General features: G+C 48.1%; 1 protein-coding gene across 1 annotated transcript; it reads left to right on the forward strand.

Moving 5' to 3' along the window:
* Nucleotides 1-932: 932 nt before the first annotated feature.
* C3H8orf74 (chromosome 3 C8orf74 homolog) lies at nt 933-51,390 on the forward strand. Its single transcript, XM_028725201.2, has 4 exons — nt 933-1,369; nt 7,481-7,673; nt 46,538-46,938; nt 50,428-51,390. Exons 1-4 carry the CDS (start codon nt 1,322-1,324, stop codon nt 50,791-50,793), a joined length of 1,008 nt encoding a protein of 335 aa, XP_028581034.2. The 5' UTR covers nt 933-1,321; the 3' UTR covers nt 50,794-51,390.
* The last annotated feature ends 20,280 nt before the right edge of the window (nt 51,391-71,670 follow it).

The raw sequence follows: 71,670 nt of genomic DNA on the forward strand, positions 1-71,670 counted from the left end.
CGAGTGTGGATTTCATGCTCTTTATTCAGCTCATAGTAGTGAGGAATGAAAGTTTCCCCAAAATATCTGCTTTATATACATTATTTACACAATAGGCCGCACGTGATTGGCCAATTCTGGGGTTCTCCTGTAGGCCAATCAGGTTGCGGATTCACTTCCACCTGGAGCTGGATTGGGTGGCTCCTGCGGACCAATCATACTGCTGCATTCTGAATCCTATTGTTCTAGGACCAATCAGACTGCTGCATTTTGGATCCTATTCAACTCAGTACATAACATCGGGGTTGTGAGTTCGAGTTGGATGAAAGATTCCTGCATTGCAGAGGGTTTGGACTAGATGATGAAGAAGAAGAGTTTGGATTTGATATCCCGCTTTATCACTACCCGAAGGAGTCTCAAAGCGGCTAACATTCTCCTTTTCCCTTCCTCCCCCACAACAAACACTCTGTGAGGTGAGTGGGGCTGAGAGACTTCAGAGAAGCGAACCCGGTTCACCAGATTACGAGTCTACCGCTCTTAACCACTACACCACACTGGCTCCTTGTGGTCCCTTCCAATTCTATGAGTCTATGAAGTATGGTGCATCACTGGGGAGGATGTAATGGACAGTGAGACAGGCTAGTGAGTCAGGCTAGTACAAATCCACATTCTGGTCCGGTGTGGACAAGCCCTAGTGTCACTCTTCCAAGAGAAAAAACACACCATTCCAGTTCATTGGGAAAGGTGCCATAAACTTGCAACAACAACAACAACAATTTTATTACTTATAGCCCATCCATCTGGCTGGTTTGCCCCAACCACTCTACTCCAACACACACACAAAAACATCAAACATTAAAAACTTCCCGAAAAAGGGGGCTGCCTTAAGATGTCTTCTAAAAGTTGCGCAGTTATTTATCTCCTTGACATCCGTTGGGAGGGCGTTCCACAGGGCGGGCGCCACTACCGAGAAGGCCCAACAGTTTTACGAGAACCACGGTGAAAACGTCGTGCTCAGCCGTCTCCGTGTGAATTCACCTTCCTTGCAGACAGAGGGTTGTTTGGGGCTGTCAGAAAACCGGCCGTAGGTCTGTTTTCCAAAGGCGAGCTGCAGAACGGCACCCTTGGCGAGACTTGAAATCCTAGACCCTTCCCCAAATCGCCAAGGGTTGCAGGCTGGCACTTTTGTTTGTGGCCGCCTTTGTTTTCCCCCTTGCTGAGGTTTCACCTGAAGCCGCCCGATCTGGAACGGTGAGCGTCTAACAGAACCTTTCCTTTTCCCTATTCATTCCATGGTTGTGCATCACAAGCCAGCGTCTCCTAGCAACCAGTCCCAGGAAGGATGGCCAAATTATCAGCGGAGGGTGTCGAAGAAGTCTTCCAGCTGCCGGTAAATAAAAAGGGAAGCGAGGTCGATGCTGAGCTTTGCGGACGGGGGTGGAGGGGGTGGAGGCCGTCGCCCTGAAATGCAACACACGAAAGGCTTGCCAAGTTTCACTTTCCCAGGAACCAGAATATAAAGACAAGGCGGATTAATTTTGGGAACAAAAAAGTACTTGGCAGATTTGCATGAGAACACCTTTGTGCTGGGTGTGTGTGTGTGTCGTAGCTTAGCGGTAGTGCTTGTGTTTTGTATGTAAAAAGTCCCATGTCTGATCCCTAGCATCTCTGACAGGGCTGGGAGAGTCAGACTCCTTGCCTCAAGCCCTGGAGAGCTGCTGCCAGCCAGTGTGGACAATATTGAACTAGATGGAACAGTGATCTGTCTCAGCTTTCTGTGACAATTCAAGTTTTGGAACTGAGTGTTGAGGGTCAGGGCTGGATTTAGGTTTGATGAGGCCCTAAGCTACTGAAGGTAATGGGGCCCTTTATCTGTCCAGCTGTACTTTATCAGCAAATTGTCACTGTTTTTTGTGTTGAATATACACTATATGGTAATTTATGGACCCAACACGTATCTAAAGCCATTTGCACATGTGGCCATGCAATCAGTCCATGCAGAATGTATATAGAAAGGAGCAAAGCAATGATATTTTAGGGAGTAGGCTAGCAGGCGGGGCCCATGACTTACATCATAGGAGCCTACACAACACAAAACACTTGCTGTATGTAGGTTTTATTTTATTTGTTTTTTGTCTTATATTTTGGAAATGTGCATCCAGTTTTCCCCCCTTTAATTCTTTGTGTGACCCCAAGAGAGTGGGGCCCTAAGCTATAGCTTGTTTAGCTTATACAGTACATAAATTCGGCACTATTCAGTGAATTTTCAGATTTGGCCGGATTTGCAAATGTTGTATATAGTTTTTGTGTGTATGTGGTTGAGACAGAGGGGAGAGAGGTCAAATTCTGACAACATAGTGCTTGGGGAAATAAAAAATGACATGGCGGGATTCTTCTGATATGAAGATTGCATTTGTTTGCTTATTTATTCGGTTCATGAGCTGCCCTATAACACCTGCTCTCTGGGCAGCATGTAAGAGAAAATGATAATAAAGTTAGAAGTCACTGTTACAGGAAATACATTCATAAAGGGCAAAGCCACACCTCTTTAATAAAGAACATCCACTTTTTCGTTGAGTTATGATATCTGAGGGCTCATTGGTGTATATCTATTGGTGATTAGCTTTTAATGAAATCTATTTTGGTGTCGTCAGTGATCTGCAGCTGATATCCACTCAGGCATAAATAAAATAATAAACCAATGAACTGGTAGATTCCCAGGAAAAGTAATTATTATTTATTATTATTATTATTATTATTATTATTATTATTATTATTTATACCCCGCTCATCTGGCTGGGTTTCCCCAGCCACTCTGGGTGGCTTCCAAAAGAATATTAAAATACAATAATGTATTAAACATTAAAAGCTTCCCTAAACAGGGCTGCCTTCAGATGTCTTCTAAAAGTCTGGTAGTTGTTTTTCTCTTTGACATCTGCTGGGAGGGCGTTCCACAGGGCGGGCGCCACTACCAAGAAGGCCCTCTGTCTGGTTCCCTGTAACCTCACTTCTCACAATGAGGGAACCACCAGAAGGCCCTCAGAGCTGGACCTCAGTGTCCGGGCAGAACGATGGGGGTGAAGACACTCCTTCAGGTATCCTGGGCCGAGGCCGTTTAGGGCTTTAAAGGTCAGCGCCAACACTTTGAATTGTGCTCGTAAACGTACTGGGAGCCAATGCAGGTCTTTCAAGACCGGTGTTATGTGGTCTCGGCGGCCGCTCCCAGTCACCAGTCTAGCTGCCGCATTCTGGATTAGTTGTAGTTTCTGGGTCACCTTCAAAGGTAGCCCCATGTAGAGCGCATTGCAGTAGTCCAAGCAGGAGATAACCAGAGCATGCACCACTCTGGCAAGACAGTCTGCGGGCAGGGAGGGTCTCATCCTGCATACCAGATGGAGCTGATAAACAGCTGCCCTGGACATACAATTGACCTGCGCCTCCATGGACAGCTGTATACTCACTGAACTGTCTATTATGACCCCAAGGTCTTATTCCTGGTCCGTCACTGCCAGTAACGAACCCATGAACATATGTGTGAGATTAAAAAACAAGAACCCACTTTGCCTGCTTGTGTTTCTCAGCGAAATTTTCTGCTCAAGGTGAACCAAAGAGAGCCAGCAGTATTAGCTGTGTGCATAACAAGGCCTCTTAAATGAAGGGCATAATTAACTGAGTCTTTAGGTGAATTAGCTTGAATACAGGGCAGATCACAGCAGGAGTCTTTCGTATGCTGCTAATCTCTCTTCACGGCTCTTGGCATCAGGACTTTTGCACCCTTACTCCAATTTCGATTCCTGCTTTCAGAAAACCCACTCTCTCTCTCACCCACTTATATACACAACCTTTGCTAAAATGGAACAATCCAGTAGATTTGGACTGCAACTCCCATCAGCACCAGCCTGCCTCCCGAGGAGAGTGTTTCATCGGCAGAAAATCTTGCCCATGTTCCAGCAACTGATGCAGAACAGGGTGTGTGGCTGGTGATAGCTCACTGGGGGGTGAATCCAACTGAACACAGAGCCTATGTTGTTTAGTCGTGTCCGATTATTCGTGACCCCCTGGACCAGAGCACGCCAGGCACTCCTGTCTTTCATTGCCTCCCACAGTTTGGGCAAACTCATGCTGGTAGCTTTGAGAACACTGTCCAACCATCTCGTCCTCTGTGGTCCCCTTCTCCTTGTGCCCTCCATCTTTCCCAACATCAGGGTCTTTTCCAGGGAGTCTTCTCTTCTCATGAGGTGGCCAAAGTATTGGAGCCTCAGCTTCAGGATCTGTCCTTCCAGTGAGCACTCAGGGCTGATTTCCTTCAGAATGGATAGGTTTGATCTTCTTGCAGTCCATGGGACTCTCAAGAGGCTCCTCCAGCACCAGAATTCAAAAACATCCATTCTTCAGCGATCAACCTTCTTTATGGTCCAGCTATCACTTCCATACATTACTACTGGGAAACCCATAACTTTAACTATACGGACCTTTGTTGGCAAGGTGATGTCTCTGATTTTTAAGATGCTGTCTAGAATTATAGAATCTTAGGCATTGAAGGGACCCCACGGGTCATCTAGACCAACCCCCTGCAATGCAGGAATCTCAGCTAAAGCATCCAAGCTCTGCTTAAATCCCTCTAAGGAAGGAGAGTCCATAACCTCTAGAGAGAGAGCATTCCACTGTCGAACAGCTCTTACTGTCAGAAAGTAGTAGTAGTAGTAGTAATAATAATAATAATAATAATAATAATAATAATAATAATAATAATTTATTTATACCCCACCCTCCCCAGCCTGAGCTGGGCTCAGAGTGGCTAACAACAATAAAAGTAACACAGTCGCATAAAATCACAATCAACTACCATATTTTTCGCTCTATAAGACGCACCAGACCACAAGACGCACCTAGTTTTTGGAGGAGGAAAACAAGAAAAAATATATTCTGAATCTCAGAAGCCAGAACAGCAAGAGGGATCGCTGCGCAGTGAAAGCACCAATCCCTCTTGCTGTTCTGGCTTCTGGGATAGCTGTGCAGCCTACATTCGCTCCATAAGACGCACACACATTTCCCCTTACTTTTTAGGAAGGAAAAAGTGAGTCTTATAGAGCAAAAAATGCGGTAATTGAAATACATTGTAAAATCAATTCATTCTAAAATCAATTCAGAATCAAATTAATGGCAACCATTGGGCTAGAGTTCTATGAGGATTACAGAAGGAGGGGGTCCGGCTGTGCTGCAGGGCCCTAGTCTCTTGTGAGAAAGTGTTCCACCAGATCGGGGCCACAGCCGAAAAAGCCCTGGCTCTGGTTGAGGCCAGCCTAACCTCCCTGTGGCCCAGGACCTCCAAGATGATTTTGTTTGAAGACCGTAAGGTCCTTAGTGGGACATATCAGGAGAGGCGGTCCTGTAGGTACGAGGGTCCTAGGCCATATAGGGCTTTAAAGGTTAAAACCAGCACCTTAAACCTGATCCTGTACTCCACTGGGAGCCAGTACAGTTGGTGTAGCACCGGATGAATGTGATCCCACAGCAAGGACCCCGTAAGCAGCCTCACTGCGGCATTCTGCACCCGCTGGAGTTTCTGGGTCAGTCTCAAGGGCAGCCCCATGTAGAGTGAGTTACAATAATCCATTCTGGAGGTGACTATCGTGTGGATCACAGTGGCTAGGTCAGGGCGAGAGAGGTAAGGAGCCAACTGCTTAGCACGGCGGAGATGGAAAAATGCCACCTTTGTTATAGCTGCAATCTGCGCCTCCATGGATGTTTATGTTTAGTTGTAATCTCCTTTCTCGTAACCTGAATCCATTGGTTCAGGTCCTGCCCTCCAGAGCAGGAGAAAACAAGCTTGCTCCATCTTCCATGCACTTTAGATATTTGAAGATGGCTCTCGTCTCTCCTCTCAGTCTCCTCTTTTCTAGGCTAAATATACCCAGCTCCTTCAACCATTCCTCATCAGGCTTGGTTTCCAGACCCTTGATCATCTTGTTCGCCCTCCTCTGCGCACCTTCCAGCTTGTCCAGTTGTGGTGCCCACAACTGGACACAGTTTTCCAGGAGTGGTCTGACCAAGGCTTCTTAAGATGTGAGGCTTGAACCCAGAAACTTCTGTATTTGAAGCATGCAATGTGTTGCAGCTCTGAGCTGTGGTTGTTAGCCCATAAGGGGTGGCAAAAGCCTGGAATTGTTCCTCCTTTTGTCAAGAGATCATCATCATCATCATCATCATTGTTAATTTGTTAATCACTTTCTACACAATCACCTCAATGTGATGGACAAAAAAAACAGCAAAATAACAGCTGAAAACGCTGAAAAGGAGGCCATACGTTTCAAACAAAACTAAAACAATTCAAAACAGACACTCAAAATATGTAAACCGCTTAGTTATTTCTCTTGAAATGTGAATTAAGTTGATTCATATATATCATATATCAATTAAGTTGATTCATATATCAATCAATCAATCATCACAAAAATCAACTTGATTGTAAAAATAACAACTAAGCCTCTCAAAGGCTTGATTGTAAAAATAACAACTAAGCCTCTCAAAGTGGTTTAAAAAAAACGTTAACAGTAAAATAGAAAAGTTAACAGGAGTTATTTAAGACTTTTAATGAAAAGTTAAAATGACTATAAGCTACAAACAGATTTAACCTCGCAACAGCTTTCTAAGCACTTGGGTAGGCTTGGCCTGAACAGAAATGTTTTCAGCAAGCCTCAAAAAGAGCTTAATAATAATAATAATAATAATAATAATAATAATAATAATAATTTATTATTTGTACCCCGCCCATCTGGCTGGGTTTCCCTAGCCACTCTGGGCGGCTTCCATAGAAACCAAAAAACACTAAAATATCATACATTAAAAACTTCCCTGAACAGGGCTGCCTTAAGATGTCTTCTGAATTTCAGGTAGTTGTTTATCTCTTTGACATCTGATGGGAGGGCGTTCCACAGGGCGGGTGCCACTACCGAGAAGGCCCTCTGCCTGGTTCCCTGTAGCTTTGCTTCTCGCAATGAGGGAACCGCCAGAAGGCCCTCGGCGCTGGACCTCAGCGTCCGGGCAGAACGATGGGGGTGGAGACGCTTCTTCAGGTATACTGGACCGAGGCCATTTAGGGCTTTAAAGGTCAACACCAGCACTTTGAATTGTGCTCGGAAACATACTGGGAGCCAATGTAGGTCTTTCAAGACCGGTGTTATGTGGTCTCGGCGGCCGCCCCCAGTCACCAGTCTAGCTGCAATGTTTGCCTGGTATCAATAGGCAGGGAGTTCCATAGGTATTGTCACCCAAACATATCTGAGTTCTTACATATGCGGAACAGGCAGCACGTGGCACCTGTCTTGCTGCCAGTTCCACCGAACGATGGGGTCAAGCGGTCTCACGTGGGGGAAGGCAATTTCGTAGGCAGGCGGGTAAAATATCGCAGAGGGTTTCTGGGCGTGGGGCAAGTGGGTGTTTGGAATAACAGGCCTCAATGCATCACTCATGTTTCTTCCTCCTCCATCCTCTCCATCAGCAGAAAACGGGCCGCCAGCACCTGAGGGATTTACTGGGCTGGGACGAGTTTGACGAAGTCCGGGATCTGCGGCAAAGCATCAGTCTCGACATCCATTACCGCAGCCTGGTGTTCGCCACTGAGAAAGGCTTGTCGTGGGTGGCTGTGGCGGAAGTCGGAAGGCTGGCGGGGGAGTTGCTGGAGGAAACCATCGGTGAGTCAAGGAGAATTTCACTTTGCTTACTTATTTATTTACAGCGGTACTTTGGTTCTCAAACGCCTTGGTTCCCAAACTCCGAAAACCCGGAAGTGTTCCGGTTTTCGAACGATTTTCGGAAGCTAAACGTCCGATGCGGCTGTCGGCTATTGTTTCCGGGGCGCCAGTAAGAAGCTGCGCCTTAGTTTTCGAACATTTCGAAAGTCAAACGCACTTCCGGCACAGATTAAGTTTGGCACTTTTGTTTTTGCTATTTATTTGGCGTTTTTCGTTTTTGAGGCTTTTTCGGTTCATTTGTTTTTTGTGACTGTGTGGAACTTAGTTCAGCTACTGATGGATGGATTGTGTGACTGCGGAAATGGATAAAAGTCCCCCATCCAAACAATGACCATCATCAGTGCAGGGAAGGGAAAAAAATAAATTTTCATTTTCATCATCTACAATACTATCTTATTTATTTTATAGCACAGTACATTGGTGGTTGTTTTCATTTTATGGATCAATGGTCTCGATAGATAGTAAAATTCATGTTAAATTGCTGTTTTGGGGGTTGTTTTTAAAAGTCTGGAATGGATTAATTTGTTTTGCGTTACTGTCTATGGGAAAGCACACTTTGGTTTTGGAACCAACTTTCGGAATGGATTAAGTTTGAGAACCAAGGTACCTCTTGTATTTTCATGATCTGTATGTTTCCATAGATCTCATAACTCTCTCTCTCCCTGTGTGTCCTACTTTGATTACTGTAATCCAAATACTGAACCCTGCGATCATCGCCTGAGGCCCTTCTTCATTTGCCCCCTCCACAAAAGGCCCGGAGGGTGGCAGCACGAGAACAGGGCCTTTTCTGTGGTGGCTCCCCTGGTTTGTGGAATGCTCTCCCCAGAGAGGCTCTCCTGGCACCTTCGTTACATATCTTTAGGCGTCGGGAGGAAATGTTTCTCTTTGGCTGATTAACATTCTAGGGTCTTTTATAGATGTTTATGGGTCATTGGTTTGTCTTTGTTTCATTCAGTATTTTGTGTTTTCGTTTTGTGTTTTTATGCTGTGAACGGCCTTGTGATTGATATACCAATTTAATAAATATAATATTAGTAGTAACAACAACAACCTGCTCTACACGGAGCTGCCTTTGGAAAGTGCTCAGAAATTTCAACTTGCTCAAAGAGCTGGAGCAAAATTGCTGACCAGGGCTGGTTATCGGGAACAGATTGTTCCAAGAAGCTCCACTAGCTACTAGTCTGGTTTGGGGGCACAATTCAAAGTGCTGGTTAAGAACTATAAAGCTCTACACAGTTGAGGTCCAAGCTATCTGCAGGACCATATTCCCTCACACATAATTCCCTGGACTCTAAGATCTTAGGGGTGAGCCCCTCTCTCGGTCCCACCAACCTCACTTGCCTGCTTGGTGGGGACGCAGGAGAGGGCCTTCTCAGTGGTTGCTCCCAAACTACTTTGGAACTCCCTCCCTAGAGAAGCCAGACTGGCTCCCTCCTTGCTGTCATTCCAGCAGTGGGTGAAGACTTCCTGCTTCCAACAGGCCTTTGGGAATTGGCTGCTTTTAATGAAAGGGCTGGTGCTGTGCTGTTTTTATTACAATTATCGGTGTGGTTTGAATAGATTTCAAAGAATCAGAGCATTGTCGAATTGGAAGAGACCCCAGGGGTCATCTAGTCCAACCCCCTTGTGCCACTTGGAGAGTATATTTTTTTGTGTGTGTGTGTAGTTTTATGTACCAATGCTTAAGTGTTTTTCAATGATTTTTTTTCTATATTTTTTGGCTGTTGTTATTTTAATCTGTAAACTGCCTTGAGACCCTGTCAGGGAAAAAGGCGGGACAAATAAAATCTAATAATGTTTAATTGTTCTTTAATGATTGTTGAGAGGGGCCGTTAGTATGTTTATAGCTGTTTCTATTTTATCTGGGACCCATATTGCGTTTATCTGGGACCCAAACCAATATAATAGGCTAGGACCCGAACCAATGCCTTCAAGTTACAAGAAAGGGGGTTCCAGCCCAGTCTCAGGAATAAATTTCTGATGGTAAGAGCTGTTTGAAGGTGGAACAGACTCCACTGGGAAATGGGGGGATGAACAAATGAATGTATTATTTTGGTCACAGACCAGTTCCAGCTCACATACAGAATCAGGGAAGTCATGAAACACAATAGGGATACATGTAAATTGGCAGTTCGGTATAACAGGGGCAGTACAGATATAGCAGCAGTTAAAATATATAAATTAGATCTTACTCACTAAAATATAACCTGAAGTTGTCATTTAAAACCTTAATCAAGGGAAGTAGGGGACTCTTCTTCCATGGAGATTTTGAGGCAGGAGAAAACAAGCTTGTTCCATCTTTCACGTGACGGCTCTTGAAGTATTTGAAGGCGTCTATAATATCTCCTCTGAGTTCTCCAGCCATGTTGTGTGCACAAAAATGCATATATTCATAAAAATGATGTCCAAAAGACACAGTACACTGGGAGTGATAGCTTTGCAAAAATGTATACAATTGGGGAAATCGCATATGATCGCGTGCATATTAGAAACATCTGCAGTAGAATGCAGACAAATATTCATAATAATAATAATAATAATAATAATAATAATAATAATAATAAATTTATTTACCGTATATCCCGCCCTCCCCAGCCGAAGCCGGGCTCAGAGCGGCTAACAACAGTAAAATAATACAGCATTCTAAAATCAATTCATTATAAAGGCAGTTCAAATCAAATTAATGGCAACCATTAGGCTAGTGTTCTGTGAGGATTACAGAAGGAGAGGGTCAGACTGTACAGACTGTACCTTGGCCAAAGGCCTGGTGGAACAGCTCTGTCTTGCAGGCCCTGCGGAAAGATGTCAAGTCCCACAGGGCCCTAGTCTCTTGTGACAGAGCATTCCACCAGAACGGGGCCACAGCCGAAAAGGCCTTGGCTCTGGTTGAGGCCAGCCTAACCTCCCTGTGGCCCGGGACCTCCAAGATGTTTTTGTTTGAAGACCGTATGGTCCTCCGTGGGACATACTAGGAGAGGCGGTCCCGTAGGTACGAGGGTCCAAGGGCGTATAGTCATGGTGACATCTTTTTCTTTTAAGTTGCAAACTGCTGTGGAAACGTGTGGAACTGAGGACTGCAGAAATGAGAAACCAAAATTGGCAGCTTTTATCTATCCCTACCTAGGGAAGAATTGATGCTTTTGAATTATGGTGCTGGAGGAGACTCTTGAGAATCCCATGGACTGCAAGAACATCAAACCTATCCATTCTTAAGGAAATCAGCCCTGAGTGCTCACTGGAAGGACAGATCCTTAAGCTGAGACCCCAATACTTTGGCCACCTCATGAGAAGAGAAGACTCCCTGGAAAAGACCCTGGTGTTGGGAAAGATGGAGGGCACAAGGAGAAGGGGACGACAGAGGACGAGATGGTTGGACAGTGTTCTTGAAACTACCAGCATGAGTTTGACCAAACTGCGGGAGGCAGTGGAAGACAGGAGTGCCTGGCGTGCTCTGGTCCAGGGGGTCATGAAGAGTCGGACACGACTAAACGACTAAACAACAACAACAACCTAGGGAGTGTTCCCAACATCCTTTTAAAAAACTAGTTCTGCTCCTGTGCCCCTGAAAACAGCCTGGCATGCAGGAACGTCACAAGCAGAGCTTTTCCTGGCCCGTAAACAAGCCCGGAAAGGTTCGATCTCCTGTAACTGGAACCAGAGAAACACAGTTGGAAGGAACCCCAAAGGTCATCCAGCCTAACCCTCTGCAACGTGTCAGGCTGCTGTCGGAGGTGGAGTCGCAGAGACAGTAAAACACCTTGTGGGCGCGGCAGAAGTGAAGCAATCCCCTTGCTGGGAATCAATTCCCCTTGGGTTAATGAGAACGGTTGTTAACAGGAGCAAACCTTATCAACAGATAAGGCAACAGCGAGCAACAGAAACTACCCCCCCCCTGTAGCCTTGCAAGAATTTTTGCAGAAGGGTGTCGGTGGCACCCGTGCCAGGTCCCACCCTCTCCAGACGACACCTGTGGAAATTCCTCTTTTACGATCCCGCCTTCGGTTGGTTATCAATCCTGTGGTTATCAGCCGCCAGCAGATTGCACTGGCAGGGATTGCACCCGGGCGGTGAACTGCAAAGGCGGCAAGTAGCTGGGTGCGTAGAGAATCCCCTCCCCAATCCGTGGGGCTGAGACCCAGAGCTGGGGAAGCCTCCAGCCCAAGCAGCTGAGCTCAGCATCCCAAGAGAGAGACGCTTTGCAAGTTCTCCTGGTTCCCAGCTGACTTTTCCAGCCAAGCAAGTTGCCAGAAAAAAGGCGGGTGACCCTGTACCGTGGGCAATTTTTTTTTTTGGCCCGTGGGTAATCCAGGCTGCAGATCTAGGAAACGGACCCCGCCCTGTGCCACAGGCTGGCTGACACATCTCTGCCGCTCCTTGCGTAAGCCTGTCAGTTTCTGATTAAGACCTAGATCTCGGCTGATCTGTTTTTTGGGAGGTAGGGGGGAAAAACGATGACTGGGGCAGGTGGGCTTCAATTTGTGTTTGTGTTTTTTTAATTTTAAATTTTTATGAAGTACAAATTAGAAAACATACATATTTACAACAAAAGAAGAAGAAAATACATATAACCAAGGAATAAAATTAGAGAATACTTTGCCTCTTTTCATATTTACAGCTATTTATATTTGTATAAATGAAAGATAAGATATCAGAAAAAAAGAACAAAGAAAAAATAAATAAGTAAAAGAAAAGGATCATAGGTGAAATTTTTTTAAAGTAGATAAGTGCGGTTGGCGCTGTGGGTAAAACCTCAGTGCCTAGGACTTGCCGATCGCATGGTCGGCGGTGCGTTCCTGTCGTTCGGTCCCAGCGCCTGCCAACCTAGCAGTTCGAAAGCACCCCCGGGTGCAAGTAGATAAATAGGGACCGCTTACCAGCGGGAAGGTAAACGGCGTTCCGTGTGCTGCGCTGGCTCGCCAGATGCAGCTTGTCATGCTGGCCACGTGACCCGGAACTGTCTCCGGACAGCACTGGCCCCCGGCCTCTTGAGTGAGATGAGCGCACAACCCTAGAGTCTGTCAAGACTGGCCCATACGGGCAGGGGTACCTTTACCTTTTATACATAGCCATTTCCCATCTATATTTATATTCAGTTGTATAATTTCATCTTGTCCTTATCTACCTCTAAAAGTGTGTGTGTGTGTGTGTTTTAAAAGACTTCCACCAGCTTCAATTTCATGCTGGTGCCAACCCATCCTCATTGGCTCAGCAGCTCAAATGGCGAGTTGGGGAGAAGAGCAGGGCAGAGGTCCTTGAAATAATATGAAGAGGCACAACAGCTGTCTTGACCTGGCTGAGGCTGATGGGACCAGGCCTCTCCAGTCCTCAGGAATTACAGTGGTGCCTTGGTTCTCAAACGCCTTGGTTCCCAAACGCAGAAAACCAGGAAGTGTCCCGCTTTTCAAATGTTTTCAGAAGCCGAACATCCGATACAGTTGTCAGCTATTGTTTCCAGGGTGCCTGCACCAATCAGAAGCTGCGCCTTGGTTTTCAAACATTTCGGAAGTCAAACGGACTTCCAGAATGGATTAAGTTGGGCACTTTTGTTTTTGCTGTTTATTTTGCATTTTTGTTTTTGAGGCTTTTTCGGTCAATTTGTTTTTGTGAGTGTGTGGATGATGATTTTTATCATCCACAACACTGTCTGATGTATTTTTTAGTACAGTGGTACCTCGGGTTAAGAACTTAATTTGTTCTGGAGGTCCGTTCTTAACCTGAAAGGCTGAGTTCTTAACCTGTGTATACACACACACACACACACACACACACACACACAATAATAATAATAATAGAAATAAAAATTAAAAATACCCTCCAACATTTCTCTGATGAAAATAGGGATGGCCTTAGGAAAAGCAGGGCATTCCGGGATCAGATCAGAAACCAGGATGTCTTCTGTAAATCTGGGACTCTCCCTGGAAAATAGGGGTACTTGGAGAGTCTGGAATGATGTGAGGCTGCTTTAAATGCATAGTGCAGAGAGAGCCTTGGTTTGCTTGCACGGTTCTCGGGGGCTCACAGGCTCTATCTCCCACACACCCCTTGCCCCTTCCTGATTCCGAAGGCCCCTTTGTCAACCCCAAATCCTGAATGTGCCTTGCCCAGGCTTGTGATCCCATTTTGTGCTTCCTTGACCCGGAGGTGTTTGGAACATGCTGAATACGCCACAGCGTTACCTGTGGGGAGGTGACCTTGTTTGATCTGCCCTAAGGCGGGGGCGGGAAGAAGGGAGATCAGGATCTCCTGGAAGAAATCCAGGTGATTTCCTTTATCAGTAGAAGGAAGAACAACAAGATGTCTGGGATCATTCTCAGCCTTTAAACTGCAAAACTCCCTCCCTTCAGATGTGTTGTACAGGATTTTTTTTCAGGCGATGCTGAAGAAACACACCTTTGCTCAGCCTTTTGGCATTTGAGGGTTATGCATGCAAACGTAATTTTATTTGTATGTCGCCTTTCCATAGATAAAACCATGCATAATCATTTTTGTTATTGCTATCTTCTTCTCTGGCGATCGCTCGTAGCCGAGTGAGATTGTCTTCCATAAACACGGTTTTAACAATGAGTCCATAAGTGACAGTGGAGGCCAATTCTGGATTCACACGTCCTTCAACAGTAGGGACATTGGTTTCTGGGTGGGAGTTGATCACGGTGTGGATTTGCCAAGAGTGCCACAAATCCAAATCAATGGAGTGACATTGGGAAATGTTGATCACTTCTCCTACCTGGGCAGTTATCTTTCCAGAAGGGCCGACACTGATGCCAAAATCCAGCATCGCCTGAGCTCTTTCTCCTGATTTAAGTGCAGAGTGTTTGAGGACCAGGACATTCACAGGGAAACCAAAATGCTTGTTTACAATGCTATGGTACTACCAGCTTTACTGTATGCTTGTGAAACATGGACCACTTATAAATGCCAACCCCTCGAAAGATTCCATCAACAGTGTCTCCAAAAAAATTTACACATCACTTGGGAAGACAGGCGAACTAATGCCAGTGTACTGGAAGAAGCAAAGATCACCAGTGTTGAAGCAATGATTCTTCAACATCAACTTCGTTGGACTGGTCATGTTCTGCGGATGCCTGATGATGGTCTTCCAAAGCAACTACTCTATTCCGAACTTAAAAATGGAAAGCGTAATGCTGGTGGTCAACAAAAGAGGTTTAAAAATATGCCGCCCATCTGACTGTGTTGCCCCAGCCACTCTGGGCAGGTTCCAACAAAACATTAAAGCACACACAAAAAACCTCAAGGCGGCTTACAACATGAAAAAAACACAGGATGGCAAACAGAGCAAAAGCGGCCATAAACAATAAATACAACATATCAAAAAGTGCAGTACCAAATAATAATAATAATAATAATAATAATAATAATAATAATAATAATAATAATTTATTATTTGTACCCCGCCCATCTGGCTGGGTTTCCCCAGCCACTCTGGGCGGCTTCCATAGAAACCAAAAACCCCACTAAAATATCATACATTAAAAACTTCCCTGAACAGGGCTGCCTTAAGATGTCTTCTGAATGTCAGGTAGTTGTTTATCGTTTTGACATCTGATGGGAGGGCATTCCACAGGGCAGGCGCCACTACCGAAAAGGCCCTCTGCCTGGTTCCCTGTAGCTTTACTTCTCGCAATGAGGGAACCGCCAGAAGGCCCTCGGCGCTGGACCTCAGCATCCGGGCAGAACGATGGGGGTGGAGACGCTCCTTCAGGTATACTGGGCCGAGGCCATTTAGGGCTTTAAAGGTCAACACCAGCACTTTGAATTGTGCTCGGAAACGTACTGGGAGCCAATGTAGGTCTTTCAAGACCGGTGTTATGTGGTCTCGGCGGCCGCCCCCAGTCACCAGTCTAGCTGCCGCATTCTGGATTAGCTGTAGTTTCCGAGTCACCTTCAAAGGTAGGCCCACGTAGAGCGCATTGCAGTAGTCCAAGCGGGAGATAACTAGAGCATGCACCACTCTGGCGAGACAGTCCGCGGGCAGGTAGGGTCTCAGCCTGCGTACCAGGTGGAGTTGGTAGACAGCTGCCCTGGATACAGAATTGACCTGCGCCTCCATGGACAGCTGTGAGTCCATAATGACTCCCAGGCTACGCACCTGGTCCTTCAGGGGCACAGTTACCCCATTCAGGACCAGGGAGTCCTCCACACCAGCCCGCCCCCTGTCCCCCAAAAACAGTACTTCTGTCTTGTCAGGATTCAACTTCAACCCATTAGCCGCCATCCATCCTCCAACCGCCTCCAGGCACTCACACAGGACCTTCACCACCTTCACTGGCTCTGATTTGAAAGAGAGGTAGAGCTGGGTATCATCTGCATATTGATGGACACCCAGTCCAAACCCCCTGATGATCTCTCCCAGCGGCTTCATATAGATGTTAAAAAGCATGGGGGAGAGGACGGAACCCTGAGGTACCCCACAAGTGAGGGCCCAAGGGTCTGAACACTCATCCCCCACCACCACTTTCTGAACACGGCCCAGGAGGAAGGAGCGGAACCACTGTATAACAGTGCCCCCAGCTCCCAACCCCTCTAGACGGTCCAGAAGGATGTTATGGTCGATTGTATCAAAGGCCGCTGAGAGATCCAGCAGAACTAGGAAACAGCTCTCACCTTTGTCCCTAGCTCGCCGGAGATCATTAACCAGTGCGACCAAGGCAGTTTCAGTCCCATGATGAGGCCTGAACCCCGATTGGAAGGGATCCAAATGGTCCGCATCCTCCAGGCGTGCCTGGAGTTGTTCAGCAACCACACGCTCAATCACCTTGCCCAAGAATGGAAGATTTGAGACTGGGCGATAGTTGGCCATAAAAAAAGATGGTTTTTTAAGAAGCGGTTTAATGACCGCCTCTTTCAGCGGATCTGGGAATGTTCCCTCACAGAGGGAAGCATTCACCACCCCGCAGAGCCCATCGCCCAGCCCTTCCCAGCTTGCTTTTATTAGCCAGGATGGGCAAGGATCAAGGAGACAGGTGGTTGGTTTCACGCGTCCAAGCAGCCTGTCCACATCCTCGGGGGTAACGGATTGAAATTGGTTCCATGCAACTTGACCAGACAGAGCTCCAGCACTCTCCCGCCCCAGCCCTGCTCCCACGGTGGTGTCTAGCTCCTTCCGAATATGAGTGATTTTATCTGCAAAAAACTTTGCAAAATCGTTGCAGGAGATCTTGGGGTCTTTACAAGGCCCCGATGTTAAAGGTGGTTCCGTTAAATTGCGGACCACCTGAAAGAGTCTCCTGCTACTATTTTCTGCAGATGCAATAGAGGCGGCGAAGAAAGTCTTCTTCGCCGTCGCTATCGCCACTTGGTAGGCTCGACGTTGAGCTCTAACCTGTGTCCGGTCAGATTCGGAGTGAGTTTTCTGCCACCGACGCTCTAGCCGTCTCAGCGATTGTTTCATCGCCCTCAGCTCCGAAGAAAACCACGGGGCTGTCCAGGCTCCATGCAATCGGAGAGGGCGCTTCGGAGCCAGACAGTCAATAGCCCTGGTTAACTCCACATTCCAGCGGGCCACCAGGGAATCAGCTGAAAGGCCATCAACATGGGATAAAGCATCCCCTACCACTCTCTAGAAACCATTTGGATCCATTAAGTGGCGGGGGCGGACCATCCGAATTGGTCCCACCTCCCTGCAAAGGGGAAGCGTCGCGGAGAAGTCCAGTTGCACCAGGAAGTGATCTGACCATGGCACTTCTTTAGTTTCACTTTTACTTAGTGTCAGATCACCCACGTCACTAGAGGTGAATACCAGATCTAAGGCATGTCCATGACTATGAGTTGGGCCCAACTTATTCAGGGACAGCCCCATGGAGGCCATGCTTTCCACGAAGTCCCGAGCGGCCCCTTGTAAGGTCGTGTCGGCATGGATGTTAAAATCCCCTAGGACAACCAAACTAGGTGTCTCCAGGAGAACATCCACCACGACCTGAAGCAGCTCGGACAGGGAATCCTTGGTGCAGCGGGGAGGTCGGTACACCAAAAGGAATCCTGTACTGCCCCTATTGCCCAACTTCCAGAACATGCACTCAGAAAACTGGGTCTTCCCAGTAGGACGCCTGATGCAAACTAATGACTTCCTAAAAATCACTGCAACCCCCCCTCCCCGCCCACATGACCTGGGTTGCTGTGCGTAAGAGAAACCTGGTGGGCAAGCGGCAGCAAGGACAGGCCCATCCGCTTCATCCAACCAGGTCTCTGTCACACATGCCAGGTCAAATCCTCCATCCACAATCAGGTCGTGGATGGCAGTGGTTTTATTCATCATTGACCTGGCATTACACAGCAACACCTTCAGGTTATGTGGGTTTCCCCTGTTGATTCCAGTATCCATCCGGTCAAGGCCAGACCCGGAGGCAGGGATAGTCTTCAAACAACGACTAAACCTGCCTCCTCGGTAATGACATGGTCTGGTCTTGGCGTAACTCCGCCTCCTGCCCATGATCACCGAGATCGGATGTCCCAGTGCTTCCCCCCCTGTGGAACTTGTCCCAGCCATCGTGTTGGCTGGGGCCCCACTCCCAGGCAGCCCTGATCCCGCCCCTTAAAAACAAAACACAAACTATACAGAACCAATAAAACAACAGAAAACAAAAACAGAACAATTATACTAAAATTAATCCCCAACCAAATATCCATCCCACCCACCCACCCCCAACAAGGGAAAAAGGAAAAAAAGAAATACAAATTTAAATTGCCACCGACTGCCTGAGGACATTTTAAAACACATTGGAACAGGGAAGCAATTGCAGAACACTTCCCAGCTTCCCCAAAAGTTTGTTCCAAATAAGGGCCTGGGCCACGCCCCCTGGGCCAGATGGAAAAGGCCCTGGAAGGGAGCAGGCCCTGCAGTCCTCACCCAGCCGATGGTCCGAGGCTTCCCTGCAGCAGGAGTCCCTTTATAGCCGGGAGAGAGGGCCTGGGCCACGCCCCCTGGGCCAGATGGAAAAGGCCCTGGAAGGGAGCAAGCCCTGCAGTCCTCACCCAGCCGATGGTCCGAGGCTTCCCTGCAGCAGGAGTCCCTTTATAGCCGGGAGAGAGGGCCTGGGCCACGCCCCCTGGGCCAGATGGAAAAGGCCCTGGAAGGGAGCAGGCCCTGCAGTCCTCACCCAGCCGATGGTCCGAGGCTTCCCCGCAGCAGGAGTCCCTTTATAGCCGGGAGAGAGGGCCTGGGCCACGCCCCCTGGGCCAGATGGAAAAGGCCCTGGAAGGGAGCAAGCCCTGCAGTCCTCACCCAGCCGATGGTCCGAGGCTTCCCTGCAGCAGGAGTCCCTTTATAGCCGGGAGAGAGGGCCTGGGCCACGCCCCCTGGGCCAGATGGAAAAGGCCCTGGAAGGGAGCAGGCCCTGCAGTCCTCACCCAGCTGATGGTCCGAGGCTTCCCCGCAGCAGGAGTCCCTTTATAGCCGGGAGAGAGGGCCTGGGCCACGCCCCCTGGGCCAGATGGAAAAGGCCCTGGAAGGGAGCAAGCCCTGCAGTCCTCACCCAGCCGATGGTCCGAGGCTTCCCTGCAGCAGGAGTCCCTTTATAGCCGGGAGAGAGGGCCTGGGCCACGCCCCCTGGGCCAGATGGAAAAGGCCCTGGAAGGGAGCAGGCCCTGCAGTCCTCACCCAGCCGATGGTCCGAGGCTTCCCTGCAGCAGGAGTCCCTTTATAGCCGGGAGAGAGGGCCTGGGCCACGCCCCCTGGGCCAGATGGAAAAGGCCCTGGAAGGGAGCAAGCCCTGCAGTCCTCACCCAGCCGATGGTCCGAGGCTTCCCTGCAGCAGGAGTCCCTTTATAGCCGGGAGAGAGGGCCTGGGCCACGCCCCCTGGGCCAGATGGAAAAGGCCCTGGAAGGGAGCAGGCCCTGCAGTCCTCACCCAGCCGATGGTCCGAGGCTTCCCCGCAGCAGGAGTCCCTTTATAGCCGGGAGAGAGGGCCTGGGCCACGCCCCCTGGGCCAGATGGAAAAGGCCCTGGAAGGGAGCAAGCCCTGCAGTCCTCACCCAGCCGATGGTCCGAGGCTTCCCTGCAGCAGGAGTCCCTTTATAGCCGGGAGAGAGGGCCTGGGCCACGCCCCCTGGGCCAGATGGAAAAGGCCCTGGAAGGGAGCAGGCCCTGCAGTCCTCACCCAGCCGATGGTCCGAGGCTTCCCCGCAGCAGGAGTCCCTTTATAGCCGGGAGAGAGGGCCTGGGCCACGCCCCCTGGGCCAGATGGAAAAGGCCCTGGAAGGGAGCAGGCCCTGCAGTCCTCACCCAGCCGATGGTCCGAGGCTTCCCCGCAGCAGGAGTCCCTTTATAGCCGGGAGAGAGGGCCTGGGCCACGCCCCCTGGGCCAGATGGAAAAGGCCCTGGAAGGGAGCAAGCCCTGCAGTCCTCACCCAGCCGATGGTCCGAGGCTTCCCTGCAGCAGGAGTCCCTTTATAGCTGGGAGAGAGGGCCTGGGCCACGCCCCCTGGGCCAGATGGAAAAGGCCCTGGAAGGGAGCAGGCCCTGCAGTCCTCACCCAGCCGATGGTCCGAGGCTTCCCCGCAGCAGGAGTCCCTTTATAGCCGGGAGAGAGGGCCTGGGCCACGCCCCCTGGGCCAGATGGAAAAGGCCCTGGAAGGGAGCAGGCCCTGCAGTCCTCACCCAGCCGATGGTCCGAGGCTTCCCCGCAGCAGGAGTCCCTTTATAGCCGGGAGAGAGGGCCTGGGCCACGCCCCCTGGGCCAGATGGAAAAGGCCCTGGAAGGGAGCAGGCCCTGCAGTCCTCACCCAGCCGATGGTCCGAGGCTTCCCTGCAGCAGGAGTCCCTTTATAGCCGGGAGAGAGGGCCTGGGCCACGCCCCCTGGGCCAGATGGAAAAGGCCCTGGAAGGGAGCAAGCCCTGCAGTCCTCACCCAGCCGATGGTCCGAGGCTTCCCTGCAGCAGGAGTCCCTTTATAGCCAGGAGAGAGGGCCTGGGCCACGCCCCCTGGGCCAGATGGAAAAGGCCCTGGAAGGGAGCAGGCCCTGCAGTCCTCACCCAGCCGATGGTCCGAGGCTTCCCCGCAGCAGGAGTCCCTTTATAGCCGGGAGAGAGGGCCTGGGCCACGCCCCCTGGGCCAGATGGAAAAGGCCCTGGAAGGGAGCAGGCCCTGCAGTCCTCACCCAGCCGATGGTCCGAGGCTTCCCCGCAGCAGGAGTCCCTTTATAGCTGGGAGAGAGGGCCTGGGCCACGCCCCCTGGGCCAGATGGAAAAGGCCCTGGAAGGGAGCAGGCCCTGCAGTCCTCACCCAGCCGATGGTCCGAGGCTTCCCCGCAGCAGGAGTCCCTTTATAGCCGGGAGAGAGGGCCTGGGCCACGCCCCCTGGGCCAGATGGAAAAGGCCCTGGAAGGGAGCAAGCCCTGCAGTCCTCACCCAGCCGATGGTCCGAGGCTTCCCTGCAGCAGGAGTCCCTTTATAGCTGGGAGAGAGGGCCTGGGCCACGCCCCCTGGGCCAGATGGAAAAGGCCCTGGAAGGGAGCAGGCCCTGCAGTCCTCACCCAGCCGATGGTCCGAGGCTTCCCCGCAGCAGGAGTCCCTTTATAGCCGGGAGAGAGGGCCTGGGCCACGCCCCCTGGGCCAGATGGAAAAGGCCCTGGAAGGGAGCAGGCCCTGCAGTCCTCACCCAGCCGATGGTCCGAGGCTTCCCCGCAGCAGGAGTCCCTTTATAGCCGGGAGAGAGGGCCTGGGCCACGCCCCCTGGGCCAGATGGAAAAGGCCCTGGAAGGGAGCAGGCCCTGCAGTCCTCACCCAGCCGATGGTCCGAGGCTTCCCTGCAGCAGGAGTCCCTTTATAGCCGGGAGAGAGGGCCTGGGCCACGCCCCCTGGGCCAGATGGAAAAGGCCCTGGAAGGGAGCAAGCCCTGCAGTCCTCACCCAGCCGATGGTCCGAGGCTTCCCTGCAGCAGGAGTCCCTTTATAGCCAGGAGAGAGGGCCTGGGCCACGCCCCCTGGGCCAGATGGAAAAGGCCCTGGAAGGGAGCAGGCCCTGCAGTCCTCACCCAGCCGATGGTCCGAGGCTTCCCCGCAGCAGGAGTCCCTTTATAGCCGGGAGAGAGGGCCTGGGCCACGCCCCCTGGGCCAGATGGAAAAGGCCCTGGAAGGGAGCAGGCCCTGCAGTCCTCACCCAGCCGATGGTCCGAGGCTTCCCCGCAGCAGGAGTCCCTTTATAGCCGGGAGAGAGGGCCTGGGCCACGCCCCCTGGGCCAGATGGAAAAGGCCCTGGAAGGGAGCAAGCCCTGCAGTCCTCACCCAGCCGATGGTCCGAGGCTTCCCTGCAGCAGGAGTCCCTTTATAGCTGGGAGAGAGGGCCTGGGCCACGCCCCCTGGGCCAGATGGAAAAGGCCCTGGAAGGGAGCAGGCCCTGCAGTCCTCACCCAGCCGATGGTCAATCAATTGCTGCATAAATTATAATAAGATCCAAGATAAAGACACACAAAATTAATATTGATAACAACCCCCCTTACAAATCACCCTCCCTAAAAGTTATTTTGTTTGTGTGTTTTAATAATAATAATAATAATAATAATAATAATAATAATAATAATAATAATAATTTATTATTTATACCCCACCCATCTGGCTGGGTTTTCCCAGCCACTCTGGGCTGCTCCCAACAGAATATTAAAAACACAATAAAACATCAAACATTAAAAACTTCCCTAAACAGGGCTGCCCAGAACAGAACAGCAGTATGTGAAAGTAGCGATATTGACCGATTACATTTGACAGTCACTTTCTATGTACAGTAGCACCTCGGGTTAAGTACTTAATTCATTCCGGAGGTCCGTTCTTAACTTGAAACGGTTCTTAACCTGAAGCACCACTAATGGGGCCTCCTGCTGCTGCCGCGCCGCCAGAGCGGGATTTCTGTTCTCATCCTGAAGCAAAGTTCCTAACCTTATTTCTGGGTTAGCGGAGTCTGTAACCTGAAGCATATGTAACCTGAAGCATATGTAATCCAAGGTACCACTGTACAAAAAATGTTTCAGAGCAACTTTAAAAGGTGAACTAAAAACAGCCAAAACCAATTAGAAAGCAAAGGGTTCTTTTAAAAAGCAAAAAACAAACAACCCAGCGTTTTTCCCCCAGCTGGAACTTGCTGGAACTCAATTCCATCACCTCTCAGGTGGACATCATTGCCATTACAGTGGTACCTCTAGATACGAACGGGATCCGTTCCGGAGCCTCATTCGCATCCAGAAGCAAACGTAACTAGCAACCGCGTGTCTACGCACACGCACATCGCTTTTCGCCGCTTCTGCGCATGCACAAGCGGCGAAACCCGGAAGTAACGTGCTCCATTGCTTCCGGGTTGCTGCAGAGCACAACTCGAATGCGCTCAACCCGAAGCGCATTCAACCAGAGGTATGACTGTATAAGAAAACAAGGGAGGTTTTTTTCCTGGTGAATTCTGGCACCTCATTTTTTCCCCTAGAAGAATAGCAGTGATACAAAAGCAATGCACAAATCAAAATTCCTGGAATGTTCATCCGGCATCACAATTAAAAGCAACATGACAGCAGAGGATAACTTAATGATGATGATTAATAAGGATAATAATCATGGGCTCAGTGTTCTTATTGTTGATGGTGGAGAATTCCTGTCTTGGTTCCCCCTCAGAGCTCGCATGAGCTGACATCCTTTGGCGACTGCACAAATCTGTGACACATCTCCCTCTTGTGGCTGCGATACCAACCTGTTAACAGCAGAAATACCCCCTTTTTTCTTCTTGAAATAACAGAACTTTATTTAGAAACTGTTTAAAAGAAGAAAAAACCATGTCAAGAGGAGTCTGGGTGGAATATGGTTTAGGGCACAAAGTATCTAGGAAGCCACAAGAGAAATAGCCCCTCTGATGTTTTAAATAATGGCTCGCTTTTTTGGGCATTTGATGAATTTGGGTCTTCCTCTGAATTTCCATAGGGATTCATGCCCTACACAAGAGTTACCATAAAATGCTTTGCTTTCTACACACATTTAGAACACATAACCACTGGAAGCAAATGAACAAGAGCACACCAAGCCCAGGGGCTCAGTCTTAGCTGTGGCTGTGTGCTATTTATTTATTTATTTATTTATTTATTTATTTATTTATTTATTTATTACAGCTGAAAAGAAGCTAATGCTTCTTGACACTTCTCATCACCACTCAAGGCTCCTTCATTCCTCAAACAGTAATTTTTGCTTTCTTCTTCCTCTTCTTCTTCTTCCTCCTCTTCTTCCTCCTCCTCTTCTTCTTCCTCCTCCTCCTCCTCCTCTTCTTCTTCTTCTTCTTCCTCTTCCTCCTCCTCCTCCTCTTCTTCTTCTTCTTCCTCTTCTTCTTCCTCTTCTTCCTCTCCCTTTTCTTCTTCTTCCTTTTCTTTTTCCCCATGGAGGACCTTACGGTCTTCAAACAAAAACATCTTGGAGGTCCCGGCCCACAGGGAGGTTAGGCTGGCCTCAACCAGAGCCAGGGCTTTTTCAGCTGTGGCCCCGATCTGGTGGAACACTCTGTCCCAAGAGACTAGGGCCCTGCGGGACTTGACATCTTTCTGCAGGGCCTGCAAGACGGAGCTGTTCCACCAGGCCTTTGGCAAGGGCACAGTCTGACCCCCTCCTTCTGTAATCCTCATAGCACTCTAGCCCAATGGTTGCCATGAATTTGAATTTGATTTGATTTTAGAATGAATTTATTTTAGAATGCATTTCAATTAATTGATTGTGATTTTATGCAACTGTGTTACTTTTATTGTTGTTAGCTGCTCTGAGCCCAGCTTCGGCTGGGGAGGGTGGGATATAAATAAATTATTATTATTATTATTATTATTATTATTATTATTATTATTATTATTATTATTATACCAGTTGTTGGTGAGAATCACAGGGGCAGAGAGTTCTCTTGAGCTCGGATCCTGCTTGTGGGACACGGTGAGGATGCCAGACTAGTTGGTCCTCTGATGGATCAGACCTATGGTTTGCACGAGTCCAGACAGTTTCTGTGCATAGAATTAAAAGCTGGTGCAGCGGTATGCCTGTTGTCTTTGTCCATGGCACAAGGAGAAGGGCACAAGGAGAAGGGGACGACGGAGGACGAGATGGTGGGACAGTGTTCTCGAAGCTACCAGCATGAGTTTGACCAAACTGCAGGAGGCAGTGGAAGGCAGGAGTGCCTGGTGTGCTCTGGTCCATGGGGGTCACAAAGAGTCGGACACGACTTAACAACAGCAGCGGTGTGTGTGTGTGTGGGTGTGTGTCTACTTGTCCACCTTGGGCAGCACAATGCCTCTGCCTGACGCCGTTCCTGCGAGGTGTCTCAGCTGCCAACCCCGTCCCGACACAGACTCCAGCCTCGTTGAGATCCATCTATTCAGTCCCATTAGCGGCTTGGCATTTGAACAGGCACGGACACGCTTTCGGTTGTGTATACACTGCCTCTCGACAAACACACACAACGGAATTTGCCCTGACCTCTTCCCCCGAGAGGAGGGCTTGTGTGTTTTCTCCCGCCCACCCCCCTTCGCCTTTGCTTTCGCCCCCATATCATTGCCAAGAAGTGAATTAGAAGCAATCCAGCGCTGCTTTTGTTTGAAGACGAGATAATACCATCAGTTCACACTGAGCTAAGGTGTGGCTTAGCTCTGGGCTTAAAGAGATGTGGGGTTGAGGAGGCCCTGAACTCTCTGCACCTAGGACCTCGCTGTGAATCTTGAAGTCCTGTGGGGCAGATGTGCCCCTCTGATCATCCCTGTCTGGCCCTCAGCCCTCTCACTGGCCACACCCCTTTCCTCCAAGCCACGCCCCTCAAGGGCCCTTCTTGGTACCCAGATTGTTTTGGTGGTGGCTGGAATCACCGGATTAGAGAATCAGAGAGCTGTAAAGCTGGAAGGCACCCCAAAGGTCATTTAGTCCAACCCCGTACAGTGCAGGAATCGCAGCTGAATAATTCCTGACAGATGGCCACCCAACTGAGCTCTAAAAAACCCTGAGTGAAGGATAGTCCAGAGGGCACCAGGTTGGGGACGGAGGCAGGAAGGTTGGACAAGGTGTTGTCTTTCCTGAGGAGATTCTCCCGGTTTCCCAATTCCCTTCAGCTCGGGCTTACCTGCCAGGTGATGCTGCGATAAGGTTTCCGCCCACACGGGAGAGAGTCTGGTAATACAGATTATCCAACTATCAAGAGAGATTAACCCGCCACTACAGAGGCTTACACCCAGGCAGAAAACATCGAAACTTCCATTTTCAGATTGACTGTTACTCTGGGTTTTGCAATGTACACACACACACACACACACACACACACACACACACCCCTAATCCATGTTCAGAGACTTGGTTGTTTGCACGACCCCCTGGGAATCCGTCACGTAGGGAGCATGAGACATTTTTTAGGGGGGTGATGGGGACACAGGGTGTGTGTGCGCCATCCCTGAGATCAGCAAAGTACTGGTGAGGGGCACCGCCACCCTCCCCCAGGCTTAGCTGCTGTTTATTTGCTTATAACTGAAAACTCGGCTCTTGTCTTCCTCCTCCCTCCTGATCCATTTTCCTTTTATGCCGTATCTTTCAAGATTGTAAACATGAAAGAAGAGAACAGTCTTTAAAAGAAAGAAAGAAAGAAAAAGTGATCTGTAAGCTTTTCCCTGTCTGTGTGAATGCGTGTGTCCTTTTTCTTTTTTGGCTGAAGAGCGGGATAGAAATAATCAATGGATAAATATTTACAGGAGAAGCCAGGCTGGTTCACATCGGTTTTAGGGCGCGGTGGGGTGGACAGAAGAGGCTTGACGGAGAGATTTGAGAGGCCAGGTGTCACGGCAAACGGTGTTTGCTCTCTGAACATTATCCTGTGTCTATAGAGCTGCCCTAATACCTCTGCTAGCTCTGAAGATAAAAAGAGCCTTGCAAGATTAGGTCAAGGATCCATGCGGCAGAGCATCCTGTTTCACACAGTAGCCACCCAGAGGATCCTTTCAAGAAACCCACACGTTTCTCCTGCCCCTGCTTCTCACCAGGAGAGTCCATTTCACCCCCAGAGCCAACAAGACACACCCTCTCTTCCATGGATCAGGGCCAATCAGGCTTGGAGGAAGATGGGGAGTCACCTAATATTGGGTCAGGGACCTTCCATGGTTTCCGAAAGGGGGTCTTTCCCTGCCCTGCCTGATGGGACCTCTTGCGCTCCACCAATGATTTTTAGATTAGAATTGTGTAGAGATTTCCAAAAGGGATACATGACAAATCTGAAGACTCATGAATTGTGGTTTATGTTAGCCAGATTTAATATGTTTCCCTCAATGATAGTGAGAGGAAGATATTTAGCTCTCCCAGAAGCAGAGCGTCTCTGCAAATGTAGTAAACCGGAACCTGATACTTTGGAGCATATTTTCTTTTCTTGTGATTTTGGCATTTATGCCAGAAGGACAATTATTAGAGGCCTTACAACTTAACAGACTCAATTCTATGCCACCGACGGATCAGGACCTTCTCTCGGACAGGAATGATCAAATTACTTTAATAGTGGCTGAATTTTTGAGTGCTGTCCATGTAGAAAGACTGGGCCATTATAAAGAGATTTAGTGGTTCTTAATTGATCGGTGATGTGGTAGTGTGATATTGTATTATTTATGCAAATTGATTTTCTCTGGAGTTAAAGATCTGACTGGGACAAACCTTGTTATGCTGAATTCGTATTTTGCACAATTTGTATACGGTGTTTGTTTGAGAATGTGTGGTTTGCTATGCCTAATAAAGGATTGACTTTTATAAAACTTTATTCGCATTAGCCAATGGCCATAGCAACAGTAAAACATTACAGTATATGCAGAAAAGGAAATTTGATATAAGAGCACAATTTAAAGTCCTGAATCAGCAGTCCGTTAGTGGCCCTTGTTCTGATTGCCCCTGCTATGAACCTAGCAACCTTTGCTGTTACCTGCTCAATTTGATCTGATAGGAGAAAGGACATTGTGGCAGTGGTTGAGCGCCCTGGGATGGTTAGTACGAGTGGGGCGATGCTCTCGTTCCTCAGGTCTTTGTAGAGAGCGCAAGACAGGAGGACGTGTGCCGCTGTTTCGGTGCTACCGTCTCCACAGGGGCAAAGACGTTTCTCAGGCGGGATCTTTTGGAATCGACCCGCAAGTACCGCAGATGGCAAAACATCCAGTCTTGCAAGTGTAAAAGCACCTCTGTATTTTGGGATAAGAAGTTTGTGCAGATATGGGGCCAGAGAATCAAAATGGAGAGGTAGAAAATGAACATACCAAGGGCAGAATTTCCTTATAGTGGCCAGGTTGTTCTGATGCTCAATATCTTTTAGACATTGACCAATTAGACTGTTGGCTTTAGTGGGGCCCATAGTGAGTAGGTGTTGTGGGGATAGGCCACAAGAGTGAAGTTTCTCAGAGACGGTTTTAAGCCAGGCACTTTTATGGGAGTCTTGAAGTACTAGGGATAGTAAACCGGGAGGATTTGAGTTTAGGCAGAGCCAGAAGTTACGAGTTCTTTGCCAAGTCCATAATTCTACTGAAGGGAGACTTGCCTCCAGTCTCAATGATGCGTTTGGGATACGTGGCAGTACAGAAAAAAATCTGCCTTAAAAACTTTGATTGAACAGCTTCCAAAGTGCTATGGGCTCCACCAATGAACTATGGTCTGCTCCTTAAGGATCATGGAATTGCAGAATTGGGAGGGGCCACCAAAGGTCATCCATTCCAACCCCCTGCAATGCTGGAATCTCAACGAAAGCATCCGAGACAGGTGGCCACCCAACCTCTATGCTTAAAAAGTGGGTACGGGGGGGGGGGGGAATGTGTGAAGGAATCTTCACCCAAAGGTGTGGTCAACAGAAAGAGCTTGTGGTGCAGGCTACCCTTCAATATGCAGGGCAGGTGATGGCGCTTCCTCCCCTCTTCCATCTACAGAACTATACCAATGCCTAACCGCCAATACCCAGAAAGTTGTGACGATTTGCTACGAGGTAGGCAAAAACCAAGGGCTGGTGCCAATTTGCCACGTGGAAAAATTCCTATCAGGCCCCTCAATGGCGACCAACCGAGGTCCATAGCAAGGTCAAGGAACGAAAACCTTATAGGACAGAGGGTGGTAAAAACAGGAACAGCTGGTAGGTGGGAAAAGAGGGAGATCCCCAGCCGTGGCTGTGTTAAATAGGGCAGGCCACACCCCCAGAGCCAGCCGATTGGCTGGCCAGGGGGTGACACGGCCGGGGATTCCCCCCCCCATGAATCCTCCAGAAGGTGTACCAGATGGGAAAGGTTTTCCAGCTTGAATGAGGCCGCCAACCCCTGGATTAAGCAGCTTGGCACACCACTCTCCCATGGACTCCGGGATGGTTTTAGCAATTAGAGCAGTTCTATGATATGGGCAATTTTTCCGCAGAGGAAATACTGGAGGCTTTGGTAAAGGTAAAGATAAAGGGACCCCTGACCATTAGGTCCAGTCGCGGATGACTCTGGGGTTGCGGCGCTCATCTCGCTTTACTGGCCGAGGGAGCCGGCGTACAGCTTCCGGTCATGTGCCCAGCATGACTAAGCCGCTTCTGGCGAACCAGAGCAGCGCACGGAAACACCATTTACCTTCCCGCCGGAGCGGTATCTGTTTATCTACTTGCACTTTGACGTGCTTTCGAACTGCTAGGTTGGCAGGAGCAGGGACTGAGCAACAGGAGCTCACCCCGTCGCAGAGATTCGAACCACCAACCTTCTGATCAGCAAGTCCTAGGCTCTGTGGTTTAACCCGCAGCGCCACCCGTGTCCCTTGGAGGCTTTGGTAGGGTGTCCCTATTTTCACTGGATAAATTTTGGAGGGTATGGAATAGGGAGTCCCCATTTCCATCGGAGAAATGTTGGGGGGGGCATCTCTGTTTGCATGGGAGAAATGTTGGAGGGTATGGCCGTGGTCCACAGCTGGGGGGCAGGCAGTGAGAGCTACCATCCTGCAGTGCCACAGGTTCATCATCCCTAGAGAGAAAGATGGTGATTATTCAAGAATACAAACACTGTCGCACAGAGAAACCAGCAGGGCAGAGAGAGAGAGAGAGAGAGAGAGATTGAGAGAGAGAGAGAGAGAGAGAGAGAGAGAGAGAGAGAGAGTGAGTTCCTGGTTCTGTGCTGCTTAGCTCCTAAATAGGTCACAAAGTCAGGGCAGGCGAAGCATCACCTGATTTGGGCACAGGGAAGGTGTGGCTCTGTCTCTACCACCCCCTCAGCCCAGAAGGATTAGATTCCTGCATTTAGGGGTGGGATATTTAAATAGGATTTAAAGCGTGATTCACTTGCGGCAGATCAGATGCTGTTGCATGACCCTTTATCTTTCGACCCCGGAGATGCGTCACTGCACGCATCAGGGAAGAAGTGTGCATTTTGGGGTTTTGTTTTCGTTTCCCTTAAAAAATGTATTAGTTTGTCACAATTTTAACCTTAACCATTTCAAACATTACAATAAAAGGTTCTTCGTTTTTAAATGTCATAACATTTTTATTGTAATGAAAGATTAGTTTTCATCCACATTAACAGTCTGTAGGCTTTGGAAAGTGGTAACTGGCACATATGTGACCAGTGTATACAGTTTATTAGGTGAATCCTCATCTTCATTGCGCTCCTTCCCTCCCTCTAGGGGTTCCATATTTAAGATTAAATTTACTGCATCTTATTACCATTGTCCAGCTGTTATATATCTAGAGTTACCATAGCTGATCCCACATTACAAGTGTTATTACATCCCTGCCAGTGATTTTAACTGTTTACGGTGGTCTTTTAAATAAATTAAAAATTTACTCCAGTCTTTTAGAAATACAGTCGGGGAACTGCATCAGGTAATCCGGAGATAGTTGTTGTTTAGTGATTTAGTGGTGTCCGACTCTTCGTGACCCCATGGACCAGAGCACGCCAGGCACTCATGTCTTCCACTGCCTCCCGCAGTTTGGTCAGACTCATGTTTGTGGCTTCGAGAACACCATCCAACCATCTCGTTCTCTGTTGTCCCCTTCTCCTTGTGCCCTCCATCTTTCCCAACATCAGGGTCTTTTCCAGGGAGTCTTCTCTTCTCATGAGGTGGCCAAAGTCTTGGAGCCTCAGCTTCAGGATCTGTCCTTCCAGTGAGCACTCAGGGCTGATTTCCTTCAGAATGGAGAGGTTTGATCTTCTTGCAGTCCATGGGACTCTCAAGAGTCTCCTCCAGCACCAGAATTCAAAAGCATCAATTCTTCGGCAGTCAGCCTTCTTTATGGTCCAGCTCTCACTTCCATACATCACTACTGGGAAAACCATATATGGACCTTTGTTGGCAAGGTGAGGCTTACAGAAAGTAAATTAAGATGAGACAGCCTCTTCCTGCAGGTTTGCAATCTGAAAGGCACAACACACAAGGAAAGAGGGATGAGGAGGGAAGAGGGAAAAGCTGGTTCTTAAAGGCACCCATTCTTGAAGCTCATAGAATGACCAGCTGGAATGGAAACGGTTCAGGGGCAGGAGGCCTTGGGATAATCCCTTTTTTTTTTTCACATGTTCAGCAAACCCCTGAGAGGCTTCTCACAGCACCCCTGAACCTCTCCTGCCATGGAAATCTTACCTACCTGCTTTCACCTGGCGAGTGTCAGAGGGAGGGTGAGAAGAGCCAGGGGCATGCTGGAACAGTCAGGAAGGAACTTGCACCTCCCTTGCCCTGCCATTAAAAAATAAAAATCACTGCTGCGCTTTCCAATTTACCCTACTTGGGGGGGGGAGGGAAGTGTGAGACGATAAAATGACTGATCGAAGTCTTGCAAAAGAGGCAGGGTGAGCCAGGGAGCTAATCCCCAGAAACAAAAGTTTGTGGGGGGCAAAACCAAACAAGAATCATTTCAGATTAAGCGTAAAAAAACATTGCAACGTGAACCGACTTTTTTTTCTTTGCAGGGGGCTTTGGAAAACACACGGCGGCGGAGTCTTTTGACACGGCTGTGCAAGGATGCACAACTACCCAGAGACTCGCTGGCCGGGCTGAGGGCCAAATTAGATGTTACACATTTGGCTCAGGGGCAAATTAGATGTGTAACATTCCCCTGATGGCTCCCCGCCCGTTCCGAACACAAGCCAAAGCCAGTCTCGAGAAAAAAGACAGGAGGAACAGGAGTCTTAATTCTTTCGCCACTGGTTAGAATTCTTGTTCCCTTGCCATTCTGGGCTCAGCCACTTGTTCTGTGTATAGAAAGCATGGGTCTGGGCAGTTTCCCCCTTAGAATTGCTCCTTTCCCAGGGAAAACCCGCTGAATCAGAGCAAACGTCTACGCGGAGAAAACCTGAATTGCCGTTTGCTCCAACTGACCACTATAGAGTGGTTTTCCCCAGGGGAAGGCAGCGGGATGAAATGAAAGATATTTAAGCATAGGTAGGCAAACTAAGGCCCAGGGGCCGGATCCGGCCCAATCGCCTTCTAAATCATACGGGACCGCCTCTCCTGGTATGGCCTGCAGAGGACCTTAAGGTCCACAAATGACAACACTTTGGAGGTCCCGAGCCTCAAGGAGGTTAGATTGGTTTCAACTAGGGCCAGGGCCTTTTCAGCACTGGCCCCGATCTGGTGGAACGCTCTGTCACAAGAGACTAGGGTCCTGCGGGACTTGACATCTTTCCGCAGGGCCTGCAAGACAGAGCTGTTCCTCCTGGCCTTTGGTTTGGACTTGGTCTGTCCCTTATGTTTCCTCCCCTTATGGTCTTGATTTATCGGCTATTTTAAAATGAGGCTGCATTTTAAATTGCATTTTAACCTGTATTTTAAATTGTTTTTTCCCCCTCCCTCTCTTTCCCCCCTATTATGTTTTTACTGTGATTTTATTTTATTGGTGTTAGCCGCCCTGAGCCTGGCTTTGGCTGGGGAGGGTGGGGTATAAATAAAATTTATTATTATTATTATTATCATTATCATTAAATCTGGCCCACAGATGGTCCGGGAATCAGCGTGTTTTTACATGAGTAGAATGTGTCCTTTTATTTAAAATGCATCTCTGGGTTATTTGTGGGGCATAGGAATTCGTTCATCCCCCCCCCCCCCGAGGTCCGGCCCCCCACAAGGTCTGAGGGACAGTGGACCGGCCCCCTGCTGAAAAAGTTTGCTGACCCCTGTATTTAAGTACCCGTCTCTCATCTTCCACCTCCATCACAGAAGCTGCGCTGCTTGTGAACATTCCACTGCTGACACCTTCCTCCTCCGAAAGGATATTGTAGAGTCGGATAAGGTTTGGGAAAGGGCGAAAGATCTGGGGCAGATAAAAGAAAGTCCTTCTTCGTGCAGTTGAACTGTGGAACTCACTGCCACAGGAGGCAGCGATGACCGCCATCTTGGATGGCTTTAAAAAAAGAGAAAGGATTGGATAAATTCACGGAGGAGGAGCAGGCTGTGAGGTAGGTGAGGCTGAGAGGCAGCGAATGGACCGAGGTCACACCAAGCGAGCTTAATGGCCGAGGGGGTAATTGAACCCAGGTCTCGCAGGTCCTTGACCCACAATCTAACCACTACACCTCCGGGCCTATTTTCCAGGCACAGTCCCGGATTTACAGAAGCCATCCCGGTTTCTGATCTGATCCCAGAATGTCCTGCTTTCCCTTGTTGTTGTTTAGTCGTTTAGTCGTGTCCGACTCTACATGACCCCCTGGACCAGAGCACGCCAGACACTCCTGTCTTCCCCTTCCTCCCGCAGTTTGGTCAAACTCATGCTGGTAGGTTCAAGAACACTGTCCAACCATCTCGTCCTCTGTCATCCCCTTCTCCTTGTGCCCTCCATCTTTCCCAACATCAGGGTCTTTTCCAGGGAGTCTTCTCTTCTCATGAGGTGGCCAAAGTATTGGAGCCTCAGCTTCACGATCTGTCCTTCCAGTGAGCACTCAGGGCTGATTTCCTTAAGAATGGAGAGGTTTGATCTTCTTGCAGTCCATGGGACTCTCAAAAGTCTCCTCCAGCACCATAATTCAAAAGCGTCCATTCTTTGGCGATCAGCCTTCTTTATGGTCCAGCTCTCACTTCCATACATCACTACTGGGAAAACTATACGGACCTTTGTTGGCAAGGTGATGTCTCTGCTTTTTAAGATGCTGTCCTATTTCCATCAGAGAAATGTCGGAGGGTATAGCCCCGCACTGGCTCTGAATACCGAATGCCCATTGGTGGAAACAACGGGCTCTTGTGCTCGGATCCTGGACATGTCCCACGGGCATCTGGTTGCTCCCAGTGAGAAGAGGATGCTGGAGCAAGATGGACCATTGGCCTGATCCTGCAAGACTCTTTTTATGCTCTTAAGCAACCAAAATAAACCGGCTATAAGTCACGATTCTTTCCATCAGAACACTATTGTCCTTCACTTCAAGGCGTTTTGCCTTTGACTCTCTCTTGTCAGGAGAATATTTCCTGTCTCTCTCTCTTTCTCTCTCTCTCTCTCTCTCTCTCTCTCTCTCTCTCTCTCTCTCTGGAAATGTGGAGGTTTGGGGTATCTTAGAACAGACAGACAGCAATTGCCTGAGGAAGGGGGGTCGGTAGAGGAGTCTGCCAGCCGCAAGAGCAACAGCCAGGCCTCTTTAACTCCCAGCCAAATCCCCATTAACAGGATCTTGTCTCTTAAGCTGGGAAATGTGAAGGCTTGTTTGTTTGCCTTGATCTGCAGAGTTTGAGGATGACACTCTTGCAAACAGAGTGTGTACAGGGTAAAGGTGACCCAAAGGACATCTCCCCTGAGCATTGCAAAAGTGCGTTCGCGGGCCTCAATGTCCCTACCAAGGGATTGGGAAGGAATCTGGCTTGGCTTTGCCACTGCCATGCCCACCTCACTCCACGACAAGGTGATGATCCAGCGCACATAAGGAGAGGATCCTTTTCTCACAATGGGCAACTAGAGGTCCGTGGGAATCCAACAAGACAGACCTTCCAAGTGTCCCTATTTTCGAGGGGCAGTAAAATGTAAGCAAACCTTATCCAACTCTACAATATCCTTTCGGAGGAGGAAGCTGTCAGCAGTGGAATGTTCACAAGCAGCGCAGCTTCTGTGATGGAGGTGGAAGATGAGAGACCGGTACTTAAATACATGGGTCAGCAAACTTTTTCAGCAGGGGGCCGGTCCACTGTCCCTCAGACCTTGTGGAGGGCCGGACTATATTCGAGGGGGGGGGGGATGAACGAATTACTATGCCCCACAAATAACCCAGAGATGCATTTTAAATAAAAGGACACATTCTACTCAATTTTACTATCTAATGAGACCATTGATCCATAAAATGTAAGCAATAAACAATGTACTGCAATCACACCATCAATCAACCAGTAGCTGAACTGGGTTCCACACTGTCACAAAAATGAAGCAAAAAAGCCGCAAAAACAAAATAGACCTCAGCGTAACATTCAAAACGGAAGTGTGGCACTCAAATCGGAAGCGTAACACTTCCAGAAAAAGTTCTCAAACTGGAACACTTGCTTCCGGGTTTGCAGTGTTTGGGTTCCAAGTTGTTTGAGTACCAAGGCGTTTGAGAACCAAGGTACCACTGTAGTGAGCAATCAGAGGAGGGACTTTGAGGATGATCTGAGTGTACAGTCATACCTCGGGTTTGAAGTATCTTCGGGTTAAGCATTTTCGGGTTGCGTTCTGCAGCGACCCGGAAGTAACAGAGTGCGTTACTTCCAGATTTCGCCGCTCGCGCATGCGCAGACGCTCAAAATGATGTCACACACATGCGTGGAAGCGGTGAATCGCGACCCGCGCTGTCAGGGAACTGACATCAGAGCCAGAGGCGGAGGCAAGGCTCCCAAGCGATGCTGGAGAAGGGCCCAGCAGGGAGAGAGGCAGCTTATCAGCTGTGGAAGGAAATGAGCGTAAAACCAGGGATAAAGGGGGGCAGATGGGAGAATCGGCGAGGGGGCTCCAGGACTCCTCGCCAGAGACTAGTGAGGAGAGCACGGGTCCTCCGCTACCCACACCCTCTCTGCGCAGAAGACTTCCGCGCAGAGAGAGTAGGAGGAGACTTAGAGTCAAACAGCTTTTATGTTGGAAAAGGTTTAAGAAATGCCCACTGACGGATTCTGCTAGCGACTGAAACAGCCACGAAGTGAAGGGCTGTCCAGACAGAAAAGGCTTAACCAGGCACACTAGCCAGGAGTGGCGGCAACTTACGCACGAGCAACCCCTATAATCATTACATGCGCAGACGTGCGGACGTGGGTTGTGTTCGCTTCAGGATGCGAATGGGGCTCCGGAACGGATCCCTTTCGCATCCAGAGGTACCACTGTACAGGCACGTTGATGGTGAGGGGTCAGGTCCCATGTCCCAAGCCGGTTCTTTGGATTCTGCCCAGAAATGACCCTGGAAACAGCAGAGAAGGACAGCAAGCACTCAGGAGAGGTGTTCCCAACCCCTGATGCCAGTTCGCCGCCTGGCAGGGATGGCAACTAGAATGAAATACTGGGGGAGCCAGGTAACCCTCATGCCACATAATTGATCACATGGCATGGCACACACACGCACACACACACACACCATTTGAATGGCAATACTCATCAACTTTGGGGCCCCCCAGCCCCCTCAAATGCTTTCTTGGGGGGGGGGTACATTAGCCACAGTAGAACAACTTATCATGATGTTCCACCTTTCCAACATCTGTGCTAAAAGGTAAAGGCAAAGGGACCCCTGACCATTAGGTCCAGTCGTGACCAACTCTGGGGTTGCGGCGCTCATCTCACTTTACTGGCCGAGGGAGCCGGTGTACAGCTTCTGGGTCATGTGGCCAGCATGACTGAGCCGCTTCTGGCGAACCAAAGCAGTGCACAGAAACGTCGTTTACCTTCCCGCCAGAGAGGTACCTATTTATCTACTTGCACTTTGATGTGCTTTCGAACTGCTAGGCTGGCAGGAGCAGGGACCGAGCAACAGGAGCTCACCCCGTCACGGGGATTCGAACCACCGATCTTCTGATTGGCAAGTCCTAGGCTCTGTGGTTTAACCCACAGCGCCACCTGCATCCCTAACATCTCTGCTACTGAGACTCAAACTTTGGGACTGTTGAAATATATCCAACAAAAAATTAGCTTGTACTCAAGTTGGGTCTAGTAGACCCATTTTTTTTTAAAAAAAGCAGTCACTTCTGGGGCCTCTCCAGGATCAAGGATCCTGAAGCTTAAGCATGGTGTAGTGGTTAAGAGTGGTAGACTCGTAATCTGGGGAACCGGGTTCGCTTCCCCGCTCCTCCACATGCAGCTGCTGGGTGACCTTGGGCCAGTCACACTTCTTTGAAGTCTCTCAGCCCCACTCACCTCACAGAGTGTTTGTTGTGGGGGAAGAAGGGAAAGGAGATTGTTAGCCGCTTTGAGACTCCTGAAGGGGAGTGAAAGGTGGGATATCAAGTCCAAACTCTTCTTCTTCTCTTCTAAAGACCCCTTGGCCCCTAGGAGTTGGCCCCTAGGTGTCCCTGTGTGTGCTCTTATTTTCAGCAACTGCCGGGTATTTCCGTCCCCTCCCCAGCTTTCCAAAGGAGCCCACAAACAGCGTGCCGCTTCCTCGACTCACCCCGGTGGGAATCGTGAGTGGCGGCTCTCAAAGGGAGGGCTTTGTTCAAGAGGGAACCAGGCCAATTTCTGGAGGAAAGACCTGTGATGTCCTCATAGGTGGGATGCCTCCGAGGTGCTGAAGGGGAACGACAAGAGGCGTCTTGTCGGTGAGAGATCGGTTGGGGCGGGAGAACCCGCCCGTTTCCGTTCCTCGTCTTAGCAACCTTCAGCTTGGTTTTCTTCACGTTTCCACGCCGGTTTGTGATTCTCTCTTCAATCCTTTCTGAAAGTCCTCTCAGCATTCTGGTGCAAATTTCACCTGCTGTTTGATTCTTTGTGTTTGGAGACGTGTGATTGTCCAAGGGTTCTGGGCTGAAGAATTGATGCTTTTGAATTCTGGTGCTGGAGGAGACTCTTGAGAGTCCCATGGACTGCAAGAAGATCAAACCTATCCATTCTGAAGGAAATCTACAAGAAAGAAGATTCCACCTAAACATTAGGAAGAACTTCCTGACAGTAAGAGCTGTTCGACAGTGGAATTTGCTGCCAAGGAGTGTGGTGGAGTCTCCGTCTTTGGAGGTCTTTAAGCAGAGGCTTGACAACCATATAAATAAAATTTATTATTATTATTATTATTATTATTATTATTATTATTATTATTATTATGTCAGGAGTGCTCTGATGGTGTTTCTTGCTTGGCAGGGGGTTGGACTCGATGGCCCTTGTGGTCTATTCCAACTCTATGATTCTATGATTCTATGAAATCAGCCCTGAGTGCTCACTGGAAGGACAGATCCTGAAGCTGAGGCTCCAAGACTTTGGCCACCTCATGAGAAGAGAAGAATCCCTGGAAAAGACCCTGATGTTGGGAAAGATGGAGGGCACAAGGAGAAGGGGACGACAGAGGACGAGATGGTGGGACAGTGTTCTCAAAGCTAGCAACATGAGTCTGACCAAACTGTGGGAGGCAGTGGAAGACAAGAGGGCCTGGCGTGCTCTGGTCCAGGGGGTCACAAAGAGTCGGACACGACTAAACAACAACAACAATTGTTTCACAATAGAACCATAGAAGCGCAGAGTTGGAAGGGACCCTGAGGGTCATCTAGTCCTACCCTCTGCAATGCAGGAATCTTTCACCCAACATGGGACTCAAACCCACAACCCTGAGGTTAAGAGGCTCTGCCGACTGAACCAGAATTGTTGTTGTTGTTATTCTTCTTCTTCATTAATAATAATAATAATAATAATAATAATAATAATAATAATAATTTTTTATTTATTTATTTATTTATTTATTTATTTATTTATTTATTTATTTATTTATTTATACCCCGCCCTCCCCGGTTCAAAAACTGGGCTCAGGGCGGCTAACAACAAATTTAAAACACTTTAAACCACTTAATTATAAAAGCAGAATAAAATACAGTATAAAAACATGAACAACAATAAAAATCAAAAATCAATTAGATAATCCCCAGGGCTAGCTGGCTGAATTGGTCCTACTTGGGCCAGCGAGGAGACCAGGGGAGAATTAGCTGTGGAGTCTCAGAGGGGATGATCTTCATAAAAGGGGAGGAGGAGGGAAGGAAAGGGAATAAAAGATCAGGCTGAATTCAAATTAAAGGCCAGGCGGAATACCTGCAGGAGGTTAAATTCTTGCTGTATCTGTAAGGTCCCTGGAGTCCCTGCTGGGTAAAAAAGGCAGGGGATAAATAGATGATTGATACATAGGTAGATAGATGGATTTGGTACTCGCATGTCTCGAGAGACAATGGAATGAGCCTCCGGGGATGAAGTCAAATGCTGCATCTGCAGCGGCAAAGTGACCATACACAAGCCTGGGCAGTGTGTCTGGAGGTCCTGGGCAGCTCGGACAACAAGACTCCCCTCTTGGCCACGCAGATGTGGTCCAAAGGAAAGCAGAACAACAGCTGAACATCCCTTTCAGGAATGACACACAGGGCGGATCACCCCCACTGCACCCCCCCTTTCTCCTCCAGTGGTGCAAGGCACCACCCAACCTCCTTAGGGACTCCACTCCTGAGATATTTTTTTATATCTTGCATTTCCCCAAGACCAGGACTCAAGGTTCTGTTGTGAACCGCCCCGGGATTTTTGGATGAAGGGGGGGGGTATGCGAATTTAATAAATAATTTATAAAGTTAAAAAAAGTAAAGGCAAAGGACTCCTAGACACTTGCATCCATTTCGCCCAATGTCTGGGGCAAACCCAGAAGTAACCGGTGGGTTTGCTGCTGGTCGCGCATGCGCAGGAGCGGCAATTGCCGCCCGTGCCTGCGCACAATGGCACCTCTCCCAGCATCCAGTTTCGACCTCTGGATGGACCTCTGGAATGGATTCTGGTCGCAGGTAGAGGTTCCACTAAATAGGTAAAGGTAAAGGTAAAGGACCCCTAGACTGTTAAGTCCAGTTAAAGGCGACTATGGGGTTGTGGTGCTCATCTCATTTTCAGGCCAAGGGATCTGGTGTTTGTCCGCAGACAGCTTTCCGGGTCATGTGGCCAGCAGGACTAAACTGCTTCTGCCACAACGGGACACTGTGACAGAAACCAGAGCGCATGGAAACACCATTTATCTTCCCGCCGCAGTGGTCCCTATTTATCTACTTGCACCGATATGCTTTTGAACTGTTAGGTTGGCAGGAGCTGGGACAGAGCAACGGGAGCTCACCCCGTCGCGGGGATTTGAACCTCTGACCTTAAGGTCACTGAACTAAGGATCTACAAAGTCACATTGCAGCATAAAGTCATTGGATGTGCACCAGAGCAAGAGGTTCCCTTGTGTATTGAATCAGCATAATCGATTTTAATCACACTTTATGCCTTAATTGGTTTACCGATGCCAAGATGTCTGCGTTATCAACAACTGTTTTTTAATGGCTCTTATTATAAGGTAATTATCACCACCTATAATTTTCTGCCTTTCATTTCCTTCTGAACCCACCGTGTACAATTGCACACACCCCATAACTGTGTGTGTTTGTGTGTGTAATTCAGGATAACAACCCATGAATCTGATGAAGTAGGCATAAAGCCCATGAAAGCACCATAATAAATTTGCTAGCCTTTCAGGTGTCACAAGACTCTTTGCTGTTTCGTCCTGAAACTTGTTATTCCAAGTAATACTACAGCTATTGAGGACGCCGGCGATGTTGCAAAGAATCAGTTTTAAAGTAATCTAATCATTCTGTTCCCTGAAGCAAAACTTCTCAAAAAGCATGTGGTGAAGCTGCGGTATTTTACATTTAGTGGAATCTGTGCTCCAATGTTATTCCTTTTTTTGTGTGACTGTGGACAAGATAAGCTTTAGGTTAGGCATCTAAATCGAGCAGAGGTTCATTTGCCTGCTCTTTCCTGTCGAGCGAAATGATTGGCGCTACCAGTGCGTCAAAAAATAAAGGACAGGGGAGAAGAAGCTGCGAAAATGACCGTCTCATTGTTTGCCTTGAGACCATTTCTCAAACTCTTGATTTGTTTCGAGCCTTGCGGACGGAAGGCAGCCGCCTTCTTCTCTCTGCAGCCAATATAATCCCAAATCCATATTTATTGGGATCCTTACAGCTCCACCTTATTGACTCAACGTCGCTCTCTAAACAATAGCCGAAAGGAACAAGGATCTCTCATCGCCACCCGCCCTGAGACAAGAGCCTTTAAATATAAAATGGGAGAGATAATAAATGATGTCAGCTGTAGTATCCCATTAGATAAATATTGCTCAGTATTAATTGCTATGTTGTTCAAATACTGGCTCCCAGGTGTCTGCTGTCCTCTTGAGACACCTCAAGTTCTTCTGCAGAGATGGAAATATTTGGGAGTAATGCGGGCAGGGGGTAGGAGTTCAAGATTCTTCCTGCCAGTCCCACTCCCAGCCAGTGATGGAGGTGGGTCATCTGACACACCAGACCCCATGGTCTTCTGCACAAGCATAAGTATAAAGTTTTGCCTGCATTGCAGGAAGTTGAATTTAATGGACCTTTGGGTCCCTTCTGACTGTACAGGTCTATGATTCCATTTACTGTATGCTTGTGAAACGGGGACCATAAACGCCATCTCCAAATCCTCGAAAGATTCAGTCAACGGTGTCTCCGAAAAATTGTACACATCGCTTGGGAAGACAGATGAACTAATACCAGCGTACTGAAAGAAGCAAAGATCACCAGTGTCGAAGCAATGATTCTTCAACATCAACTGAGTTGGACTGGTCATGTTGGGCAGATGCCTGATGATCGTCTTCCAAAGCAACTATTCTATTCTGAACTCAAAAATGGAAAGTGTAATGCTGGTGGTCAACAAAAGAGGTTTGAAGACTCTCTCAAGGCAAATCTAAAAGAAATGTTGTATAAACACCGACAACTGGGAAACACTGGCCTGCGAGCGCTCCAGTTGGAGAACAGCCTTTACCAAAGGTGTCATGGGCTTTGAAGATGTTCGAACTCAGGATGAAATGGAGAAATGTGCTAGGAGGAAGGCACACTTGGCAAACCCTCACCAGGATCAATTTTCACTCAGAAACCTATGTCCCCACTGCGGAAGGATGTGTGGATCCAGAATTGGCCTCCACAGTCACTTATGGGCTCAGTGTTAAAACCGTCCCTGCTCCTGCCAACCTAGCAGTTCAAAAGCACGTCAAAGTGCAAGTAGATAAATAGGTACCACTCCAGCAGGAAGGTAAACGGCGTTTCCATGCGCTGCTCTGGTTCGCCAGAAGTGGCTTAGTCATGCTGGCCACATGATCCGGAAGCTGTATGCCGGCTCCCTTGGCCAATAAAGTGAGATGAGCGCCGCAACCCCAGAGTCGGCCACGACTGGACCTAATGGTCAGGGGTCTCTTTACCTTTACCTTTATGGAAGACAATCTTACTCAGCTATGAGGGATTGCCGAAGAAGAAGAAGAAGAAGAAGAAGAAGAAGAAGAAGAAGAAGAAGAAGAAGAAGAAGAAGAAGATTCCATGTAAACTAATGCAAAGACTGCCAGAACATAGACACCAGAAATTGGGCTATGCCCGTCCAGATTGGAGTGTAGCTGGGCCACCAGCCGAAGCTGATGGAAGGCTCTTTGCCCTACCAAAGTCATCTGAGCTTTTTTGTGGATCCAGAAATACCCACAAGCTATGTCCCTGCTCCTTCAGAGAGAGTGTAACCCCATCTGGAGCAGGCCACACCCTACCCATCCTGTCTAGGGAGCCACCCACTAATAGTGCTTCACTCTTGCCTGGATTGAGCATAAATGTTTGTTGGCTCTCGTCCAGGCCATTGCTGAGGCCAGACGTCAGTCTAGCACACCCCCCGCCACACCTGCAGGTGTCAAGGAGAAGCAGAGCTGAGGATCATCAAGGTGTTGCTGGCAACGCGCTCCGAGACTCCAGGTGGCCCCACTCAGCAGTTTCATGCGGATGTTGAACAGCAGGAGGGGGAGGGTTAAAATTGAACCCTGTGGAACCCCACACCGGAGACTCCATTGGGTGGAAGAACACTCCCCAAGCACCGCCCTCTGGAGACGGCCATCCATGTAGGATTGGGACCACTCACTCCTAATTCAGGGAAGCCGCTCCAGGAAAATAACATGTTCAATGGTATTGACAGCCGCTGGGTGACTGAGCAGGATTTCAAGGGACACTTGTTGTTGTTTAGTCGTTTAGTCGTGTCCAACTCTTCATGACCCCTTGGACCAGAGCACGCCAGGCACTCCTGTCTTCCACTGCCTCCCGCAGTTTGGTCAGACTCATGCTGGTAGCTTCAAGAACACTGTCCCACCATCTCGCCTTCTGTCGTCCCCTTCTCCTTGTGCCCTCCATCTTTCTCAACATCAGGGTCATTTCCAGGGAGTCTTCTCTTCTCCTGAGGTGGCCAAAGTATTGGAGCCTCAGCTTCAGGATCTGACCTTCCAGTGAGCACTCAGGGCTGATTTCCTTCAGAATGGTGAGGTTTGATCTTCTTGCAGTCCATGGGACTCTCAAGAGTCTCCTCCAGCATATTTCTCCCTGCAAAGGTCATCACACAGGTTGACCAAAGGCATTTCCATGTCAAAACCCAAACCCCAGTTGAAATGGGTCTGGAAGAGTGGTTTCCTCCAAGAGAGCCTGGATCTGACCCACAACCCCACACTCAGGGTCCATGCCCAAGAAGGGAACGTGAGCAACTGGCTGGTAATTCATTGTATTTTCTGAATCCAGCGAGCATTTTTTAAGGAATGCTTTTATCATTGCCTCTCCCCCATCCCTTTTTAATTTTTTTTCCCCAATGCAAAATTACAACAGAAATTACAAACATTGAATCAAAAATAAAGCAAAACAAACAAGCAAAACAAAACAAAACACTAGAAAAAAAACAGACAACCCTCCCCCCAAAAAACAAAAACACACATCTACAAATAAATCCATATCGTCATTCTGATCGTTATGTACGTATACACATATTGACTTCCTTCCTTTGTTCTAAGACCTCAAAATTTTTACTCTTTCTAAATAGAGTCTAATGTAGATTCCCTCTATCTTTATACTTTTTGACCATTTTTCTCTTTCTTTAACCCTGCAAAGTTTCATTCGTTACATACCGATATACTTACTCCAGAACAATGTTTTTTCATATACTCTTTAGCACATCCCCATTCTTTTAATAATTTTTGGTCCGATTGCGCCCTTTATGAATGCTGTGAGTCTTGCCAGATGTATATATTCACAAATTTGAATTTGCCATTCTTTCATTGATGGAATTTTTCGCCTTTTTCAATTTTTTGCTATGAGCATCCTGGCAGCTGTTGTCACATAGATATCATTGCCTCTTTTAGGCAGGTGGAGGACCCCCCAAACACACAACTCTCAAGGAGGAAACCCATTCAGATGGGCAGGGTATAAATAAATTTGTTGTCAGCGAAAATGTATAGGACAAGTACAAGTTTTTCTTTGTGCGGCTTTTTCTGTTTTTTGACTGTGACTTGTTCTTCATTTTATGGGGCTGACTTGTGACTGTGACTTGTGACTTCGTTTTTGCAACTGTGGCTTGTGACTTGGTTTCTGTGACTTGTTTTTGTGACTGTGTGGAACCCAGTTCAGCTACTGATTGATTGATTGTTTGATTGATTGTGTGACTGCAGAAATGGACAAAAGCCCCCCATCCAAACAATGACTATCATCAGTGCATGTAAGGGAATATATATATATCTTATTTACATTGTACAGTACATTGAATATTGCTTTCATTTTATGGATCAATTGCTTCTTTAGATAGTAAAATTCATGTTAAATTGCTGTTTTAGGGGTTGTTTTTAAAAGTCTGGAATGGATTAATCCACACTGCATTACTTTCTATGGGAAAGTGTGCCTTGGTTTTGGAACACTTTGGTTTTAGAACAGATTTCCAGAACAGATTAGGTTTGAGAACCAAGGTACCACAGTACTCTGTCATTATTTTTATTATTAATTTATTGAGTTTATATACTGCCCTATACCCGGAGGTCTCAGGGCAGTTCACAGAAAAGATCACAATATATATAATCAGAATAAAAACAACAACCCAATAACCCTCCCCCAAGAAAAGAGCCACATTTTAAAAGGGTATAGGATGTCAGTCAGGTCCACCAAAGGCCTGGTTAAAAAGGAATGTTTTTAAGGTGTATAATGAAGGTGCCAGGTGAACTTCCCTGGGGAGAGCATTCCACAGACAGGGAGCCACCACAGAGAAGGCCCTGTTCTCGTGTTGCCACCCTCTGGACCTCTCGAGGAGGAGGCACACAAAGGAGGGCCTCAGAAGATGATCTCAGGTTCCAGGTAGGTTCAGATGGAAAGAGGTGGTCCTTGAGGTATTGCGGTCCTGAGCCACTGAAGGTTTTATAGGTCAAAACCAGCACTTTGGATTGGGCCCGGAAACTAATTGGTAACCAGTGCAGTTGAACCAGGATCGGTGTAATAGGCTCAGACTGTCTTGCTCCGGTGAGCAACTTGGCTGCTGAAATCTGCACTGGCTGTTAAGTGTTAAGTTGTGGATGTACATATCAGACGACACAGCGATTCTTCAGACAGCTCTTGTTTATTCACAGGCCAGAACAGAACTGAACTGAAGGGTTCAGCCAACCTGCTTATATAGAGCTCCACTACAAAGCAACAGTAACAACTTTCTGTAACTATCCAATCACTGAACATCACTTTCAATTCCTTATATGCATATGCGGACCTGAGTGAAAACCATCTACAGTATCCCCCTGCTGGCCAAGGGTGAAAACTTCAGTACATAACATGAAGTTTCCAAACCGTCTCCAGAGGCAGCCCTACGTATAGCGCATTGTCATGATCCCCCTAAAAGGGTGTCATCACATCCTCTCTCTCCCCCTGCATTTACTCCTGCCCTTTTTCCCACACACTTTTTCTTGTGGACGCCTCTCTGGCACCCAGTTCCGATTGTGAGCTGCTTGGGGCTGTGACCTCAGACCCCTTAACGCAGTTACACGCAGTGATTTTTTAAAAATAGAATAATATAAGCAAAACATCAAAACGTCGTCTTTGCAGCCCAAGAAACCAGCCAGAGAGGCGGAGGTAAGCTGCTCTAAGCTCCCCACAAAGGAATTAAAAACCACAATGTTATTTATTAAATCCGTAATCTGGATACTGTCAGTTTATTTGATTCCATTCAAGGATCCCGTCCTGTGAAATATCTCAAGGCGACGTCACAGAAAACACACGCGTAAAAAGCGATTAAAAACAATTCTATAAGTGAAGAGAGTTTAAAACGGTTCCCTGTAATGCACGTGTAGTATATGACTGTTTTAAAAGGCTTTTAGATTTATGTTACACAAAATGAACCACGAAAAGAGACAATGACGAAAAGAGACATTTTAAGGTTGTTGAAATATACTCAGAGTCGAGAGTGGGTTTCATGCTCTTTATTCAGCTCATAGTGGTGAGGAGGAATGGAAGTTCCCCCAGAATGTCTGCTTTATATACATTATTTACACAATGGGCCCCACGTGATTGGTTAATTCTGGGATTCACCTGTAGGCCAATCAGGTTGTGGATTTACTTCCACCTGGAGTTGGATTGGGTGGCTCCTGTGGACCAATCAGACTGCTGCATTCTGAATCCTATTGTTCTAGGACCAATCAGACTGCTGCATTCTGAATCCTATTCAACTCAGTACATAACAGTTGTTTAAATGAATATTCTAAAATGTAAAAAGGAAATTTAATAAAAATTAGAGGGGGGGAATTGAATGGGGGTGGGCAGGAACCATGCACGCTGCCTTGAGCCCCTTAGGGGAGAAAAAAGTTGAGGTACAAATGCAAAAAACAGACTTTCTTCCCTTCTGCGCCAGGTCTGCCCGTCTCACAAGCCATCCAACTCCTGCAGGAGAAGCTCGCTGCCTTCCGGGTGACTCTTCCGGACTTCCACCTGCGTGCCGTCTGCGACTACTTCCACAACACCTTCATCAAACATTACGGGCTGCACCAGTTCGTCCTGGCTCAGGAGAGGGACCGCTGCCAGACCTTTGCCAGCCTGGAGGTCTACGCGCCCCCCAAGCCCCTGCCGCTGAGGCGGGGGACGGAAATAAGGGCCTGGAAGTACCAGCAGCAGCTGGCTGCAGTCTCTGCAGCGGAGGAGGAAAAGCAGGCCGAAATGGAGCGGATCAGGGCCACCTTGTGCAAAGAGAGGGAGAACATGCTGGAGGAGGTCTACAGGAGCGTCCGGACGCAAACGGCGACCCTGGAGAAAGAGGTGAGCTTGGGGCAAAAGCCTAACTCCCGACTCCGTCGTAGCAGCCTCTTCTCGCAGCAGCCAGCTGCACTGATTTCTTTTACAGTGGTACCTCGGGGTTACATACGCTTCAGGTTACAGACTCCGCTAACCCAGAAATAGTGCTTCAGGTTAAGAACTTTGCTTCAGGATGAGAACAGAAATCGTGCTCTGGCAGCGCAGCAGCAGCAGGAGGCCCCATTAGCTAAAGTGGTGCTTCAGGTTAAGAACAATTTCAGGTTAAGAACGGACCTCCGGAACAAATTAAGTACTTAACCCGAGGTACCACTGTATTACTATTTGCTCCATAAAATTTATGCATTGTGTAAACAACAAGAGCACCTCAAAGCAGTTTGCAAAAAGATAAATCCATGGCATCAATAATAATAAAAAAATCGCAGCAGCAGCAGCAGCAACAACAATTTATTTATACCCCGCCCATCTGGCTGGGTTTCCCCAGTCACTCTGGGCGGCTCCCAACAGTTGATTAAAAAGACGATGAAACATAAAACGTTAAAAGCTTCCTTACACAGGGCTGCCTTCAGATGTCTTCTAAAAGTCAGATAGTTGTTTATTTCCTTGACATCTGATGGGAGGGTGTTCCACAGGGCGGGCACCACCACCGAGAAGGCCCTCTGCCTGGTTCCCTGTTACTTTGCTTCTCGCAGGGAGGGAACCGCCAAAAGGCCCTCAGAGCTGGACCTCAGTGTCCGGGCAGAACGATGGGAGTGGAGATGTTCCTTCAGGTATACTGGGCCGAGGTCGTTTAGGACTTTAAAGGTCAGCACCAACACGTGGAATTGTGTCTTTCAGGTGTTATGTGGTCTCTGTGGCCGCTCCCAGTCACCATTCTAGCTGCCGCATTCTGGATTAGTTGTAGTTTCCGGGTCACCTTCAAAGGTAGCCGCACGTAGAGCGCATTGCAGTTGTCCAAGCAGGAGATAACTAGAGCATGCACCACTCTGGTGAGACAGTCTGCAGGCAGATAGGGTCTCAGCCTGCGTACCAGATGGAGCTGGTAAACAGCTGCCCTGGACACAGAATTGACCTGCGCCTCCATGGACAGCTGTGAGTCCAAAATGACTCCCAGGCTGCGCACCTGGTCCTTCAGGGCCACAATTACCCCATTCAGGACCAGGGAGTCCTCCACACCTGCCCGCCTCCTGTCCCCCAAAAGCAATACTTCCATCTTGTCAGGATTCAACCCCAATCTGTTAGCCACTATCCATCCTCCAATAGTTTAATGCAAAACTACAAAAGCAGATTGAAATTCACACCATCTTTCTAAGCATCTGGGTAGGCTTGTCTAAACAGGAACGCCTTCAGCAGACACCGAAAGGAATATGGTGAAGGCGTTTGCTTGAGATCAATAGGCGGGGAGTTCCAAAGTGCACCAAATGACCGAGAGCCAGCAAATGAGGGCCGGGGTATTGCGTGGCACCTTTAGTAGTGTCAATTCCGCGGATCGAAGCGGTTGAGTGAGCACCTGTCGGGATAAGGTGATCTTGTCAAAGTCGCCGCCAGCTGTTAAGGGCTTTCTATGCTAATAGTAAAGGGATGGCGCTGTGGTCTAAACCACAGAGCCTAGGACTTGCCGATCAGAAGGTCGGCGGTTCGAATCCCCGTGATGGGGTGAGCTCCTGTTGCTCAGTCCCTGCTCCTGCCAACCTAGCAGTTCGAAAGCACGTCAAAGTGCAAGTAGATAAATAGGTACTGCTCTGGTGGGAAGGTAAAGGGACCCCTGACCATTAGGTCCAGTCGTGGCCGACTCTGGGGTTGCGGCACTCATCTCGCTTTACTGGCCGAGGGAGCCGGTGTACAGCTTCCGGGTCATGTGGCCAGCATGACTAAGCCGCTTCTGGCGAACCAGAGCAGTGCACGGAAACGCCGTTTACCTTATCCCACCGGCCCCCAGGGTGTGGTTCTGCCCACTTTGGGATCTAGCACATCGATCCCAGTTTTCACCACAGGTTCCACTCGTTGCAAAACTACACCCTTTGAGTCTCCCGGTTCCGGCAGCCTGTTGACAGCACCTCAGAGTTACATCTGTGGCTGCCTCGTCCAAAACTTTCTCCCCAGCCCTGATCTGCATAATCAAGCTGCAACGCGTCTTATCGCCCTCGAGATGGAAAATCTCCTCCTTGCCGAGACTTGCTTCCCTGCCTGGGAGCGCACTGTTTGAGGAAACCGAATGAAACTCCAACGTGTTTTTACTATGACTGCCAGCCCATCTACGGAGTGGAATTAATTGGCAATTAATGCTTACACGTGTGCTCAACGCGCTGCCAGAAACGGCCGCGGGTGAGTTCAGAGAACGTCACCTTTTGAACTCGAGCCGAGACGTCTATCCTGGAGCGCTCAGTGGGTTGTTCAGCGTACCACCCTGTGCGCAAACGGGGGGAAAACCCCAGCACCCATCCTTCCCGGTTCCTCGGATTGGGTCCGCTGCTGTGGACGTCCTCAAGATCCGATGGCTCTCCTCCAACCTCGATCAGCTCCTGGGAGCTTGGCAAGAGGCCAGTCCTCACAGCTGCCTGACGGCTTCTGATGACAAGTATCACAAACGTTGCCTCCCTGGCCCACATTGGCCCCCTCACTCTCTCCCCGGCCCCTCCCCGGCCTTCTTGCCAGTTCCCAAGCTCCACCCTGGCTTCTCGGAACGTGCAAGGTCAAAACCTTTGCAGAGCTAGTCGCTGAGAAGCGGCAGGCCTTGCAAATATCGGGGGCAAACATGGCGGCCGGCGGCGGCCATGTTTGTTTACGATGCACCTGTTTGGCAAGCAGGTGTGGGAATCTAATTTTGACAGTGAAAGGGGGGGTGCATACCCTCCAAGTGTCCCGATTTCCCAGGGAAAGTCCAGGAATCACAGAAGCCGTCCTAGTTTCTGATTTGATTTTTCCTTTTTCCACATCTCGGAGAGGAGAACACGTTAAGATGGAGATGGTTGCCAAGTTTCTGCAACATGCAATGAGAATTTGCGAATGCTATACCACAGCAATTTAATTGTTAGGTGCCGATTTTGCCGGGTGACTTTATTGTACTGAAGCTTTCAGAATTTTGTGGTAGCTCGGGTTAAAGACTTTAATTCGTTCTGGAGGTACGTTCTTAACCTGAAATTGTTCTTAACCTGAAGCACCACTTTAGCTAATTGGGTCTCCCGCTGCCACCACCACGCGATTTCTGTTCTCATCCTGAAGCAAAGTTCTTAACCTGAGGTACTATTTCTGGGTTAGCAGAGTCTGTACCCTGAAGCGTCTGTAACCTGAAGCGTCTGTAACCTGAAGCGTCTGTAACCCGAGGTACCACTGTATATGCCAATAACGATTTGAGGTTGAGTTTGACATGCTCAACAACCTCGAATGACCTTGCTGTGCTAGGTAACCATTTTGGAAGCCCAGGCAGCAAGCCCAGGTTCATTCTAAGTCTAGCAGAAACGTCAGTAGCCACAATGCCCTGTGTTTGTTTTCCAGACTCTGATGTCTCTTGTCCGAGAAGCGATTAAGGCCCAGGTCCAGAGTCTGCACGAGATCATCCAGAACGAGATCCAGGCCACCTTTGAAATCCTTCAGCTCCGGCTCCAGAAGAAGGCCTTGCTTCTCAACCCGCCTGCCCCTTACCCGCCACCCTACAGCCCTGATGGGAGGAAGACCAGCAAGCAGAAGAAGCTGAAGGATTTAATATTGGAGGCTCAGATTAAGGAGAAGGAGAAGGAGGAGAGGGAGAAGGAGAAGGAGAGGGAGAAGGAGAGGGAGAAGGAGAAGAAGGCGGAGAAGAAAGCGCAGAAGGCGGCGCAGAAGGCTGCGAAAGATGAGAAGTCAAAGAAGAAAAAGAAGTGAGGGCAGCATTGAGGTTCTCCCAGGCATGCCCTGACATTCTCAATCCCATGCCTGTGTTCTCTCTTCCAGGTCTTCTTCATCCTCTGGCCTTGAGGAGGATTCTCAGTGCCAAAGTAAATCTGTGCCTGGGGCTTCCCCACTTCAGACTGCAGGTGGGACCTCACTTTCCTTCAAATACATCCCATAGAAAACTTGCGCGTCAGGGGGGAAGTGCCGTGGCCTTGCCTTCCTCTCTGACACGCTGGTTTTCCATGGAGATAATTTTCTCTCCCTCGTTCACGTGAACCCCTCCAACTTGTGGCCTTCAGCTGTCTCGTCCAGACACGGGTTAACTCCCTCACTGAGAACAAAGCCGAAGTCTCTTTGTTCACAGGGGTAGAGATTTACAAAGAAACCCAGACAGATGTGTGCACCTAAATGTAGATGCAATGTTCACCAAAACGTCAGAGGTTTTCGTTCCATCTTTCTCAACAAAAATTCTTCCTGCCAGGCCTATGGAAGGATGAAGAGACTGTTATGGATGCTGCAAAGGGGTTCATCGTGAGCTCCCTCTGTCTTTACTCTTCCAAATAAACTAAAACATTTAATATTTCTTTCCACTCAAGCTGGCGTGTGGGGTTTTTTTTGGGGGGGGGCATTGTTTTAAATAGCCCTCTGAGTTCCCCCTGGCAGGCAATCCTGAAAACAATCTGCTTAAGCCGGCGTAGCCCTGTTTGCTAGTTCACAGCCTTTGGTCCCGATCCAGCTTCTGGCTGCGCACAGAGCGTGGCTGGGAATTTGTCAAAATGTGACGCATCCCATTCAAAGGGATAGACCACATTTGTGGGCGATAATGGGCACAGAATCCCAATTGCACACATACTGACCACAGACCCTCCAAGTGTCCCTATTACAGAAGCCAGAATCCCAGAATGTCCTCCTTTTCCTTCAGACGTCCCTGATTTCGTCAGAGAAATGTTGGAGGGTATGGAATGGGACATCCCTATTTTCACTGGAGAAATATTGGAGGGTATGGAAAAGGACGTCCCTATTTTCATTGGAGAAATGTTGGAAGGTATGGAAAAGGACGTTCCTATTTTCATTGGAGAAATGTTGGAGGGTATGGAATAGGACGTCCCTATTTTCATCAGAGAAATGTTGGAGGGCATGGAATAGGACGTCCCTATTTTCATTGGAGAAATGTTGGAGGGTATGGAATAGGACGTCCCTATTTTCACTGGAGAAATGTTGGAGGGTATGGAAAAGGACTCCCTATTTTCATCAGAGAAATGTTGGAGGGTATGGAAAAGGATGTCCCTATTTTCATCAGAGAAATGTTGGAGGGTATGGAATAGGACGTCCCTATTTTCATCAGAGAAATGTTGGAGGGCATGGAATAGGACGTCCCTATTTTCATTGGAGAAATGTTGGAGGGTATGGAATAGGACGTCCCTATTTTCACTGGAGAAATGTTGGAGGGTATGGAAAAGGACTCCCTATTTTCATCAGAGAAATGTTGGAGGGTATGGAAAAGGATGTCCCTATTTTCATCGGAGAAATGTTGGAGGGTATGGAATAGGACGTCCCTATTTTCATTGGAGAAATATTGGAGGGGGTGTAATCAACGTAAACTGAATCAGTCTGGTTATTTCAATGTATTGTTATTACCCAGTCTTCAGCATTCAGAGAGAATGTTTGGAAATCTAAGTAAGTGAGTTGGCACACTATGTTGCAGTAGGGAGTAAATCACACACATTAAAAGCATGTAAAACAAATCCAGATATTTTAAGCAAATCCAGTGGCATTTAACCTCTCATTCCGCTCAGGTCTTCCTCTTTAGGAACCTCTCGCTTCTGCCCTTTTGTAAACAAATCAAACAGGAAGGTAAGTCAGCCTTGGGGACCCCACCCTTCCCAAACACCCCATCCATTGCTTTCGACTTCTGAGCCATCGTCTTGAGAGTCTTGCTCTCGCCTTCCATGGGGTTTCAAGGGAAGATCAGACACTGTCTGAATCCTGAATCCAAGCAGATTGGGCAATTTCCTTCCTGAGACCACGGCAAGACGACTAATGTCCTTGAAATATACTCGGAGTCCTGATTCCATGCTCTTTATTGCAGCTTGTAAAACAGACAGTGAATTGCCCCCCAAACCTCAGGCTTTTATATACATTATTTATACAATGAGTCCTGTCTGATTGGCTGATTCTGCTTCCCTCCTGGAGCCTGATTGGTCTTTTCCTGCAGGCCAATCCGTTGTTGCATTCTATGATCCTACCAGCCTATTAGGCTGATTAACTTTCTCCTGGAGCCTGATTGGGCTTTTCCTGCAAGCCAATCAGGTGTTGCATTCTAGGATCCTACTTGCCTATTGGTCTAGGATCCAAGGTTAGGAAATAACACCCCCACTCTCCCCAGAGCTCATAGGGAGGGACGTGATCACTGAGACAGGGTCCCCAAGACCCAGAACTTACTGGAAATAAGAGGGAAAGGTCTGTGGTTGGGGAATGGGGAAAGGAGCTAATACGATGGAAATATCTAAGATGAAAGAAGCAGCAGTTGAATGGGGATATGTTCATAGAATCATAGAATCTTAAGAGTTGGAAGGGACCCAAGGGTCATCTAGTCCAACCCCTCTGCAAGGCAGGGATCTCAGCTAAAGCATCCCTGACAGATGGCCACCCAACCTCTGCTGAAAAACCTCCAAGGAAGGAGAATTCACAACCTCCCAAGGGAGTCCATTCCACTGTCACACAGCTCTTGCTGTCAGAAAGTTTCTACGCATGTTCAGTCGGAATCACCCTACTTGTAACTTGGAGCCATGAGTTCGAGTCCAACCCTACAGAGCAGGAGAAAACAAGCTTGCTCCATCTCCCACGTGACAGCCCTTGAGGAATTTGAAGATGGCTATCCTATCTCCCTTGAGTCTTCTCTTTTCCAGGCTGTGAACGTTTCTGTGTTCAAACAGCGGTGCCGCAGTTAATGAAGGTAATTGAGGAGCAAGCTCTGTGATTTAGCCAGCCTTGTTAATTACGGCATGAAGAACTTCCAGGAAGAGACATTATTCCCCAGGGAATTGGCCCTTAGACTTCAGGGTGTGATGTGACATGATAGCCATCTTCAAAGATGGGCTGTCCCGTGGAAGATCCTGTCGTTTCTGCTGCTTCGGAGGGTAATAATAAAAATAAATTTTATTTATACCCCGCCCTCCCCAGCCAAGACCGGGCTCAGGGCGGCTAACACCAGGTATAAAAACAATTGATTGAAATAAAACTTAAAAACAAGATTAAAATGCAACATTAAAATGCAGCCTTGTTTTAGCAGAAACTCGAAAACGTTTTGGGGGATGAAAACGTCAAGTTTTCACCAAGGCTAACTAGCCAGACTGGTCCTAGGTGGGCCAGAAAAAAGCCAGGGAAGTCCCCAAATAGGAGTTCCATCACAGAAGGAGAAAGGAAAGAGGGGGAGGGGATCAAGTTGATTCCAAGCCAAAGGCCAGGCAGAACAGCTCCCTCTTACAGGCCCTGCGGAAAGAAATCAGATCCTGCAGGGCCCTGGTCCCATGAGACAGAGCGTTCCACCAGGCTGGAGCCAGTGTTGAAAAGGCCCTGGCTCTGGTTGAGGCAAATCTGACTTCCTTAGGGCCCGGGACCACTAGGGTGTTGATGAGGTTACTCTCCCTCTGACGGAGCGGGTTCGGAGCTTGGGGGTGTTCCTGGCTCTTTTGCTGTCACTCGAGACTCAGGTGGCCTCAGTGGCCCAGAGTGCCTTCCATCAGCTTCGGCTGGTGGCCCAGCTACGCCCCTGTTTGGATAGGGACTGCCTGACTACTGTTGTCGAGCTTCAAGGTTAGATTACTGCAATGCATTATACACGGGGCTGCCTTGAAGACAGTTCAGGAACTTCGGCTGGGGCAGAATTCAGCAACCAGGTTGCTCACCAAAGCAAGATGGTCTGAGCGTATTACACTGATCCGGGTCCGACTGCACTGGCTACCAATTAGTTCCCAGGCCCAATTCAAAGTGCTGGTTTTGACCTATAAAGCCTTAAATGGCTCAGGACTGCAATACCTCAAGGACCGCCTCTTCCCAGTCCCTGTGATCATCCTCTGAGGTTCTTCTTCATGTGTCTCCTCAATGAGAGGGCTAGAGGGCAGCAACACAAGAATGGGGCCTTTTCTGCGGTGGCTCTCTATTTGTCGAATGCTCTCCCCAGAGAGGTTCACCTGGCACCTTCATTAAACATCCTTAAAGTAAAGGTAAAGGGACCCCTGACCATTAGGTCCAGTCGCAGATGACCCTGGGGTTGCGGCGCTCATCTCGCTTTACTGGCAGAGGGAGCCGGCGTACAGCTTCCGGGTCATGTGGCCAGCATGACTAAGCCGCTTCTGGCAAACCAGAGCAGCGCACGGAAACACTGTTTACCTTCCCACCAGAGCGGTACCTATTTATCTACTTGCACTTCATGCTTTCAAACTGCTAGGTTGGCAGGAGCTGGGACTGAGCAGGGGGAGCTCACCCCGTCGCGGGGATTCGAACCGCTGACCTTCTGATCGGCAAGTCCTAGGCTCTGTGGTTTAACCCACAGCACCACCCGCATTCCGCCACAACTCTATAGTCGCCTTTAACTGGACTTAACTGTCCAGGGGTCCTTTACCTTTACCTATTTACAGTGGAACCTCTACCTGCGACCATAATCTGTTCCGGAGGTCGAAACGGGTCTCTGGGAGAGGTGCTGTTGTGGTCAGGCACTAGTGGCAACCACCGCTCCTGTGCATGCGCATGCGCAAACGGCGATCGCCACTGCTACGCATGCACGGCCAGTGGCAAAACTGCTGGTTGCTTCTGGGTTTGCTGCGGACACTGTGCGAAATGGGCACAAGCAGAGGCGGACGTAAGGAGAGGTCTGACTGTATTTATTACCCGCCCTTCACCATAAGGTCCCAAAGCAGGTCACAGCATTAAAAACAAAGTTAGAAACAATTTATAACCATGCAAATGAGGTGGATCTTAACAACGTTGCACCTCAAGCATCAAAAACCAGGACAAAGAGGAGAGCTTTCTCCAAAATCTGTGTAAGGACGTTGGTACAAAAAAATGTGTGTTATTGGGAGAGACACTCGTGCTAAAATGCTGATAAATTTTCACAGGGACTTTTTAAAAAAAGCCTAGTTTGTAAAGTAGTGCAGAATCTAAGATCGGGGGGGACCGAGGAACCGAGAGAAATCCAAACGGAGCCATTTATTTCCCCGTGCCTTCAAGGCAGACCTTCTACGTGTGTTCACGAGGAGGAAGAAAGAGAGAGAGAAAGAGGGGGCGGCTATTTTTCTTGAAGAATAAACAAGCCGTGATTTCTCCTCCTCAGCCCTTTGCTTAAACATGAAGGCAGCACCAGGGCTCATAACATCCGGCTCGAGGGGCCGGCTTCTGCTATCAGGCAGGAAACAGCTCTGGATACATCCGCTCCTTCGCCTCGGCAGCACAAGCCACCTCCAGTGGCAAGATCTGGCAGGAAAACACGAGTGTCGTGCCTTGATTCCTTCTCCTTTTGCACAGCAGGAGCCTTGCCTCTGCAGCTCAGGGCGGGGAAAATATTTTGCCTTCCCTAACAGATTAAGGCAAGAGAAAGTTTTCTGACTTGGAAGAGTAGGAGGATCTGTACGGCTAATGTCTCGCCTAGTGGCCTTGTCCCAGAGGTGGCCGCAAACACAGCTTTGAGAGTCTTTGATAAAGATTGACCTCTTTCATGGAATTATAGGACCTTAAGGACGCCTAGGGCTTGTTGATCGGAAGGTTGGCGGTTCGAATCCCCGCGACGGGGTGAGCTCCCGTTGCTCTGCCCCAGCTCCTGCCAACCTAGCAGTTCGAAAGCACGTCGAAGTGCAAGTAGATAAATAGGTACCGCTCCGGCGGGAAGGTAAACGGCGTTTCTGTGCACTGCTCTGGTTTGCCAGAAGCGGCTTAGTCATGCTGGCCACATGACCCGGAAGCTGTACGCTGGCTCCCTTGGCCAATAAAGCGAGATGAGCGCCGCAACCCCAGAGTCGTCTGCGACTGGACTAATGGTCAGGGGTCCCTTTACCTTAAGATCCACAAATGACAACATTTTGGAGGTCCCAAGTTGCAAGGTGGTTGGATTGGTCTCAACTAGGGCCAGGGCCTTTTCAGTACTGGCCCCGACTTGGTGGAATGCTCTGTCCCAAGAGACTAGGGCCCTGCAGGACTTGACATCTTTCCGCAGGGCCTGCAAGACAGAGCTGTTCCGCCTGGCCTTTGGTTTGGACTCAGTCTGACCCTTATGTTTCCCTCCCCTTTATGATTTTGACATTTAAAATAAGGCTGCATTTCAAATTGTATTTTAACCCGTATTTTAAATTGATGTCCCCCCCCCCCATTATGTCTTTACTGTAATTTTACTGGTGTTAGCCGCCCTGAGCCTGGCTCTGGCCGAGGAGGGCGGGGTATAAATAAATTTTATTATTATTATATTATTATTATTATTATTATCTAATTTGACCCCCTGTAATGCAGGAATCTCAGCTAAAACAAGTTCAATACCTTGCTACGCAAATACAGTTGTCACAATACAAAGAGTGCAACAGGCTGAATGATAATAACTGTGAAAATTTTACTGGTTATTTCCTGTAAGTTACTTCTTGTAAGTAACCTAAGGATTGTGTTACACAGGAACTTACAAGAAGAAGCAGTAAGAAAAGATAGGAAAAGAAAAAATGTACAGTAGTACCTTGGGTTAAGAACTTAATTCGTTCTGGAGGTCCGTTCTTAACCTGAAACTGTTCTTAACCTGAAGCACCACTTTAGCTAATGGGGCCTCCTGCTGCTGCTGCGCCGCCGGGGCACGATTCTGTTCTCAACTTGAAGCAAAGTTCTTAACCTGAAGCACTATTTCTGGGTTAGCGGAGTCTGTAACCTGAAGCGTATGTAACCCGAGGTACCACTGTATTTATATTGGAATTAGCCTCATAAGTTGTACACTGTTCATATGAACTGCATATGTTGCACCTACTGGGCTAGACCTTTACGATAGGAAATAGCCAGTAAAATTTTCACAGTTGTTATCATTCAGCCTGTTGCACTTTGTGTATTGTGGAATCTCAGCTAAAGCGCCTCTGCTTTAAAACCTCCAAAGAAAGGAGAGTCCAGCGAGGGAATCCGCTCCACTGTCAAGCAGCTTTTACCAACAGAAAGTCCTTTCTGAGATTTAGTTGGAAACTCCTTTTCTTACAATTTGAATCCATCGGTTCGCCCCCCTCCCCACTCTCTGGAGCAGCAGAAAACACGATTTGCAGGAACGCGACACATTTGCAGGCTACTCTGAAACCAGAACTAAGCTGCTCTTCTTAGGAGCAGATATTTTGCAGAGTCCTGATCCGAAGGCTGCAGCATCCACAACATTTCCTTTCTTGGCTGACAAGGGTTTTAACTCCTGAAATTCTGAGGGTGGCAATCAAGGGTATTGGGGGGGGGGGGAAGGTGGAAATCACCACCCGATTCTCAAGATTCAAGGAAATGATCTGCCAGGGATGCACTGACACACATGGGTCATGTTCCAGCAGCTATCCGGGAAGGGTGATGTAATGATGGCTCATGATTACTAACACAGCAGTCAGCACGGCGATCATATAGGCTGCAGATGGACCTGAATGATGGGTAATTTTTTATTTTTGTTTAAATTAAAATAGAATTTCCATTCCTCTAGCTCCAGGGATCTTGGTGCAGCCCCTGACAGTTCGAATGAGCTTCTGCAAGTAGTACCCCAGAGGGTACTGCTGAACTTGTGACTGTCTTTTTAAAAAGTCATCGTGAAAATTCACGAGCGTTTCAAATGTATGCGTTTTTGCATGCAATTCTTCTTTTGCATTTTTGCAAAGCAATCGTCCCTAATGCATGTATGCATGCTGTTTGCACTGACATATGCACATAACAGCAGTCACGAAATTAAAAGACGCCTGCTTCTTGGGAGAAAAGCGATGACAAACCTAGACAGCATCTTAAAAAGCAGAGACATCACCTTGCCAACAAAGGTCCGTATAGTTAAAGTTATGGTTTTCCCAGTAGTGATGTATGGAAGTGAGAGCTGGACTATAAAGAAGGCTGATCGCCAAAGAATTTATGCTTTTGAATTATGGTGTTGGAGGAGACTCTTGAGTCCCATGGACTGCAAGAAGATCCAACCTCTCCATTCTGAAGGAAATCAGCCCTGAGTGCTCACTGGAAGGACAGATCCTGAAGCTGAGGCTCCAAGACTTTGGCCACCTCATGAGAAGAGAAGACTCCCTGGAAAAGACCCTGATGTTAGGAAAGATGGAGGGCACAAGGAGAAGGGGACGAAAGAGGACGAGATGGTGGGACAGTGTTCTCGAAGCTACCAGCATGAGTTTGACCAAACTGCAGGAGGCAGTGGAAGACAGGAGTGCCTGGCGTGCTCTGGTCCAGGGGGTCACGAAGAGTCGGACACGACTAAACAACAACATGCACACTTTACCGGACTATCTGCAATTTTGCTTGGCTGGAGAACTGCATTGCAAAATTCAGAGAAGTGGGGATTTCAGAAGATGGCTGTGTTTTGGTTTGCAGGTTGTCTTGGAAATTGGAAATTGGGTATGATTGACTGTCAGCGTGAACTGAATTGAATTTCTTCTCCAGCCCAACTGGTGGGTCATGCCCTACACATCAGGTAATCCCGTCTGCCTCCCTCTTTGTGGCTCCCACTGTTGGAAGGTGCTGACTCTAATTGCTTCATAGCAGAGCCAAAAATGTGCCAGAGGGACATTCCTCTCTTCTGTCTCGCTAGGATCGTGAAGGCCTCATTGCGGACAGTAACTTCCCAGCCCTCCTCAGGCCATCTGGGGCTACTTCCAGACAAGCTGATCGTTGAGCCCTGTCAATCCTCCACTCTTTCTGGAGAATCCAAAAGCTGTTTTGCTATTTTGTTAACAGGGTTTTGGATTTAATTTTCCAAAATAAAAGTGGCAGTTTAACTCTCAGACCTGCATGCTAACATAACACACATAGCACCACTTCCCCTGCTGAATTTATCGAGTGGGTTCTTCTCTGAGAAAAACGATCTAGCATGCAGATCGACAACAACAAGAACAACAACAAGAACAACAACAACAACTTATTATTTATACCCCACTCATCTGGATGGGTTTCCCCAGCCTCTCTGGGCAGCTTCCAACAAAATATTAAAAATACAATAAAACATCAAACATTAAAAACTTCCCTGGAGGAAGCATATCGGTATGTAACGAATGAAGCTTTGCATAGTTAAAAAAAAAGAAAAATGGTGCAAAAAGTATGAAGTATAGAGGTAATCTACATTAGACACAACAATTTAGAAACAGTAAAAATTTCGAGGTCTTAGAACAAAGGAAGGAAGTCAATATGTGTATATGTACATAATGATTAGAATGATGATATGGTTTCATTTGTAGATGTGTGCTTTTGTTTTTTGTTTGTTCATGTGTGGTTTTTTTTCTTGTGTTTTGCTTTTTCCCCTTGTTTTATTTTGGATTCAATGTTTGTAATTTTTGTTGTAATTTTGCATGGGGGGGGGAACCTTCCCTAAACAGGGCTGCCTTCAGATGTCTTCTAAATGTCAGGTAGTTCTTTATCTCTTTGACATCTGATGGGAGGGCATTCCACAGGGCGGGTGCCACCACCGAGAAGGCCCTCTGCCTGGTTCTCTGTAACCTCATTTCTCACAGGGAGGGAACCTGCAGAAGGCCCTCGGAGCTGGACCTCAGTGTCCAGGCTGGACGATGCGGGTGGAGATGCTCCTTCAGGTATACTGGGCCAAGGCCATTTAGGACAACTACCCGGGAGATGGTACCATTCTCCCTTCTGTGAAATGAGCAGTAGGGTTTCAGCTACCAGTTCCCGGGGAATACCAGTTTAACTCACTTCAATTCCATGGCATGGATTTCCCCTGAGATTGGATGGGAGAAGGACGGTCGATGGAACGCAATTGCCGCTTTTTAGTTCGGAGAAAAGGTGAGTAAGAAGCAACTTGATGGAAGTTTGCAAAAAAATTATGCCTGGCATCAAGAAAGAGAAGAGGGGAACGCTTTTCTTTCACTCTCCTAACACTGGGACTTGTGGATATCCGAGGAATCTGAAGGATGGGAGATTCAAGATGGATAAAAGAAGGACTTCGCTCCCACAAGGACGGCCACCAACCAATGATCGCCACCAAATTTGGATGGCTTTAAAAGAGGATTAGACAAATTCATGGAGAAGACAATGAATGGCTTTTAGCTGTGATGGCTCTCATTTCTGAAACCACAGGAGGCGAGAGGGCTCTTGTGCTCAGATCCTGCTTCCATTGAGGCATCTGATTGTCTACACCAGGCAAACTTGCCCCTCCAGCTGTTTTGGGACTACAACTCCCATCATCCAGCTAACAGTATGCGGATGATACCCAGCTCTACCTCTCTTTTAAATCAGAACCAGTGAAGGCGGTGAAGGTCCTGTGTGAGTGTCTGGAAGCGGTTGGAGGATGGATGGCGGCTAACAGATTGAGGTTGAATCCTGACAAGACAGAAGTACTGTTTTTGGGGGACAGGAGGCGAGCAGGTGTGGAGGATTCCCTGGTCCTGAATGGGGTAACTGTGCCCCTGAAGGACCAGGTGCGCAGCCTGGGAGTCATTTTGGACTCACAGCTGTCCATGGAGGCACAGGTCAAATCTGTATCCAGGGCAGCTGTTTACCAGCTCCATCTGGTACATAGGCTGAGACCCTATCTGCCTGCAGACTGTCTCGCCAGAGTGGTACATGCTCTGGTTATCTCCCGCTTGGACTACTGCAATGCGCTCTACGTGGGGCTACCTTTGAAGGTGACCCGGAAACTACAACTAATTCAGAATGCGGCAGCTAGACTGGTGACTGGGAGTGGCCGCCGAGACCATATAACACCGGTCTTGAAAGACCTACATTGGCTCCCAGTACGTTTCCGAGCACAATTCAAAGTGTTGGTGCTGACCTTTAAAGCCCTAAATGGCCTTGGTCCAGTATATCTGAAGGAGTGTCTCCTCCCCCATCGTTCTGCCCGGACACTGAGGTCCAGCTCCGAGGGCCTTCTGGCGGTTCCCTCACTGCGAGAGGCCAAGTTACAGGGAACCAGGCAGAGGGCCTTCTCGGTAGTGGCGCCCGCCCTGTGGAACGCCCTCCCATCAGATGTCAAAGCGATAAACATCTACCTGACATTCAGAAGACATCTGAAGGCAGCCCTGTTCAGGGAAGTTTTTAATATGTGACATTTTAGTGTATCTTTCATCTTTGTTGGAAGCCGCCCAGAGTGGCTGGGGAATCCCAGCCAGATGGGCGGGGTACAAATAATAAATTATTATTATTATTATTATTATTATTATTATTAAACAGGACCAGTGGTCAGGGATGATGGGAACTGTAGTCCCCAAACAGCTAGAGGGCCAAGTTTGGCAAAGCCTGGTCTACAGGATGCTGCACTAAGACAGGCCGGATCCTGCGGGCTCCTATGATGTTCTGATGTGCACATGAAATGCTTTTGGAAGCAATGTCCAAACATGTCATTATTTTTTTATGACCTGTAACGTTATCATTACTTGATTGGGCTTAATTGGGTTGCTGCGGTTAGATTGCTCTTCGCAAAGGTTGAGACGCAATCATCAGCCCGCCAGGTTTATCAACGGCTTGTTGATTGATGGGTGCCTTTTAGCAGGGGGGCGGTGGGGGGGCAGGGAGGATGAACTATTTGGCAACCGCCGGTTTTCTCTACCCAGACCTAAGATGCAGAATAGGCTCGTTCAAAGTGCCTCGATTGCAGGTGAAGCAAAAGATGTCGATAGCTTCTTTATCTCGAAGATAGCATCGTACCGCCCAGCCGTTGCATAAACCCTCTTCAAAGCAACACATGAACGCTGATCAACAAACCGCCTCCGCATTGCATTCTTGAGGTTTCCCATGTTGTCAGAATTGCTCGATATTTAATGTGATTCCTTGATTGGGCTTAATTGGGTTGCAGTTCCTAGGGCGGGCAGATGAAGTCAGAGAGGCATCCCCAATGCATTTCAATGGGGATATACCGTATTTTTCCGTCTATAAGACGCCCCCATGTATAAGATTCCCCATATTTTGGGGGACTCCAATTTAAGAAAATGGGGGGCAATACTATCCATGTATAAGATGAGCCCAGATTATGAACATTATTTTAGAGTAAAAAAAAAGTACGGTAATAACCTCTTGCCATCACCACAGAACCAGCACTATTACAAGTCCCACATAATACCTGTTCCACGTTTGTAAGAAATCATTTTTTAGTCTGGCGGTGGCTACACTTTGGAATTCCCCGCCTATTGATATCAGACTGTGTGCTCTTGGGTGCCTGCTAAAAACATTTTTGTTTAGATAGGTCTACTCAGATGCGTAGAACATTGGCGTGTGTTTTAACCCATTTTTATTTCTTTGCTGATTTTGTTTCCCTGGAATGTTTTTAACTATTTATTCTCTCCGTAACGCACTTTGAGGCTTTTATGACAACCAAGCGGCGTGTGACTTTTATGAAATAAACGAACAAGCAAACCAGACCATCGCTTTTAACATGCACTTCGCTTTTGTTCCATCTGGAGAACCGAGGGCGTAAATAGCAATGAAGGAAACTTTCCGGGAAGATCTCCTCCACAACCCTGCTCCGTCGTGGCTCCCCAGTATTCCTTGGCTGTGTGTATGTGAGGGAGGGGGTGCTGTTGAACTGAACAATTAAAACAAGTTGTGTGTAAATGCATCTAGAGTAATAACGCTCTCTGACGTTTAGGGAAGTTTTTAATGTTTTATGTTTTATCATGTTTTCAATATTCTGTTGGGAGCCGCCCAGAGTGGCTGGGATGGGTTATAAATAATTTGATGTTGTTGCTGCTGCTGCTGTTGTTGTTGTGAGCTTTTGGGGGCACAGTTGTTGAGATTCCCCCCCAAAAAATCTCTAAAAGAGTAATGAGGTCTAGTGCCGAGGGCCTTCTGGCAGTTCCCTCACTGCAAGAAGCCAAGTTACAGGGAACGAGGCAGAGGGCCTTCTCGGTGGTGGCACCCTCCCTGTGGAACGCCCTCCCACCAGATGTCAAAGAGAAGAACAACTACCAGACTTTTAGAAGGCAGCTGAAGGCAGCCCTGTTTAGGGAAGATTGTAATGTTTAACAGACCACTGTATTTTAATACTTTGTTGGAAGCCGCCCAGAGTGGCTGGGGAAACCCAGCCAGATGGGCGGGGTATAAATAATAAATTATTATATTATTATTATAATTAGAATGAACATTTTCATTCAGCTACTTTAAGGAAATTCAACAAAAACACAATACTTCCAATATGGTAAGGCTGCCGCACCTCTGGGTTTCCCCGGATTTTTTTGAGATTTTCTGAAATTTCGCCCAGACACTATCTCCAATGGGTCAATCCTGTATACATCTGGGAAAACATGGATGTATGGCAGTCCTACCAGAAGGACTTCCTTCCTCCATTGTAGGCTCCCTTCCAACTCAGCAATTCTATGATTCTATTATTTGCTGAAGCAAAACGATGCTGGTACTTCCCTCTAGGTTGAGGTGATTCAGTGTTAATGCGTCCAGAGAGTGATCATTCCATGAACATCCTCCCTCTTTGCTAACGTTTTCTGAATACAGTGGTACCTTGGGTTACAGACGCTTCAGGTTACAGACGCTTCAGGTTACAGACTCCGCTAACCCAGAAATAGTACCTTGGGTTAAGAACTTTGCTTCAGGATGAGAACAGAAATCTTGCTCTGGTGGCGCGGCAGCAGCGGGAGGCTCCTTTAGCTAAAGTGGTGCTTCAGGTTAAGAACAGTTTCAGGTTAAGAATGGACCTCCAGAACGAATTAAGTACTTAACCCGAGGTACCACTGTATGTGTGTGTCATGCACACAGCATACATCTAAAGCACATTTGAAGCGCATGGCTTGATCCAAAGCATGCTACGAAGTGTAGTTTGTTAAGGGTGCTGGGAATTGTAGCTCTGTGGCGCTGGTGGGGAGTCCAGTTCCCTGGATTATTTGGGGCAAGCTATGCATCTGAAAGGGGTGTGGGTGGTGCTGTGGGTTAAACCACAGAGCCTAGGGCTTGCCGATCAGAAGGTCGGCGGTTCGAATCCCCACAATGAGGTGAGCTCCCGTTACTCGGTCCCTGCTCCTGCCAACCTAGCAGTTCGAAAGCATGTCAAAGTGCAAGTAGATTAATAGGTACCGCTCCGGTGGGAAGGTAAACAGCGTTTACATGTGCTGCTCTGGTTCGCTGGAAGCGGCTTAGTCATGCTGGCCACATGACCCGGAAGCTGTACGCTGGTTCCCTCGGCCAATAAAGCGAGATGAACGCCGCAACCCCAGAGTCGGCCACGACTGGACCTAATGGTCAGGGGTCCCTTTACCTTTACCTTTATGCACCTGAAAGGTAAGAAACTAAGGCCTCATCCACACCATCCATTTAAAGCACAATGATATCACTTGGTTCTCAAACTTTTTTCTCCGCTCTACTCTTTCGGAATAAAAATTTGCTTGTGCCACATCAATTTTTTTTTTGGGGGGGGCAAGAAATACCTTGGAAAACAAAAAGAAACAACTCCCATCAGTGCCTGATTTAGAATAGGGCTACCATACATCTCCAGATTTTCTTGGACATTACTGGGATTTCAAAGGCGCTTTGAATTGCATCTTAAGCAAGTAAATTGAAAGTTGCGTCTTTTCAGAGTCTCAAAACAAAACAAAACAAAACAGAACAGAACTCAACAGTTTTGGGGTTTTCCTTAAAGAAAGCTCAACAATTCAGGGGTCTCCTGGCTTTTACTTTATGAAATATGGCAACCCTAACCTAGAACACAACTAAAGACAACAAAAGAATATTTTGAAACTACTTGTACTCATTTTCTCCTTGTATAAGAACAAGCACGAAGGAGGGTCCCAGCCCGCTCACAGGTGCTTATAATATCAGTGGAAACAGTTGGTAACCGCCTTCAAATTTAACCTGAAGATTGCCACTTGTCCAGTTTTAACTTTAACTTTAATTTGTTTGAATTAATTGTGGGATGTATCTTAATTTATTGATCGCTTGTTTTTATGCATTGTCTTACTTGTATGATGTTAGCGGCTCTGAGCCCGGCTTTGGCTGGGGAGGGCGGGATATAAATAACATTTTTTATTATTATTACTAAGCACTTCCGCCCTGCAGAGGAGGTGGGATTGCCGGCGTCATGGCCCCACCATGCGCACGGTGGCTGGAGCCCAGTCCCCGCACGATTGGGGGAATCCCTAGCCGTGACACCCCCTGGCCAGCCAATCGGCATGGCCCACCCGATTTAAACACAGGCGTGGCCGGGGATCTCCCTCTTTTCCTGCCTACCAGCTGTTCCTGTTTCCCACCCTCCTGCCCTATAAGGTATTCGTTCCTTGACCTTGCTATGGACCTTGGTTGGCCGCCATTGAGGGGCCTGATAGGAATTTTTCCACTTGGCAAATTGGCACCAGCCACTTGGTTTTCGCCTACCTGGTAGCAAATCATCACAGCTTTCTGGGTATTGGTGGTTAGGCATTGGTATTGTTCTGTAGATGGAAGAGGGGAGGTAGTGCCATCACCTGCCCCGCATATTGAAGGGTAGTCCAATAAAGGATTCTGGGGGGCGTGGCCCTGTCCGTAGCCTATGGAGGTGAGGGCCTAAGGCATGCCCCCGAGTGGTGACCCTGGGGGAATTCCTAGTTGATGTGCATCAGCAGGACTCCCCCTACTGGTGGTTAACCCTTCCCGGACTTCAAGCGGACGGGCTGGAGTCAGATAAAGTCGGTTAGGACCAATGCCTAAGCCAGTACCGCTCATCACCCGTAAACAACAGTGGCGTAGCATGGGTGGTCAGCACCCGGGGCAAGGCAAGTAATTTGCGCCCTCTAACCCGTGGATTTGCGCCCCCTAACCCGTGGATTTGCCCTAACCCCAGATGTTGCGCCCGGTGCGGCCGGCCCCCCCAGCACCCCCCACGCTACGCCACTGGTAAACAATAAAGTTGTGGCCATATTTAGCCCATTAACCTTAAATAATTGTGTCATGTGTCTTTATTTCCACTGGGGAGGACGGGAACTCGCCATGCAACCACTACTACACTACACTACACTGAAGGATGAGACTCTTAATCCTAGTGTTGGGGGTTTGCGTCCCACATTGGGCAAAAGATCCCTGCATTTCAGGGGGTTAGACTAGATGACTCTAGCGGTCCCTTCCAACGCTACAATTCTATGTTTAAATATTTCTTTGATTGCCCTTGAATCTTCCTGCCGCACTTGCCACCGTCTCCTGCTGCACCCTTTGAGAACTGCTGCTTTAAACAGCCTTGGCTTCCTCCACAGAATTATGGGAGCTATAGTTTGTGAAAGGTGCTGAGAGTTGCTAGGAAGCCCTTGTTCAGCCCCACCCGCCGCCTGAGCTACAATTCCCTGAGTCGTTTGTCAATCAATTCCTGTCCTCAATGAACTCTGGGAGGGAGATCCTAACAAATCTCAGTATCTTTATTACTCTACAGCTCCCAGAATTTTTTTTAGGGGTGCCACATCTGTTTAAAGTGGCATTACAGCGCTTTGAATGTATTTTTCTTCTTCTTTTTAATTTTGTTTTCAATTAATATTTTATAGAAGAATTTCAATAACGGTGTTTCAAATGTAGTGTGTGGTCTTTTATCTCTGTAAAAGGAATGAGAATCCACCTTCCCCAAGCCTTCTGCTCTCCTAAAAAAATGACAATTTTCATATAAAAATGCATTTATTTAACTTAAATACTTTATGCCAACAGAAAATGTCCACACTTAAGATCACAGAGGGGAGCAAAATTAAAAGGAACGTCTTAGCTTAAACATCGTGGTGTTTAATTCATTTATTTATATATATATTTATATATATATAAGTATTATTTGTATATTAAATCACACAATTCAGGGACATTATTAGAAAAACAAAAACAAAAACAAGGATGATATAAACCCGCTAACTAATCATTACAATAAGAATAACTCTATTAAATAACTGATTAACAAAGGAGGGAGCAGGAACCGTTCAATTTCCATCGATACAAGAAAGTCCCAGAAATGGTGGAGATCCTGTGAAGCAGATATGTACAATGTCATTCCAGGCAGAGATACACTGATGCGGGGAAAGGGACGAGTTAAAACATTAAAAGCATCTTCCTTCAGTGACAGTTTGATAAAAACACCAGAGCATTGTGAGGTTGTGGAATCCTTTCCAACAAAGCTTTGCAGAGACTTTGTGCCAGCGATGAGGAAGATGTTTGGATGTGAAACGGAGAAGATTAATTGGGTGTGTGTGTGTGTGTATGTGCAGAACAGGCTGTTAAATTAATTAATTTCACACAGTCAGGGGATCTAGTTAAAGCCAAGACTCAGCCCTGGAGCACACGAATGAATCACATCTCTGAGAATCTGCTATCCGGATAGCCAGCCTCTGAAATGAATCACAAAACACCTGAAACGTCTGAACTTTTCAACCGGCAGTGTCAGCCTGCAAAACTGACACACTATTTCTGTAAGGCCCCCTAAATTTTAGTCTGCTCATGAAACCGCACCCTCGACACACATTTAACTCGGGCGGTGAGTTTTAAAGACGGGGCCGTAAATCGTTTACTCTATGGCATTCCCACTCACGTCAGTGGCGTTGCAACAGTGTGGGAGCAGTCGCCGGATCGCGGAAAGAAACAAGGACCACAACTTCTCGTCTTGCAAAATGGCAAAATCTTTGGAGAGGCTGGACCACAGAGGCTGCCAGAACATAGCTGCTTACATGGGAAATGTCCCTCTTAGAGAGACAGGGTGAGAATTTGCCTGCCGTATCTGCCAAAGGAGAGAGAATTCCTGTTCCCCCCCTTAAGTTCCAATTTAAAAGACACACATTTTCAGTGCGCAACTCATGTGCGCACCGCAAAATGAAACATGCAAAGCAGGACAGGAAGGATCTTTTCATTTTCTCGTTTTTCCACTGGCAGAAATTTGCATTTTTGAAATTATTATTCCTCGTGAAAATTCATCCCCACTTCAGCGCCAATTCCTCTGAATGAACACATTTTTTGCATCCAGTTTTTGACTAACGTACACATTTCGGCAAGCTGTTTCCCCCGATAAAATGTGTTTTTGTATGTGGGTTGTTTTTTTTTTTGCTAAGATACGCATTTTGTGTGCACTTTCCCCAATATATGCAACAGTGCACAGACTGTTTGGTTGAGGGGTGGCACTGCAAAAATCAAACTCTCGCACATTTCTAAGGACAAACACGTCTCAGTTTGCATATTGGCTCAAGAAGAGGCAAATGGGGTAGTTTCTCAATAAAAGGAAAACAAACACAAATTTATCCCCCTTTCCTAGATCCACCAGTTTGTAGCCTTAAGAAACTAAGAGGAGCCCTGCTGGGTTTCGCAAACTTGGGCCTCCTGTGGTTTTTGGACTACAGTCCCCATCATCCCTGACCACTGGTCCTGCTAGCTAGGGATGGTGGCAGTTGTAGCGCAACAACACCTGGAGACCCAAGTTTGGGAAACTCGGGTTTAGGTTCAGAGAAGAATGGGATGGTTCGACTTGCAACACAATGGCTGCTGCAGATGGCCGGGACATGGAAACCTCTCTCGTTTTCTTGCCACACCGAGAGCATGGCATCTTGGCATGTCGTGCAAAGCAACGTGAAGCTGGAGGAGTGTTTGTGGATGACAAGCCACACCCTGACCTGATCTGCCACGCTGGGCCTACAAAGAGCCGTTTCATGAAGTGTGGAAATGGCCCAGAGTGGCGGATCAGGGAGTGGTTTGCTTGTCACCCTACCTTCTAATTTAATGAATGCTGACCAGGACAAAAACAAATGACGCAGGAGGAGGTGACACAACAGCTCCTCTCCATAGTGAAAAAGGATGTTCCAGAGGCAGAAAGCACAGGAGCTGTGGGGGGCAGAAAAAAGCCCCCCCCAAGTTACATTTGGATTAAAAGTTCTCGTTACAGGTAGGTAGCTGTGTTGGTCTGCTGTAGTCGAAACAAAATAAAAATTCCTTCCAGTAGAGACACCACCTTGCCAACAAAGGTCCGTATAGTTAAAGCTATGGTTTTCCCAGTAGTGATGTATGGAAGTGAGAGCTGGACCATAAAGAAGGCTGATCGCCAAAGAATGGATGCCTTTGAATTCTGGTGCTGGAGGAGACTATTGAGAGTCCCATGGACTGCAAGAAGATCATACCTCTCCATTCTGAAGGAAATCAGCCCTGAGTGCTCACTGGAAGGACAGATCCTGAAGCTGAGGCTCCAATGCTTTGGCCACCTCGTGAGAAGACTCCCTAGGAAAGACCCTGATGTTGGGAAAGATGGAGGGCACAAGGAGAAGGGGGCGACAGAGGATGAGATGGTTGGACAGTGTTCTCGAAGCTACCAGCATGAGTTTGACCAAACTGTGGGAAGCAGTGGAAGACAGGAGTGCCTGGCATGCTCTGGTCCATGGGGTCACGAAGAGTTGGACACGACTAAACGACTAAACAAGCATCTTAGAGACCAACTAAGTTTGTTCTTGGTATGAGCTTTCTTGTGCATGCACACTTCTTAAGATACACTGAAACAGAAGTAACCAGAACCTTATATATAGTGAGAGGGTGGGGAGGGGTATTACTCAGAAGGGTGAGGAAAAAGCAAGGGATGAGAAAGATCTAACCCTATACAAGATCTGAAAGTAGCTGTAATATTACAAAAGAATTTCAGAAAAAGACTGGAAAGAGAAGTTGCTGAATTGCAACTTATTACCAAACTTAAAACCATGGAGAGACCTGGTCTGAATAGAGACATTGGATTCTTATCTCATTATTCATGATAAAGCTATTTTTGGCCATCTCTTCCCTTGCTTTTTCCTGTAAGACCAATTGCAGTCGTTAACAGTCATCAACTGGCTTACCACACCTATCAGCCAATCACCCATTTCCAACACCCTTCTGAGTAATACCCCTCCCCACCCTCTCACTATATATAGGTCTGGTGTATCTGAAGAAGTGTGCATGCACATGAAAGCTCATACCAATAACTAACTTAGTTGGTCTCTAAGGTGCTACTGGAAGGAATTTTTTAATTTTGTTTTGTTTTGGATTAAAAGGTTTGGGCAAAAACGTCACTGCCAAGAGAGCCATTAAGTCAGGCTTCCTCAGCCTCGGCCCTCCAGATGTTTTTGGCCTACAACTCCCATGATCCCTAGCTAGCAGGACCAGTGGTCAGGGATGATGGGAACTGTAGTCTCAAAACATCTGGAGGGCCGATGTTGAGGAAGCCTGCATCAAGTGATGGAATGAGCTGGCTTGAAAGACTGGGAGCTTCTAGAGAAGGCTGGTTAAGAACCTTAGAAGAGCTGGCTGGGTCAGAACTGTAGACTATCTCCTCCACAGTGGCCAGTCAGATGCCTGTGGGAAACCTGCGAGCAAGACATGAACACAAGAGCCCTTCCTCCTCCAGGAATTTGTCTAATCCTTTTCCAAAGCCACCCATGTTGGTGGCCACAGCTGCCTCCTGTGTCAGGGAGTTCCACAAGTGAACTATGGCATTCCTTGAAGAAATGCTTCCTTGAATCTGGCCTGAACCTTCCAACATTCAGCTGCATTGGATAGTTCTGGCCTTACGAGAGAGGGGATTTTCTCTCTGGGTTTTCTCTGTTGCCATCATTGGGCAGCTGTCTTGGGGGGGGGGAAGATTTCTTAGAGGAGACAGTTGGATGGTCGCCAGGCCACTTCTATCAGGGCTCTCGGAGAGTATTCAAACTTCACCTTGCCTAGCAAAATGGTCTGCTCTGAAGCACTGGTCCCCGTTGAAAATACCCTAATTCGGTACTATCTGTTGAT

This window comes from Podarcis muralis, chromosome 3, assembly GCF_964188315.1.
Source record: "Podarcis muralis chromosome 3, rPodMur119.hap1.1, whole genome shotgun sequence".
Classification (NCBI taxonomy): domain Eukaryota; kingdom Metazoa; phylum Chordata; class Lepidosauria; order Squamata; family Lacertidae; genus Podarcis; species Podarcis muralis.

Coding starts and splice junctions, on each gene's coding strand:
- C3H8orf74 (XM_028725201.2), top strand. CDS start 1,322: ATGGCCAAATTATCAGCGGAGGGTGTCGAAGAAGTCTTCCAGCTGCCG. Junction 1,370..7,480: donor AAGAAGTCTTCCAGCTGCCG/GTAAATAAAAAG, acceptor CCTCTCCATCAG/CAGAAAACGGGCCGCCAGCA. Junction 46,939..50,427: donor CGGCGACCCTGGAGAAAGAG/GTGAGCTTGGGG, acceptor TTTGTTTTCCAG/ACTCTGATGTCTCTTGTCCG.